Genomic DNA, 71,179 nt, shown 5'->3' with positions numbered 1-71,179 from the left:
AGGCCGGCCCAACGCTGTCTTTACCTTCTCTTTGCTTCTTCTAGCCACTTTCGTGGCTTGAAGAACCAGGGGGCAACTGATAGGGTCCGGACTCAGCACTGAGGGAATCCGGACTCAGCAATCCGGACTCAGCACTGAGGGATCCGAACTCAGCATCCAATTAGCTTCTGGCACGTGGCCCTCACAAGGACCGTTGAAAGGCCAACACCTGTCTCCCCTAGGTGTGGCACCTGGACCAATCAGGGACCTCCACCTGCCCTCCTTAGGCATGAGACCTGGTCCATACAGAGGCCACCACCTGTCTCACCACTACCACCTGTCTTAGACAGGTGGCTCAGAATCACTATAAATAGCCTTCACTTGTTCTAAGGTGAGGGTCCTGAAAATCTGAGAACCAAAACTCAAAAGCTTTTTGCTCTGACATTGCTCTACACTCCTGCTCATACTGACTTGAGTGTCGAAGCACCCGTCCGGAGTATCACTCCGGGTTGGTCCTCTGACCCTTTTTCTTTCTTGTCTGTACTTTGTGCAGCGCAGGACTCAACCAGCTATTCAGCCGTGGCTCGTTAGCCTGGACCACCCAGTCCTACCATAACCTGTTACCGATTTTAGGCCTAACAGGTCGCAATGTTTTGATATTTCCGCTCAAGTTTCTTGTCTTTCACTATTTAAAAGGCTGTCAGAATACGGTGTATTTTTCAAAAAGTACTGTAAGGCTGAGACCATTGGATGATCGAAACCGTCCATCTGATGGGCCGTGATATGATGGAAATGATTTTTGGGCCACAACCACACAGACACTAAACACAATAGCTTGAAATAATTACATGATTGAAAATTTGAAAGTTTATTTTATTTTACCCTTTATCTTTTTATGTGCCACCGAGACTTTTTCCTATGCCATTGGTATCTTCTTTTTCCTTTTAAAATCTCAGATCTTTGAGCTCCTCACCTCTTCCTTTTTCTCCACTGAAAATCAGAAACCACAAATAGTGGAGACCCCACAGTACTTAAAATGCCAGTAAGTACTAGTACACACAGTAAAAAAAAAAGGATTTTTGCCTGTACAGTTGCTAATAAGTTCTTGAGAATGGAATATTAGCCGTACGGTAATGCTTTTTTAGAATAATTGCCACCCACGACACAGGCTGTTAGATCAGTGAATCACCGGGCAGCTACCGAGTGTTACTTCAGGGCCCAAATGGTACCAAAACTGGAGCCTTCAATGTTTAATTTACTCAACCATTGGTTGCTTCATCACAGGGGTTTGGTTTGATTCAAAATGTAGGTGTTTTCAGCTAGTAAGCATTTGAGGTGAGACAGACAATTTTAGGTCTACTGGGTCACAGATTGTTATTATTTTTTATGAATTCTTATTTGTTTTTTATAATTTAACTTGGGAAATGATTTTAACACTCCACTTCTTTGATAGGTAGCCAAAAGCTTCTTGTACTTTTGTGTTTAAAGGGGCTGTCATAAGGTTTATATACAATTCCCAAAAAAGCTCTCACGGTTGTACTTTCACGACCTATCAAAAGAGCGGAGTGCTAAAATCATTTCCCTTTTACTTATAAATATGGGATTTTTTTTGGCAAGCATGATAATGAGTCATGCCTTATATTTAGAAAATGCAGTAAGCTTCAAAATATGAAATTTGTTGTTGTGAATATGAAGGGAAAAGACAAGGGATTGTTGTGAAGATAATGGAAAAAAAAATTAATTTTTATTAGAAAATAAAAACAGCATGTTGGTTTCTACTGTCTAGGTTGAAATAAAAATTAAAAAAGATGTAGAAAAATGAATCTAAAATATTAAGAAAATTATAAAAGAAAAATGGCAAAAAAGAATAAAATTAGGGAAAACATATCACCACTACCTTATTTTGATGATCGCACTCCGCACATTATTAAAAAGTACGGTATGGCGCCTACCATAGGATGATCCAAACCGTACATTAGATGGGCCACAGCCTTAACAGGTTGTCCCCCAAAAATCATTTCCATAGGTTGATTCTAACCCTCTGATCTATAGAGGGACTGAATATTAGAGGGTTGATTCTAACCCTCTATAGATCGGAGGGTTAGGATCGACTATGGAAATGATTTTTGTGGCACAACCTATTGGGGCTGTGGCCCATCTAATGGGCGGTTTGGATCATCCTATGGTGCGGGCCATACCGTACATTTTAATAATGTGAGGAGTGCGATCATCAAATTACGGTAGTGGTGATACCGTTTCCCTAAAATTAATCTTACGGAGTGCTGACATGGAACCTGGCATCAAACAATCATGGATGGGACCACCCATGCTGCTTGATCCAGGCCGTAACTTCAATTGATTGGAGTATTTTTAGTCTGTAGAGGACCCACAATGGGCCCAGGATGGAAATTCGACATTAGGCCGGTAATTGTATCATTCTCTTCCAGTATCTGTATCTCCAAAATATATATATATATATATATATATATATATATATAGGGAAAAGTGTGCGTACTCGGTCGAGTAGATAAGCTTATCTACTCGGTCGGGTTAAAAACAGTGGGGGCCCACATTTTTGGGGTGATCCAAACCATTCATTTGAAAGGCCCTTACCTAGATAAGGTGTCCACGAAAAATCAGCCCCATAGGATCATCCTAACCCATCCAACAGTGGAGGGAAAAATGGGCAGATTTGTGGACAAGCTGTGTTTGTCCATTTTTTCCCATTTTTCCCTCCACTGTTGCATGGGTTAGGATGATCCTATGGGGTTGATTTTTGGTGGACACCCTATCTAGGTAAGGGCCTTTCAAATGAATGGTTTGGATCACCCCAAAAATGTGGGCCCCCACTGTTTTTAACTCGACCGAGTACGCACACCTTTCCCATATATATATATATATATATATATGAAGGAGGGAATATGGGAAGTGATATTTTCACCCCTTTTCCAGAATTTCTACCCCCTTTGCTTTTCTTTTCTTGAAATGGACTCCTTTCTAAGAAAATACTAAAAAAGGTGGGTGGAAATGCAGCCATTCTTCTTAAGAAAAGACTAACAGAAGGTTTGGAAACGGCAGAAAAAAGGAGGTGGAAATATCACTTTCCAGCAAATATATGTAAACATGTATTTTCATGAAAAAGGGAAATGATATCTCCACCCATTTTCAGGAAAGGACAAACAAGAGGAGGTGAAAACACAGTCATTTTTAGCAAAATACAAAGAAAGTTGGGTGGGAACGCTGGAAAGGCGGTGGAAATATCATTTCCCTTTCATTAAAAGCAAAACAACCTGCCTAAGATTTTAGACTGTATTATTAAACAAGATAACCTGCTGAAAGCAAGATTATTTAAAGCAAAAACTCATTAAACACATTGAAAAGCTATCCCAAGAAACAAAATTTGGCTAATTTAAGCCCATATATAACTCCATATGCGATCACTTTTTTGACTAAAAACACCTCTAAACACATTAGAATAATAGGGAGGATGGCTTAGAGACGAGGAAGAGCTATCTCAAAGCTTACTTTTGTCCATTTCCTCCCTTTCAAGCAACCCAAATCCCTTCCTTTTCAAGCCTAAGTATGTCTTCTTGTCTTACACTAATTAAGCCTACTTTTAATATAATTTCCGTTGAACCAAGAGAGATTTCTTTTTGTTTATTAATGGGTTGATTAGTGCAAAAACATCATATAAAAGTAAGGAAAACACCAACATTACTAAAATTCTCTGAAATCATAATTATTGAGGATATTTAGCGACATACATAATCTAATTGCACATCATTAAATCATAAACAAAGAAGAAAGAGGGCCTGAATCCTAACTCTGATTTAGGAGGACAAACATTTTCTAAAAGCCGTGGGCCATAGTGAGCCGTGATCTCGAATGATCTTAGCCACCTAATTAATTAATGGCGGTCACATTTGTCTATCCTTCATATCAACAATTCCTAATCACTGTAAACAAGAATTGAAAATAATAGCATTTCCATTTTGAGAAAAGGTGGGGTTTCTATGAAATGGTAAGGACACTCAGATCGAATCTTAGTGAAGGGTTAGTTACGAAGATTTGCACAACTCAAAAAATATTGAGAGGATCACCTATACCGTCCCATGGAACCAAACGTTAATGAATAGAATTTGGGCACAACAGTTGGGTGAACCGTGTCCATTGGATCTCTACTTAAAATTATTTTGAATCATGAACCAAACGTACGTAGCCAAAACTTCCTTTGGAGCGTCCTAAATCTGAATGGAGGGAGTCCGTGTATGAAAATATTAATGTTCATTTATGTATAATTATTGTTCATTTGGAAAATGGTAAGGAGACCAAGAGTACCACCTAGCGGGACTTGCAATGAGAAAATGCCATGTGTTAAAAATAATTTACTTTTCGTCACTTGTGATGTTGTGGTTCGGTCTCCTTTTAGGTCCTATTCTCCGTTTCTCTAGCATTACATTTATTCATTTATGCATATTCATGAGGGGTATTTTTGTAATATGTTACAGCCCTACCCGAAACGATAAAAAAATGATTTCAATATCTAAATGAGGTTTCTCTCTCTCTCTCTCTCTCTCTCTCTCTCTCTCTCTCTCTCTCTCTCTCTCTCTCACGATCTGATTGGATCATCTTGTCTCAGTCTCCATTTTGCCATACAAAGTCAATCAAAACTCCTTTGACACTAGATTGAGACTCTAGCTCAATGGTAAAGACTTAATTCTCCGACCTAGAGGTGGGAGGTTCCATCCCAACTTACCTATTACCAACACACACACACACACAAATTCAACTCCTTTGACTCTCCGGAGTTATGACCGCATCAACCGAGTATTCCTCCGTGTCAACCGAGTACTCAATGTCGTTGCGCCGAGTTGACTAGGATCTTCTTTAGTCGCATTTTGGCCTGCATTCGCATTTTAAAACTTTGATTCGGTTCCCTTATCGGACCTTTTGGAGTGCTTTTCGGATTCTACTGTAGTCTGGGTCAGGATCCATTTTGAATTAAACCGTCTATAGTGTCCAAGGGCTGAGAGAGAGAGAATCACATAAAAATTCTAGTTAAAAGAGGGGGAAATACTATGTAATATGGGATGTGACTTCTTTTAGGGATGATTGTAATCAGTATTGAAATGTGTGGAGCAAAGGGAGCATGTGGATATCCACATGTATCTGTATGGAGAGAGAGAGAGAGAGGTGTCCAGATAAATTAGGGCTATCACTTATTGGGATGGATGTATGGGTTTTGGTAAGGGATTTAGATTGGGGTTCTTGAAAAGTGTGATCAATATGTCATAAATACATTTACTACTTTGGTGGCCCAACTCAACTCTAACTGACTCTTTTTCTTTCTTTGCAGGCCCCAAATTAATTCCCTCATCCACAACCTTTTTATATCATTAATCTCTCTCTCTCTCATCCCGTGACCTTATCATATAAGACCTTAATATTGTGACCCATGCTTTTAAACCCACCTTGTCAATTAAGAACAACGTGAACTGAGTCAGTTTTGGCTATGTGATTTTAAAAATCTGCCGAGTCGATCATAGCTCAAAAAAGTTTCTCCTTCAACTCAGCTAAGACAATTAAAAAAAACCCAAAACCTCCAAAAAAAAATTTCTTTTAAGTTTTATTTTCATTCGTTCAACTTGGACGAATCGAGTCAACCCAGTTCCGAGTTGAATCCGAGTTTTAAGGGTATAATTTATATGCCACTCTTACGTCATAATCGCCACTTGTTAGCAAAACCAATTTCTCTCTTTCTTCCTCAATTGGCCCAGAAGAAAAGCATAGAAATTGATAAATTGTCAACTTTATACAAAAAATATAGGGCAGTGACAATTGATAAATTGTCAGCTTTCTCTCTCCTCTGGGTGAGAGAGAAAGACACATTGGGGGTCGATTTAAGATAAATGGGGGTCAATTTATCACTCCCCAAAATATATAGATGATAACAATCTCATAAAACTGATCAGAGTGGCCATGCACTCTTCCTAGTGTTAAAGGGGTGCATTTATCAAAGCTCTCTTGCAAGTATTGTTCTTGTTATTATTTTAAAAAGGGTAAGTAGGAAAGATAAATGGAATATATAAAATTCTCTGATCCAAGAAAGATAATTCATAGTTCAAATGAGATAATCAACTAAAAAAAATGCTACTCATTTCCACCTTTTCCAGAAAATATTTTAGTTTTAATAACATGGTGGTAGGAAAATGAGAATATCGAAATTCCCAAGTTGATAAGGAGAGAGTTAGGACAAAAAATTAAAGGAAAAGGGTATTGAAATGAGTTGGGGTGGAATAAAGCAATGGATAATGAAGAATAAAGTGATTTGGGATATAAATTCCTTCATGGAGAACGTGAAAATAAGGCTTTTGGGCAACAAGGATCATGCAATTTTTTTTATGGGGAATGATACTATGAGATGCGATTAGAAGATATTTCCACTTAGATGTAATGGCTGGGCCCACTCGCACGATGTCAGCATGATCTAAGCCATTCATCCAATCAGAGCTACCATGTGTTTCTATTTTCGCTTTTCATTTCTTTTGGTAGGCCAATTTTGATGTAATTCATACAAAAATAGCCAAAGATAGAAATCAGCAAAACACTAAATAAAAATAAGGGATTCTGGTTCTCTCTCTCTCTCTCTCTCTCTCTCTCTCTCTCTCTCTCTCTCTCTCTCTTGTAAACTAAGATTGTCTTCATGGTAAGATCACTCTTAAGGGGAGGTTTGGTCATACCAATAGACAAAAGTGGGCAAGTATGGCAATTTATAAGGGTATTTTTGTCAATTCAGCATATATAAGTATGTTTTGCTAAATTTTGTCTTATTTTACATTGCCAAAGGATAGGAGTAGCCACATACAACACTGCAATCTATAGGCTTGAAGCTTTGACCATTTAATGTACCCATATTACTAAGTCCATGCAACTAACAAAGATCAAGAAAACTAATTAGCAAGTTTAAGCTATTTTCTCTTCATGTAATCAGGAAATGAAAATGTAGATTAGAGTCCACATTAATTTGAGGGCTGAGGCTATTGGTGGTTCGACTGGCATGAGGCTCTTGATGTTGGGATCACTGGGTTGAACCCATATTTCCCAATAATATGGTAATTATAATATGGGCATATTGGTTCATGTAAAAATAAACACCCATGAGGAGATTTTGGTAATTGACCTATTTGTATTTTTCAAAATTCTCATTTGGGTGTAACTTGTAAGTGTAACAGAATTTTATTTTTATTTTTTCAAAATCTTATGTAGGGTCTCTCTCTCTCTCTCTCTCTCTCTCTCTGACACTGGTCTCTGTATGGCGTAAGCTTGATGCCTGATAGTGCAAGCAAAGCAAGAACCCCACTTTTTTATCACTCCCCTAAAACTCTCTGCCCTCCTCTTTGTCTGTAAAAATCTGCTTTTTCTCTCTCCCTCACCTTTGTACCCTCTCACTACTACTATAAGCTCTTGCTTAGTGCCTCACTAGAGAAACCCACCCACAAAACCTCTCCATTTTCTCCCCTCTCTCTACTCCTCTCCTCCCCAACTTTCTTTCCTTTTGTTTTTGGTTTTTTGAATTCCATTTCTCTCCCACCATAATCAAAGTTCCTAAACAACATACAAGTGTTTAGTCCCAGTTTTGCTTTTAGATTTTACTCCTTACCTACCAGCATTCTACATTGTGGCAAAACTCCAACCATTAGGGAGAATTCTCAAGGTTTCTAGTTTTGCTAGTTCTGTTCCTTTCTCTTTTAATGTAATGTTTCTAAACTCCATCCATTAGAGAGAAATTTTGCTACCTTTTTCTTTAATCTGGAGACAATGAAACAGGTTTACAAAGTCTAGAAAGTTTAAGATCCCACTGTTTTCTTATTTTGACTTCTACATTCTGAGTTCCCCACACTTAAAAACTAAGAAACACCTGGCTCAAGATTCTGAATCTTGTTCTTCTCCACTCCCAAGATACAAGAGAGAGAAAAATAGTATTGGGCTTTGGTTTGGGGTCCCTAGGAACACTAGAATCTCAGTGCTAAACAAATTGATAATCTAATCATCTTCTTATTATCCAGTCTCATATTTTTCCCATTGGATTTGCAAGCAGAAATTAGAGTTTGTGTGTGTGTGTGTGTGTGTGTGTGTGTGTGTAGCTTAGACTCCTACAATCTCAGACCCAAAACATCTGTTTCTAGTAATCCCATATCTCATTTTTCTTCTTCTCTGCCTGGAATAAAAAATGGAGAAATGGGTATTCATAAAAAGGGTCTCAAGTTTCTCCCAAGCACTAATTCTCTAGTATCTTAGAGGATGGTGGTTTTTTCTTTTTAAGTCACGAATATCAGACTCCAAAGAACTGCAAATTCAATGATCTGGGTCTAGGTCTAATTCTCTTGTCTTTGTTCCTTCTTTTTATCTTTCAAAAAAACCGAACAGAGAGAGAATGGATATTTCTGGTCATGAAACAGATCTCCCAATGCCAATAAACAGTAGTTATGGTGGTGGTCATGGTCACATGATCCATGGCCCCCCTCCCCACAACCACATAATCCCTCCCTCAGCTCCTTCTCTCCCCTCAAATGGCCCTAATCTAGAGGACCACATGCCCTACAAGAAGGTGGTCAGATACAAAGAATGCCTCAAAAACCATGCTGCTTCCATGGGTGGAAATGCCACAGATGGGTGTGGTGAATTCATGCCAAGTGGAGAAGAAGGCACCCTTGAAGCCCTCAAATGCTCTGCTTGTAACTGCCATAGGAATTTCCACAGAAAATATATAGAAGGTGAGTCCTCTAATTGTGATTGTTACCATCTCAAAGGCAGGAAAGTGGTGGGTCAAAAGGGTGTCTTGATTTCAGGGTCAGAAGCCTTTGGGTACCCTACAAATAGTCTCATTCCAAGGCCACCACCCTCCCAAATGATCATGTCCTACAACATGGGTCTGCCATCTGAATCAGATGAACAGGAGGGTGGTGGGGTTTTGGCTAGGCCTCCTTTGATGAAAAAGAGGTTTAGGACTAAGTTCACTCAAGAGCAAAGGGAGAAAATGCTGAGTTTTGCAGAGAAGGTTGGGTGGAGGATACAAAAGCAAGAAGAAAGTGTGGTACAACAATTCTGTCAGGAGATTGGGGTCAAGAGGAGAGTTCTCAAGGTGTGGATGCATAATAACAAACATAACTTGGCGAAGAAGAACAACTCAACTTGAACTATTTCCCTTAGTTTGTGTTTCATTTAAATGAAAAAGATGCAATGCAGAGCTGATGTAGAGGTGAATTTAGATTATAGTGTTTATTTTCTTTTGGGTTTTCTCTTTTTCTTTTTCTTTTCATTGCTGAGGTGTTTTAGTTTTGGGGTTTGGTAGATTTGAGTTGTGGGGGTGTTGGTGTTTATTATGCAGTGTAGAAATGTATTAAAAAGTTTAATTGGAGGATAACATTTGGCTTCTTATTCTTCTGTGGCTGAAGGCTGAAGCAAGGAAGAGCTCTTAATGTCTCTCTTCTCTGTTTTTTTATTCTTTTGGGACAAGATATCAGCACAACCATGTTTTAAGAATTGCACAAACCGAGCTTGTCTTTTCATTTTTAATTGGCCTGTGAGAGCTTTTTGGAACTGTAATGACCTTTGACAGATCCTTAAATAATAAAAACAAGATAAGTTAGTGCATATATCAAAACACCTGTTATAACTACCCATTCTTTTTATTCATTTGCTTTCTTTCTTTGCCTTGTCTTGGTGTTTTGGCAGTATTATAGAGAAGATTAGATTTGTTTTTTTCTAGTTGTTTTGAGTTATGGGTGGTTTATCCTAAAAGGGGAAAAAAGGAGATAAGCTTTGACACTCCTCCCTTTATTTATACTTGTTAAAAATAATGATTTTCTCTTGCCAAAATTAAAAAATTGGACCATCATTTATTTTCTTTCTTCTTTTATTTTTCGCACTAGGCAACCTGATAACATCATCTAAATTCGGTCTATTGAGCTTTTGATGGCAGGTGGAAGAAATTCCCAGAAATGTTTGAAATTTGAGATCCTAGAACATGTAGAGTTTGTTCAATGTGTTCATTTTGAGATGAGTATTTTGTTATTTTGAGATGAGTATTTTGTTTTCTTATTGTTTTTAGCATCTAGGGGAATCCCTTTAACCTAAATATGTGCTCGAGAGATAGCTGTCCATACACTGATAAGAGATGTATGGATTCTCGAGAAGAGAGGAGCCATGGTTTTCTTCCAACTTTAGTTTATGCCTGAGATCATGAAGGTTTCATCCACTCCAACATTTTCTTTATTCATCTTCTTTCATGAATGGAAATGTAGATTGAATGTCATTTTCCCCATCTCCTGGTCCTAGAATCACAAAAGGGAAAGTAACTAATCCAGATGATTCATGAAAGACAGGATTACCATTATCATAACAAGCGAGTGTGCCGATATCATTTTCAATGAACAGAATTAATCCAATTTTAATGCCAATTGAATTTTTTAATCATGGATATAATCATTAGAGACTTAACAATTTAGTGAATAGATTCAGATTTGTTGTGATTAATCTTCGTCAACACACTAAGTCTTTGAAAGTTGAGAAAGTTAATGCAATTGCAAAGCATTCCTTTTGCTTTCAATCCATACAACGCAAAGTCTAAAGATCATCATTTCTTTACTGTTAAAAGGAAAGCCCCGAAAGAAAGACAAAACACCGTGATCCATAAAAGACCATTAGCTAACAAGATTTTTCATAATTCCATTGACATCGCTTTGTATGATGCATCATTCGTGCAAACACGCGCCTTAAAAATGTACATAATCATTTCACATGCCCTTTCAAGAACAACCTAAGCTATACCTACATCTATAAGATACATGCATACATACATAGACACAGGCATACGTACATCATTAGCCCGAGTTTACTTCGTCATGCTAGTGAGTTCTGTTGGAAAATTTGATGGTGGAGATGAGGAGAGAAGATTGGAATGAGATGCTTCAAGACGCATTGTCACTTTCCTTAAGACGATATTCGGACTCCACTAATTGTGTGCAAGGGGCACCACAAATTTGCCTCCAAGATACAATGAAGCCCGGTGAATTCTTCACCAAATGTTTGTTGATGTTTTGCACCAAATGGAAACAAACCCCGAATCACCCTTTGGATTTGACAAGTATGCAAGATACTAGTGTTTGTGTTTCTAGAATGACAGAACACTAGAGAGAAAATTTCAAATGGGTAAAAAAAAATTAGAAAGGCTTTTAGAGAGTAAAAATGCTTTGGAATTTCTAAAATCCACTCTCTCAATCTGTATTTTCGGATTTCACATGAAATGGCAAGTTTCTGGTGCTTTATATACATTTTGGCGCCTTTTCACATTGAAATGCACCATTTGGTGTCATGAAGAGCTACTTTTGTAACCGTTCGATCTCGCCAAATCGCATTACTACAATCTAGATCAATTCTGGAGTGACTGTTGGTTTGTGTAAAACCTCCGTCCTCCCCCGTAACCACTAGATCGTTGATATATGGTGCAAATTTCATTCGATCGGGTCTTGATCGTTGGGACGTGATGGGACAATCAAAACTTCTTTGACTAGGCTGAGTTAATGAAAAAAACCTACAAGCCGGAGTGGGTTAGTTCTGCCTCAGCCGAGTTTCCATCCCAGTCCAAGTTTGCTCTACTGAATCAATCAAAGCTTGTGTGACACGCCCGAGTTAATGCAAAATTGCCCACTTTAGTCGTTGTGTTGTGTTGTGATATGTTTCCCGGCTTCGCTTGTGCTATTTTCACTTCCGATTGGTTCCATTAATAATTGATTTGCTTCGGTTGACTCTTTGTTACCTTAGCTGAGTTCTTGTCTGAGTCTGAGTTTTGAAACACTTACATACATAAATACATACATATAGATAAAGTAGAAAATAGCATGGTTTTTTGAAAAAATATTCTGAAATTTTCTGAAAATTTTTGGAAAGGAAAATATTTCTAAATTTTCTTAGTTTTTCTACACATAAAAAAAGATTAGTTAAACCAACCATATTCAATTTATGGCGGTATCCGTCTAAATCGACCATAATCATATCATTTTCATCTACATCATGGAAAGAACTAAAAAATTCTTGCAATACAAAGAGGGCCTAAAGGGAATCGCTCCCATCAAGACTCGTGTTTCCCAACTCCAATTGGTAGAGGTAATGGGACACGCAAAACCCATCTAAGAGTCCCATTACTTTTGTTGATGAACTCCAACTTACTAAAAATTTTACGGCCCGCAACCAATTGTGAGTCCAAAACCAATTATTGAGCTCAAAATTAAACCTAATTTTGAGTCTCATTTACTGAATCTGATTCATATCTTCATCCTTAAAAACAAAAAAAATGCTATTTGCACTCTTGTTTTTTATAATGGCACTCCTCATTTAATTAAACACTTCTTCAATTGGCTGTTAGGAGCCTGTGTTGGGAATTGTAACAGAACAACAGCCCCTAAGGCTCTGTTCACTTGTGTTCCCTGGAAAGCAAATCCCTGGAAAACAGCCTCCTTTTTCGTTGACAAGACAAAATTATGTTGTCCACTTGGTGAAAATAGAATTACACATGTGGAATTTCTGCAATAAGTCAAAAAATGACATGGAAAAGCCCATCCCCCCCCCTCTCTGCTGTGTTCTTTTGATTTTATTTCCCCCGGTTTTCAGCGGAAACACCGGTTTTTTTTCGCCGAAACCTCGTTTTTGTGAGTTCTTTAGTTTCCGTGGAAAGCTTTTTTATATTACGTGGAAAACAAAAATAAATACATGGAAAATACCTTTCCACGACTTTGCTCGAGGTTTGTTTCCGAGCCCTAATATCGGAAACCCCTCTTTTCCTTCACTTTCTCCCGACACTTGCTGTGCCAAAAAATAAAAGAGGCGACTTCGTCTTCAACCTCCGAACGCTTGTCTCCACGCATCCTCATCATCTCCACCCTTTCCAAGCTTTCCTACCAGGTACAAATCTCTCTCTCTATTTCTCTTCTTTCTTCTCAATGTTTTTTTTTCCTTTTTTCATCTTCTAAAATCTCAAAAAATAGGGTTTATAAAAACCTGAACTAGGGTTTTTGTGGTGCTATGTTTGTTTTGGGGTTTGTGTAGTATGCATTTTTTTGTTGTTCTTGTGTCTGTGTAGTACGCATTTTTTGTTGTTCTTGTGTTTTTTATTGGGTTGATTTTGTGGTTCTCATGCTCTGATGGGTTTTCATATAACTCTTTGATTCGATCAGTTTCTTCAATACCCATTTGTGGATTGTTCCTGTTTGTGATGGATTGTTGCTGTTTGTGGATTGTAGGGTTTATCATTTTCATTTTTAGGGTTGGGGTGGGTTTTTATGGGTGAGATTCTCAGGTCAGGATTTCATGGGTATCATTTTCGTGTTTAGGGTTTTGAGTATCTTTTTCGTGTTTAATGCTCAACAGTAATTGTAAGCAAATAGATATATTTTTTTGTTGGTCAATTTTTGGGAGAAATCGCTATTGTGTTTCTCATCTCTGAAATTTGGGGCTTCTTCCTCTTGTTGTTGAGCACTATCCGCCTGATTTATATCTTGGCAATTCTATCTTGGTAACCCTATATTTGTGACAATTTGATTGGCATTGTTATTGTTCAGATTCGGTTTGTCATGGTTTTCTTATTTTTATTGACTTCAGAGGGTTGGACCCACTTATTTTAGACTAGGTTCTATGTTGGCATCATTATGCATGTTAGTTTGTCACAGTTTCTGTTTAACAGGTTTCTATTGAGTTTCCCTGCAACGAAACGCATATTTTTGTAGTTTCTGTTAGTTTCTGTGAGGTTTTTGTCAGGTTTCTGTGCAACGAAACACTCATCGGACAGGTTTTTTATCAGGTTTATGTTCCTTCACTTTCCTTTCTGCCACGTCAGTTTCCTTCACTTCCCTTTCCTTTCCTTTCCCGACGAGAGAACTGAGCATTAGAGATTTCATTTCCGACCAAAAGCACACGGATTTCATTTCCCTGGGAAACTAGTGCAAAAAGAAGGGCAAGCAGTTTCCCTGGAAACCTTTTCCTGCGCAAGTGAACAATCCAGAAACAGTCCAGGGAAACCTTTTCCTACACAGGTTATATAACATCTAATAAGAAAAAGGGCAAAAAGATAAAAAAAAGAGAGGGTGCCATTATAAAAATCAAAGGAGTGCAGATATTATTCCACACTCATAAATATAACAGCTACCTGTGCATAAGCACTCTCATAGAGTAGTCAAAATTTAGGAATATTATTTAGGAAAAAAGATGAATAAATTGCATTTTGAGTGGCAATTTGGCACCCAGGTAGTCTCAACTTTTTGCATCCATGTGCAAACTGCAATTTACTCTATCGTCCAAAAGACCATTTTATAGTCTTCTTCTCCTTTCTAATTTTTTTCTATTTTTTCATCTCCACTTGCACTGTCAGTCATCGCTGCAGCTCGGAAGAGTAAGAAACAGGAAGGTGAAGAATAAAGAGAAAGATGAAGGGGAATAAAAAGAGAAAAAACAATCAACGCGGGAAAAATAGAAGAGATATTGAAAAAATAAAAGAGAAGGAAAAAAGAAGAATATGCAAAAAAAATTAGGGTCAAATCGGCAGAAATAAAAAACGGATTGAATAACCAAAAAAATCGGATTGACATGCAAAAAAGTCTGACCCGATTTTTGCTTATTTGACCCTGTCTTATGTGAAAAAAACTTGGCTACGCAATGTTGCGCAGGAGGTTCGTGCGCAACCCATTAAAATACACTAAAAGCAGGAGGTGTGGCAATATCAATTCCATGGCTTGATATTTTTCACACCCCATGTTTGATATTTCCACATGCCCTGTTTCCTCTTTATTTTAGGGCATTGGGCAGCCAAGTTTCGTTCATCTTATGTCGATAATTCTTGCAAATTCTTCAATTTTTTCCCTTCCTCCTCTTCTTTACTATTTTTATGGCACCTTCCATTTTTCCAACGTTTTTTTTGAAAAGGGCAACAAAAAATATATATATATATATATATATATATATATGTATGTATGTAAAAACAGAACCGAGGTGGTCCTGAAGGAACAAAGATAATACAAAGATAGCAGTACAATAATTCAAGGAGGTAGATAGTCCATTTTTCCAACGTTGATTCTTCTTTTCCCTTCTTCCTCCTCCTCTTCATAGTTTGTTGTGATGGTTGGCGAGGTTGGAGATGAAAAAGCTTAACAATTAGAAATGAAGAATATGAGGATAAAACGGTCTTTTAGACCGTACAACACCACTCCAAAGACTGGAGTTATTTTTAGGACGTTGTGCTAGGGTTAGGCAAGTACCCCCCACTAGATATATTGATAAAAAAAAAGAGAGAGAGAGAGAGATTACATGCGCATATAGCAGACTCCAGCCGAGTCGCTTTTTACAATTTCAAAAACGCCACTGGGAATATCCTCAAGAGGGATATCAAAACTAGTGCCCAAAGACTAGAGTTGAAACTACAATCCATGTGTAATTTCAAATTGAAAACGCAATTTATTAGGTTTTTTACCTTATTAAGGGATTTTTGCTGATTAGTCCCTACATGGCAAAATAATTGCTTAAAAGTCCATAAGAAAAGCATATTATCCAAGAAGTCCTACTTTTAAAAAATAATTGCTAAAAGGTCCCTAAAACTAACATACGTCGATTTTCTCCGTTTAAAATTTTAAAATGGCAATCTTACCCCCAAATCCTTTAATCGGTTTTAGCCTATTTTTATTTCTCTTCCAATATTTTCGGAAATAAATTAGGAAATAGGCGAAAATAAGTATCTCTTCCAATATTTTCGACAACAATCCTTCAATAAAAACTCATTCGACAAGTTGTTAACGTTTTCCATTGCAAAGTAAATGATATGATTTAGGTTAATTTAGATGAATTTCATAATAAATTGAAAACCCCTCTAAAAAAAAACAATTAAACACGGTCGGTTGGAGTTATCTTTTCTTCGTGTGTAAATAAATAAGAAATTTAAAGAATATTTTTTCCTTTCTAACTTTTTCAGATAATTCCTATCTTGGTTTGGATTGCAAGAAAAATATTTCTGATGGAAAATTATTTTTTAGGAAATTTTATTCATTAATGATTTAAGGGGGGAATTATTCTGATTAATATAGAGGGATAAAGTCAAAAATATTGGAAGAGATCCTTTTTATTAAAAAAAATTGGCTAAAACATTTACAACTTTGTAGGATTATACAAAATTTTTGTCGAAAATATTGGAAGAGGTCCTATTTTAGCGTATTTCATATTTATCTCCGAAAATATTGGAAAGGAAATCAAAATTGGCTAAAATAGATTAACGGTGGAGGTGTAAATTTGCCATTTTAAAATTTTTAAAGGAGAAAATCGAGGCATGTTAGTTTTAGGGACTTTTTAGCAATTATTTTTTGGACGGAGGACTGCTTGGATAATATGCTTTTCTTAACTAGGGACTAATCAGCAAAAATCCTTATTTATTAAAAGGTTTCGTGACGACCATTTGCTAATGTCCATATCAAAGGTAAAGGGTCTAAACGTTCACCTCTTGGAAAATGATTGATTTTACCCATAGAATATCAGTGAATGGCCATACAAATTCACTCGAGCATCAAATTAAAAAAGGCCAGAAGAGACAATTCCTTTCTCATTTAGATCTCCATTTCCCACATTTAGTACACCAACAGAACAATTAAATGGGCAATGTGGACAAGTGAAATGGCGATTCTACCCGATCACAAAGCAATAGGTAACGTCCTTGCCGGAAATCACAATGTCTCTCGTGAGTTGTGAAGTAAATTTTAAGCACCAGAGCGGCATTGGATCAGAGTTAAAAGTTTGAGCGTTGAAATTCTAATTAGAGAGCATCATATTGTTCTCTAAGTTTGATTATCTTATGCTAAATGTAGAGGACAGTGACTTGTAAAAAAACAGACATTACTTGTAATAGATAGTTCCAGAATTCATAAGGTAATCAAGATTTTTAAATGGGAGTGGCCTGTTCGGCAACCATGAAAAAAAATCAGGAAATATTTGAAAGGGGCAGAGAGGGTTGTCTACTCTAGAGAGACAGATTTGGGAGGGGATGGAAAAATGAGAAATGATATTTTCCCTTTTAATGCCAGATGGTGACATGTCATCAACATCAAATTTTGGGATGGAAAACTAATTGGCAGTGGTATTTGAATAAGAAAATGACAAAATTATACTTCCCTAGTTTCTTAAAAACCCCTTAATTAACACCATTTAAAAACCCATCCTACTCGTTTGAGAGAATTATTTCCTTTGGCATTAGAGATTAGGCAATGCTGGAGGGAAATTTGTATGTGTTATGATCGTGGAGTGGAGATACCTACTCCCTAGCTAGATGGAGCCCTCGAGCCTGCATGGGTGAAGCAACTTTCGACGGCTCTAGCTGTGGCAACTCGGGTTTGTTTCAACCGGCATTGGATCGGAGGCCTTATCAGAGATGAGTCTAGTGCCACAAAGTGTGCTTTTTTTTTTGGGCCAATTGGGATCAATGACTCAAACGAAGCAGAAGTGAACGTTGAGCTTCAAGGCATCAGATTGTTGAAGGGAGGAGATCTAGATAATGCCATTGTAGAAGGAGACTCTTTGAATGTAATCAGGTGGCTAATTAGGAGGCACACTCTCCCTTGAATGTTTGCTAAGTTGGTAGACGAGATATTGGATACAGTGGAGGGCCACATGGTTTCGGTCTTAGCATTACGTGGCCACATCTCCCATGAAGTCCACGTCTCTTTATTGCAGAGGATAAGTGCAAGATAAGATAACTCATCCACGTTAGTGATTTAGGGAGATATCTCCAAAAGAAGATAAAACTTCATATTTTTATTTTTTCGGGTAGTTAAATCCGAGTGGGAATTTGAGTCTGGCCAGTGGATTTTTTTTATAGGAGTCAGTAATAGTTTTTAGATCAAATCAAATCAACGGTCAAAATTTATCCTAGTTAGAGAAGGAGTTAGTGGCAGGTGTTTTGTTTATAGGTTATTATAAAACCCTAACGTGAGAGGGGTGTTACACGGTTGATACTTCTTCTATTTGAAATTAAAGAAAAGGAGATTTTTCTTCTGTGGCTATTTTGTTCTTCGTGAATTCGAAGGTTTGTTCCGATCGGTGTTGAAATTAATCAACCTCGACTTGTTCTCCGCGCTTCTGGCTATGCCAAAGGTCAGCACTTATTCTCCGCGCTTCCGGCTATGCCATAGCATACTCAAAGGTCAGCAAATGGGGAGGCTTATAGGCTCTTGGTGCTGTAGTTGATATAGCCTGTCATTATGTCATTAGATATATTCTATTTTCTTCCGCCAAAATAATTACCACCTTCAAAAGTTGGAAAACATGATTAGGTTGACGCAGTAACCATCTAAGTTAACTCAGATTAATTACAAGAGTGGAATGCGTTATAAAAACTTAATCCGGGATATGCTATTTTCACGCCCTTTCCTACCATTTCCACCCGCTTTTGTTTGTCTCAATTTGAAAAATGACATCATTTCCATCCTTCATGTTTGAGATGGGCCCACTTATCTCATGATAGTCAATATTTTCGCTTCCAATTATCATTTCCTCATTTTTTAAGCAATATTATACACATAATTATTATTTTAATTGCTAAAGAAAAATAACTAAATTATTTAATTAATAGTGTTATTATTGTTCTTAACACTGTTTATTGACAGAGAAACCTCATTTGGGTGCATGTGCAGAAAGTGGAAGATTAAATTGATCAAAAAACTTAGTCAAAAAGACAAAAATTCCTATTAGAGCTTAGGATACTCAATTTAAAAAATTAGGGATTGGATTATAGGTAAAATAGGCACTAATTGATGTTTCCATAATCTTTTAAGTATATTAAAATGTTGGTGGTGGAGCTGTTAATCTTGGTTTTAATTTTTTAATCCATTTCGTTTATAATAAGATGGATTTGGTTAATTAGCACTGCCGTATTTCCAATAGATTAAATGAATCTGAATTAAATTCTAGGATCGGCAATAAGCTATCTGATAAGTTCATGGCCCCACGATATGTGTCATTTGAATCCGGACCCACCTATCGAACAGTCCAGATTAGGTGGAGGATAACGGAATAATGTCTAAGAGTTTGAGGACTCATCTTTTTCCCCGAGTCCTGTTTGGATTGCAAGAAAAACATTTCTGACTGGGTAAATGGTATGATTATGGTTAATTTAGAGGGATATTATTATGAATCGAAGGTAATTAAAAATTGATTAGGGTTAGTTCAAGTTATCTTTTTGTGTCTGTGAAAAAGTAAAAAATTTAGAAGGGATTTTTTAAGGACCTTCGCAGAAGGCATTTCGCGAACCGGCTATTGCATGAGAGAGCAGCCACACAGGCTCACTTTTCAAGGGATTTTGTCTTATTATCTGAGGTGGCTGCTCTCTCATGGAACAGCCCGTCGGCAAAATGCCTTCTGCGATGGTCCCTAGCAAATCCGAATTTAGAAATATTTTTCCTTTCCATACTTTTCCAGAAAATTCCTGCAATCTAAACTTAGCCTAAAGAAAGGGTTAAGATTCGTTGAAGTTGGTCCGATTCATTTTAGATTAGGGAAACCGAATAGTGCTAAACCGATTATTGGACTCAAATTTAAACGTAATTTTGCATTTAATAATAGAGGTTCGGCACTCACAATCGGTTGACATACTTAAATGAACAGGTCGTAAATTGGCTCCACCGTAATAGATTACCCTAGCCCCTTGTCACCAAATGAATGGTCACAATTACAACAAATGTCCCGATTGTTAAGGATTGTGAAGACCATTTTACGAGATGAACGGTCCCAATTACAGCGCAAAAAGTAAGGGAATTTCCAAATGTACCCTTACTTTTTGTGAAAAAAATATTGATACATGATAATACCTTAGGGTAGGGTAGGGACTAGGGAGGGAGTTAATAGTCAGTCTTAGGTTGCCGAGACCAATTTAATGTTCCACTTATATAAGTCTATGTTATATAAGCTCTGTTGAGGCTATATTTAGAGTAAGATGTGAAAAAAATGAGGCATAGGGAAGAAAATTAATGAGCCTAAACTCCATCCCTTACTATAAAAACATAATCTAATAAAAAGAAAGGTTGATTCCTTCCAGCATGATTTATTATTATTATTATTATTACTACGCAAAGCAACTGAATGTGTATGATCCCAAGCATCTAAGAATTGCAAGATTCTAAAGCGCACCGCTCCCTAATAAAGGAAGATGATTCATCACATGCCCGCAATCTTACTGTAATACGATGAGGCACTATTACATTACAACAAATCCTTTTACATGTCACATCACACAGAGGGAGAAATAGTTCTGCCATCATTCACCACACCTTAATTAGAGATAAAAGTCTTGAAAGTGTCATCCCATTCCTGGTTGGTAGAACCTACAGAGGGATCATTCAAGAATAGGACTAGCACTGTGTATTTTCGGTTGTTGGATGTGAACATTCAACAGCTTTTGACCATCCACCTTCAATGACAAAAGGAAGATTTACTTGCATGTTAGCATTATTCGATTGATGTGATGTGACTATTCGCCAATTCAGATCTAAAGTCCTATCAGATGGATGGTCCAGATCAACCCAAGGTAAGACCCCCTATGTAATAACATCACTCCTGAACCATCTGCCTATCTACACATTTCAATGTTTTTATTTACACTCGGTAACTAAAAAGACGTGTTCCAAATCATTTGAGCAGTAGAAAGGCAGAATTTACAGATAGTGTGAGCAGTAGAAACGAAAACTTGGCTCGCCATGATGGCATACTGATAGTGGGCCGCAGAAACTGTGTAAACAGCAACAATACGGAAAGAAAAGAAAGTATGGAAGAAGATGATGGAAAGGTCTGTGGCAGAAATTACATATAGGTAAAGGTCCACTTTCAATGACCAAAACTACATATTACTGGATGTTAAAATAGTTGATTGTTATGGATTTTTGGTCAATTAGAGTTCCAACATATGGCATATCAGATGGATGGTGGATGGTCCAGATCAACCAAAATATGTTATAGTGCAGGCGCCTTGTTTTATTACAAGGAGGTCAGGCCGTATTAAAGCATTCCTCGGTCTCTTAATAAAGGCATTAACAGCATCCACAATACTGGTAACAGAAGAAAGAAACTATGAAACAAGTCATGGCTTAGTACAGTACTTCATAGCAGACTGTTGAAATGGATGGCAGATACAGGAGCATGAAATGGAACATAAATGGTTTTTTAATTAAAAAACATTTAACTAACTCGACCTGAGTCTTGATAGAGCCTGAGTTAAGTCAACTTGTCAAGTTCTCTGAGTAATCAGTCATGATTTTAACCAGCGTCAAAGTTCACTTACCTCCGATCCTTCAACTAGCACAGTAGCCCTAAACCTTCCAATCATGTTAAGTTTTGAAAAGATTTCAAATGCGCTAATGTTTCCTGTGTCAACAAGCACAGAATATTGCCATCAAGATAAATAGGTTTCAAATAATATACTCCAAAATTTTCTAATACAAATTCAAAAACCAGAAGGGAAAATGGCTCACAAGCCACATATGCCTGTCCATACATGAGATTGTGGAAAACTCACTAACCCTAAACATCACAACCAAAACAACTAGCACGTGTGTAAATTGTAACACACTTTTTTACACCAAATGGAAACAGTAGAGTTTCCAAACCAATGGGAGCATAGACAACCTAAAAAAGTAACAAAAGCATAGACGGTTAGGGTTAGAGAGTACAGGAGGCAAAGCTTATAGTGCTCAAATGCAGAGAGAACAGTCCGATTGCAATTGGAGAAGCAATATCGGTGGTCTCAGCATTAAGGGAGAGCTTGTATATCTGTCATTTCACTTCCAACTGTGCTGTCAGAGTTCCAAATCGACCATGCATAAGAATGAAACCTTTCTGAAGCTTTTCTACGCCCCAGTTAACAGAGCCGAGCTCGCCCAGGGTTGAGTAGTGACTCTAACATCACCCATCCCTGCAATAAATAAGGTAACATCATTTTGAAAGGAAAATTGTCAATTGTGTTCTGGTGTGCGGATTCCAAATAGCTCATCAGGGTAAAATAAAGGAACTTATATAGGCTTCTTATTTTTAACAATGTCAAATCATTAATCTGTATTAACATAGACATGAGTGTCAATGTGGCTGGAGCTGGACACAGCTCTAGCTGCTACACTATAAATCCATCTTGTAAGGATAGAAACTACCATCAATACCCATTTGTTTGATATTCAGTCCTTTCTTTATTTAAACTTCTCTCATTGGCTGTTACAATTGCCAATCTGTCAAAGCCGATGAGAAAGATTTAGGGTTTGTGTTTCAAAGCAAGAGGGTGCAAATATCAGCCCCTTTTTAAGTTCTGTTGTTTTTGTTTCAGAAATGTGTCAGCATAGATCCAAGGGAAGAGCCTTCATTTTTCTTCTTCTATTGCCTCATGGCAATACTTGCACAGGTGAAAAACCCACCCACCTCAGCATCTTAATCATGCATGTGGCCACATGTATGGTAATCATCCAGTGCGCCCTCGGAAAATACTGTAATCAGAAGATCCTAACCATCTGAGCAACATAGTATCAGCTCATTGGATGCAAAACACAAATAAGCATCCGTGTGCAGGACACTGGTCGGAAGGTTAGGGTCATCCTACTGGTTCATATCTTAAGATGTGCCCCATATATTGTGGGTCCCACTAGACGGATGGACAGCCTGGATCACTGAACACATGGCTATATGCACATTTGAGTTGCTGATCCAAATTTAGTTTCAATCCATTTTTTCGGAAGGAAATATTTCTTTTAATGCATTTCTATTTATCATGGTATGTGTTCAGAAATATATATATATATATATATATATATATATATATATATATATATATATATATATATATATATATCCAGCAATTTGTATTATATCTAACATCGAATGTAAAAGGTAAACTTTCCTAATTTTGAGGTACTTCAATTTAATTCTCTTTTTCTTTCAGTATTTTTACAATTTGAAAATTACATTTTCTATATTTAAATATATGTATGGATGAATTAGCTCATCAGGCATCTTGGTATCTGACAGTGACAAACCTTCGTGCATTCAAATTAAATAGCCAGAAAAATAAAAAATGATGTGACAGATCACCTGTTCTGCAGCGTTCCTCTTGAAGAGCCCATACGAATTTGAAACAATCTTGCAAGACTTGACAATTTGATCCTCAACATTTGCAGGCATGAGACAAGTTGATAAGGATCCATCATTACCCGACGACCACTCAGAGGTGTCACGTTTCCTTGAAGACTCGTTTGAACGGATGAAATGCAAGAGTACGTGAGCCTGTAATAGCAAATAATTGTAGCTCACGTAAGATGAACAGGAGTTTTCTTGGATCCAAGTGATATTTGGAAGCTAAAACTCACATGGAAAGCTGCTTTTAGAATGTCATCGGACTTAGCTTGATCCTTGAACAATGCATACACATTACCCTTTGAAGGATTATATGTGACTATGTATCGTTCTTCCTGTAATAAAAATAATCATATAAACGGTAATGTTAATGGTCTCTAAAGAGGCCTTAATGTCCCATTTGCATATAAGATTAAATAAAAATAATCTTATATGAAAATAAAAACAGATTCCATAAACTACAACTTTGTTTAACTTTTAAACGATAGTACATGAGAGTTATACCTTAAACAAGGGTTCTATGGCAAGGAATGAAGCTGGCTCCTGGAATGCATCCCTAAACCTCGGTCCTGCAAAACAGTTAATACAAGCTTCATAACTGCAGGCCTAGAAAATAACAAGAACCTCTTTCTTACATACATACCTAGAATGATAGGCCTATCTTGTGACCATGGAAACGTGAAGATATTTTCCTTTGAATTCCCATCTTTCAATGAGGGAACACGTCCTACAAAAACAGATTAGATAGGAAAGAGAGTTATCAGAGGCAGAAAATCCAAAACTAAATCAAATCCACATGACTGCAGTCCCCACAAGATAATCAATAACATAATAAAGGAATGATATGCTGTTTTCAAAGTTGAACATGGCAGAAAATAATAAGGCCATTCAAAAAAACATAGCAGAAAATATCAAACTTCAAACCTGAAAAAAGAAGAAGAAAATACCAAACTTCAATCCTGAAAATACATCATTAAAAAAATGAATGCCTTTTAGAGCTTATTTGTGAGGCCTTCCATCCTTAATCACTTTCCTAAATGAAACTCAAATATTTTAACCCATTTCTACTTCTGAATTATCTTCAGAAGCCAATTAGCCAGCCTAGTAGTTTAGTTACGACCTCAGTAAACCAAAATACAAATCATTCTTAACACCGCCCATAAACAATTCCAAAATGAAAGTTTCCCGAACCCATCTAAAACATGTCATAGGTGCAATTTGTATTCACCTAAATTCTTATCAATGAAAAAAAGCAACTGTTTCAAAAAATTTCTCCAACTTGAGGCCTGCCAACCCCACTGCAACATCACCAAGACATCACCATAGGGTATATTTTGGCCCTGTTTACTCCATTTTTTCCGGTACCAATTCTTTGATGTAGCTGCTGTAGGAGTGGACTGTTTGTCGCTTATTTAGGGGCTGCATTAGAAGTCTAAATAAAGGGAGGGGTGACTGGCACCAAAACAAAAGGGGCATAAATCTCAGCTCAATAGACAGAAATGTCTCAAGAAGTGTATTTAGGTAAAATAGGAATAAATCAATATTACATAAACAGTACATGAATAAATACCAGACGTGAGAAATCTGATAAAATTAAGGTTTTCTCCTAATAGCCATTTCAACATGTGTTCAGAATTGCAGTTCTTTTAAGATAGGGATGTCCCTGTTATTTAGGCTTCTGATGTCAATTATACAAGTACATGGAACTTAAAAGACCGAACCTACCTGTCTTAAGGAACGATTCCACTGCCACAGTGAATCTTGCCCGGTTCAAAGTATGCAAAACAACCGACTTAACCTGGAAAAAAGCATGGAGTGACAATTATAAGCAGGTTTTAATCTAAACATTTTCATCAATAGTCTTTCAATAAAATCTAAGAGATAAAGAATAAAAAAGAACCCAAATAAGTAGATAGCCAAACCTCCTGGTATGAGCTGAAAACATATCCGCACGACAGGAGTGCAAAAGTAGTCACCAAGGAAGGATTTCTTTTCGAGATCATGATACTCAGTCCAGTCCCCAACTTTGCATGACAGAAATTTCAAGATGGAATCACTACAGTAGCTACAACTGAGTAATAGATAGTATTCAATAGCTAGTAAAGCTAACATAAACTTTGCGTGCAGTCAGTAAAATTTGGCATAGATCAGAAATCAAGTTATTGGCCTAATTAAAAGAACTAAAACATCCAAGTCACTCGGATAGTTCAAAACTTAGATATTGTGTTATGTGTAGGTGAGAAAGTACATGCATAGATCAGAACACTAGAATATATGGGATAATTGAGAACGTTCATATACACTAAATACTTTGCAAACTCGTTTCCTTTCCTGAAGAACAGAATTTTTGCAGGACGATGGGATACAGATATTTTAAGCTATACAACTGTTAAAAGATAGGTGCATATTTCTGTTATGTGTATTTAGGATGGGCCCCATCATAAGCAATGAAAAACTTATTTTCAGAATATTCAGCAACTCTAACAAAAACATCACTCAAGACTCAACATCATGCATCTGAAGCTTATTTTCAGCAAACTGGTTGGCCTTCACGAAGTTAGTAGGTGAAGTCTTACAGCTGAGGGCTTAAGCTTGCATACAAATTGGATAATACATTGCTTTTATGGTCCTCATTATGGGACAAGAATTCCATGTTAGCTATTCTAGGATGAATTTGATGGTTGTACCAATTATCCACGGAGATTACTTCGTCATGTAGTTATAGAAATTCTGTCAGTTCTTTTGAGATGATCTTTTGTTAGAGCTAACTATTCAGGCAATTTAACTTATATTTGTTATGTGATTTAAGAAATCGTGTAATGAAGTAAGGAAGAGGTGCGCAGCATTTGTATTATGGTATTTTTTTCTCAAAATGATTGGCTCTTAATCACTAGCTGTACGTTCAAAATGGGTGATTGAAACGAATTGAAGACTTGAAGATTAGAAACTCAGCTAAACTCTTTGTTCACACAATCGTGTCATGTGTGAACAGGGGTGGGAGAGGGAGCAGAGCAGAGGAATAGTCAGTTTTCCACGGTTTCTATAGAACAGTCTAAGGTGCTCGTAGGTGGGTGGACCCTGCTTCTAGTTCTAAGGTTATATTGTATCCATTTATTTGGTGGTTAAGCAGGCTTTCGAGAAAATTGTTTGTTGTAGGCTCATCTTCATTATTAGAAAACCTAGGCATGTTTCTATTGCTTGCATAATGAGGGAGAATGGAAAACGTATTATCCAGGTACTGAAGAGACTAAGGTGTCAGAGAATCAGTTTGGCTTCATGCCCGGATGATCGACTATGGAAGATATCTTCTTGATTAGGCGGTTAATGAAGAAAATAAAAAGGACCTTCATATGGTTTCCATTGATTTGGAGAAGCGTATGATAGGGTTCCTAGGAGTGTTATGTGGTGGGTCCTTGAAAGGAAAAAAGTTCCTACTAAATATGTGGATGTGATTAAGGATATGTACGATGGAGCAGTAACTAGTGTCAGAACTACGGATGGCACGTCCAGTGAGTTTCCAATTACAACAGGATTGCATCAAGGATCAGCTCTAAGCCCTTATCTTTTTATGCTAGTTATGGATGAAAGGATATCCATGATGAGGTGCCGTAGTGTATTTTATTTGCAGATGACATAATATTAATTGACGAAACCAAAGCAGGAGTTAATGCTAAGTTAGAGTTATGGTGAACTACTTCGAAATCCAAAGTTTTAGACTGAGTAGGACTAAGACAGAGTATATGGAATGCAAATTTAGTAATGTAAGGAAGCGAGGCGAGGATGTAGTAAATATGATTGGACAGGAGGTACCTAAGAGGGATATCTTTCACTTTCTTGGTTCAATCCTACATAAGGAAGGAAAGATTGAAGAGGATGTTAACCACAGAATAAGAACAAGTTGGTTGAAGTGGAAGCATGCTCAGGAGTTCTATGCGACCGTAAAATACCTACCAAGTTGAAGGGAAAGTTCTATAAGACAGCTGTGAGTTCAGCCATGCTGTACGGCTCATAATGCTGTGCCACCAAGAAGAAACATGTACATGAGATGAGTGTAGCGGAGATGTGAAAGCTTAGACAGATGTGCGGCCACACAAGATTAGATAGAATTAAAAATGAAGACATTCGTAAAAAGGCGGGGGTGGCACCAATTGAGGAGAAGATGAGAGAGCACCGCTAAAGATGGTTTGGGCATATCCAACGTAGGCCTTTGGATGCTCCAATGAGAAGAAGTGACTCGTGCCAAGTTTATGGAGTAAAAAGAGGAAGGGGCAGACCGATAACAACTTGGTTAGAAACAGTGAGGAAAGACTTGATGGCTAGGAACATAACAGAGAACATGACCTTGGATAGGAGAGAACTGAATAAAATGATCAATGCAGACGAACCCAACTAGTGTCAGGATTAGACCAATGTTACCAGGATCACCCTCCGACCCACGATCCGGGGTCATCGACCCGAAACGTGGGTCGTTTTCGACCCGGATCGCCAAAACTGGCGGCCCGAGCGACCCACGTGAAATGGAGAAATGCATAGAGAAAGGGAACACTTCGGTGGACTAGGTAAAGAGAGCTGCACAATAGTTTATTAGTTTGTTCATGTTTTTATATTTTTATTTCAAAACTATGTAGTTATTTTTTGTTTGTTTTCATTTAAGATTGAGAATGCAATATATGTTGGTACTTAATTTGGTGTTATATATTATGGATTGGATTGGAACTGGAATTTACATTTTGAATATATATATATATATATATATATATATATATATATATATAGAGAGAGAGAGGAAAGTGTTGGTGAGCTTAAGCTCACCAAACTTATGGTGAGCTTAAGCGCCCCAATCACATGGGTCCCACATTTTCTGTGGTGATCCAAACCATTCATTTGCAAGGCCCTTACATAGATAGGGTGTGTACCAAAAATCGGCTCCATAGGATCATCCTAACCCCTCCATTTGTGGAGGACAAAAATGGGCAGATTTGTGGACAAATAATGTCTGTCCATTTTGACCTCCACAAATGGATGGGTTAGGATGATCCTATGGAGCTGATTTTTGGTACACACCCCATCTATGTAAGGGCCTTTCAAATGAATGCTTTAGATCATCCTAACAAAGTAGGCCCCAATGTGATTGGGCGCTTAAGCTCACCATAAGTTTGGTGAGCTTAAGCTCACCAACACTTTCCTCTCTCTCTCTCTCTCTCTCTCTCTCTCTCTCTCTCTCTCTCTCTATATATATATATATATATATATATATATATATATATATATATATATATATGAAAGTGTTGGTGAGCTTAAGCTCACCAAACTTATGGTGAGCTTACCCAATGTGATTGGGCGCTTAAGCTCACCATAAGTTTGGCGAGCCATAAGTTTGGCGAGCTTAAGCTCACCAACACTTTCCTCATACATATATATATATATATATATATATATATATATATATATATATATATATATATATATATATATATATATATATATATATATGGCATACACGTGCTTTTGGTTTTGTTTATTAAATGAATGTAGTATTCTTTTAAAAATATATGAAATTACATATATAGAGTACCAGAGCGGCCCAGATTTGCGCTCCAAATCGACCCACGAGCCAAAATAGAGAACCAACTTAGCCCACCCTCATCGTACCCCGTCGTACCCCGTACCGGTCCCGTACCGCGTTCCAGGTAACCTTGGATTAGACTTAGTCAATTTGAGCCGGGTAGAATCTTTCACCTTCTTCATGAAAATTTTCTAAAGGATTCATTAGCCGACCCCAACTAGTTTGGGAGAAAGGCTTAGTTGAGTTGAGTTGAGTAGAATGACTACTCTTCTCACATGTTTCCCAAATGTTTCCTCTCTTCACAATCTGATTCTAGTTAGCTAGAGTACCTAGCAATAAGCTTCAGGATTTGTCCCTTAGTTCCCCAAACCCATATCCTGGCACTTTGCATGTTGACGACAAAAATTAACTTAATATACTGAGAACACTGGAAGAGAGGGAAGGGGGCTGGGGGATGGGAGAGGACAAGAATATAAAGCTAAAGATGGTTAGAATGTAACCATTACCATGTAACAGACAAGCTGAGCAGTTTAGCATGCAGTGAAGCTACCCCTTTTCTAATTACATTAACCATAACACATTATCTATAGTTACTATCCTGAAGGGAATACCACCTACCAAGTCTGCAATGTTGCCAACACATTCTCCTTTAGCAGTGACGTCCCCAATATTTTCTCCTTTAGCAAAGGCTTTATAGATTGGAGTACGAGTTGATGTTGATGTCACTGCCGCAACATTCTACAATGAAGATAGGATAGAAATCAGGCTACATATAGTTTCTTCAATAAATAAAAAAAAACACCATGGTGAAAAACGCCTCCAACCTTAACCACATTGGCAGCACATGCCAATGGTAAGAAAAGGTGTGGCACAGCAGCAGTTGCCAACTCTACCCCAGCACCCAACTCCATCAAAAGATCACCCGCAAAGCGAAGCTGTAAAACATTTCAATTTTCGAATCATAAGTCATTTGCATTTTCATCCAACAAGGAGTATAGTTCGTACTTGACATGTGTTGAATAATATAAAAAAAAGATAGCTGAAAAGGCCAAATATGTACATAATTTACCTGTTTCAGATCATAGTCAAACTTCTTTCCCTGCCGTGCAAAAAGCATTTTGCCAACACGTCCTGCTCCATCCTACATGAGAAACATAAGTTAACTTATACAAAATGCGCCTTCAGAATTGCCAAGAAACCAGCAAGTAACTCCAGCAACTTAGAAATAAAAACATCGACATAATATATAAATAAAAAGCATCGACAAAAAGGAAGGAAATGAAAAGCAACGCATTCAATTTCGGATGATGCATTGGAGAAGCATCCATTGAATAAATTGTTTTTCATCATCTACCAATTCAAAAGCATTTATAAAAGCTGCAATGACAAATATGGATAAGGATCACATTTGAACAAGAGTTGCATTTTACTTTTGTCAGTAAGAATGTATTAATTTTTTTTTTTAAATGGTGACAATACATTAATTATTGTAAGAGATTATAAACACTGATCAAAATTTTAACTTCTAACATTGATGACTGTTGAAAATCCAATAAAATATTCAAGAACATTTCGTGTGGAAGAAGAGTAAGGAATAGGGTAGAAATAGAAGATAAAATAGGCAGAAGAGAAAAGAGGAGAAATTCCACGTAGGTTACTTCCCAACCCCACAAAATGGTATTTTTATATTTTTCACTAATGCATAATTAACAATAGTGTCACTAGGGTTATCCTAATGGTGGGCCCTATCAAATTAACATAAAATTGACTCTAATTATCATGAAATACTGAGTCTAATTAACATAATACACATCGTAGGTATAGTGGGTCCTATCTAACTTAAGTTCCTCAACACCCCACCCCCCTCTATTCCATTCTCTCAAGCTGGAGCATGGATTACATCCATCCCCAGCTTGGAATACACACCACTAAATTGAAATGCACCCACTCCCACTCATGGATGAGCCGGTACATGAAATCCTACACATCTACCACTCTTCAAGTCACACACTTAGAAGCAGGAATCTTCCTCATAGGTGCCGCTCCCACACTAGAACTGCGATTCAGAGCTCCTTAGGAAGGAAACTGCTCCCATGGCTCTCCCGACCAACTTCCTTGCATCAAACTCCTCCAACTCTTCAAAGTGCTCACGTGGGACCAACTCTTCCATGGCCCTCCCATCCTTAGACTCTTCTAGACCCCCCTCCCGCTTCCGCGCCTCGCGCCCGCTCGCCCCCGCCCAACGCTTCTAGGACACACACACATCACTAAATTGAAACACATCCACTTGCATGCACGAATGAGCCGCACATGAAATCCTGTACATTTTCTACCATGGTTCTAGTCACCCCTTGACTCATTGCCTGTTCCTCCGCCAACAACTGAAAACCCTCTGTGAAGTAATAGAACAACACAATCCTCAAGAATGCAGCAAAACCCATGTGAAAGCACAATAGCTGACAATAGCATATCAGTTAACATGAATATGCAGATATCCCCACGAAAACCCATGAACATGAATATGCAGAAATCCCCACAAGTTAGCAGTCCACTCCAAGGCTTCACAAAGAGTGCACATGAAGCAACTGCACAGCAATAGTGTATCACACTTCACAACAGTCTACTCAAGACTGCACATCAATCCACAATATTACCACGCAGTAGTCAGCATGAAGGTTGCATTACAGCCCACACAAATGGCACAACAGTCACGTGAAAACATAATACTCTTCACATGGCATAATAGCCTATAGAAATGGCTTAGTAGCCACACGTCAAGACTTTACCACAGTGTACACACAAAGAAGGCTTCACAACAGTCCAAAATAGCCCACATAACTCGGCTCCATAGTCCAAACAGGATGGCACAATCAATCGAAGCTTCATAAATAGATCAGGCATACAAACTCGATGAGGCAGATACTAGCTACCCCACACAAAGCCGCAAAGCATGGCAGTAAGATAACATCAACCTCAAGAGAGGCAGCACGGTGCACATCACGATGGAGCAGTCTACAGAAAGCACAATAGGGATATGATGCTCAGGAATCTATACAACCACGCACAAGACACAAAGGAGTACAACAACCTTCACTCTAAAAAAGAGCTGCTCCAAGGACTTAGCAATCCACAAGAGTATTTAGCAGTCCAACCAAAGCACAGAATCACATATAGAGGTGCTAACCATCCACACTCCCCAACAAGAAAGAGTACATCAGCTCCAAAAAGCACAACACCACACGATAGAGTTCATGAAAAACATAGCAGTCCAAGAAAATCAATCCAATTCATACAAGATGAAGCAGCTAACGAGATGGTGCAGCAGTCCACACACAACACTACATCTACAACCCTTGAGAAAACACAGCAGTCTTCAAGGAGATACTTTAGTGCATACGAATGGACGTTATCTTCTCATGAAGGAGCAGCAATTCATATTTATTCACATAAAAATCATTCGAAGGAATAGTAGTCTGTTTCAAGAGATTATTCCTTCACTTGCAGACATATCAGTCCATACACAGAGAAATCCACATAAAAAGCAGCCCACAACACAAGAATCATAGTATAATCTTCATCAAAAACAGCTCCACAACAATGTCATCCCCTCGTAACTAGAACTAAGAGGTTTACTAGCTGAAACACACTAGAGCACAACAATCATGTAGCAACGCATGGAATGTCTATACACCAAAGAAAGATAAAAACCCTAGTTTTCAAGAAGAAAGAAGAATAGTAGCTGTAGAAAATTTGGGCTTCAAAGAAGAAAAAAGAGAATATTGGGGTACAAAAAACTGAACATAGGAATTGGGGTTAGGAATTTGTTCACAAAAAGGATAGGATTAGGGTTTCTAACTTTATGATAGGGTTTCTAGAATTAGACTACGACGGGATGCAAGTGCAGCCGGGCCAATACCTTTTCAAGTGTGGCCCATGTGATACATCCACTGCCACCAAGGCTTTAAAACGAATCACCAAGAAAGGGGAGGGGTAAATTGGTCTTTTTCTTTAAAGTTTGAATTTGGACAAACTATCAAAAGGGGATATTTTCCCTATTAACTGTTTATAATTCTGGTGTCATTTGTATTGAACTATTTACCGAGCATAAATACAATATTCAATGTTTACATGATATATTTGAATGTCCAATCATGTTTATAAGTTAACACAATAATGAACTAAACTTTCCACCTCCTGGTTCTGGGTTCTACCTCAACTTTGTTTTAGAATTTTTCATTGGTTATTGATATCGCAATGTACTAGGTACCCTACGAGACTTGCCGATCCCATGAGGAGATTGTTGATATTTCAGCATCTTAGGAGATCAGGTTCAAGAACATTCTAGGGGAAGCTAATAATGTGGTGGATTCATTGGCAAAGGAGGGAATCTCAAGAGCGGTTTTATCTGTGGGAGATCATATGCCTCTGTAGCATGTTGTTGTTCTGTTGGTTTGGGTGTGCTTTTCCTTGCTGTTTTCTGCTTTGAGTTTTGACTAAGTCAATGGAGCAATGTTGCATGGATTCGGATTCGCATGTCGGGATCCGACACAGATTCGAGGTGTCAGATTCAGCAAACCCCCAAAAGTAGGATTCGGATTCGATAATTTTAAAATAAAATAAAATTTTCAAAATTTAATATATATATATATATATATATATATATATATATATGAGGAATATGTTCGTGCGCTCAAGCTCTAATAAGGAATGGTGCGCTTGAGTGCACCAATCACATGGGTCCCACAATTTCTGTGAGGATCCAAACCATTCATTTGCAAGGGCCTATCATAGATAGGGTGTGTACCAAAAATCAGCTCCATTGAATCATCCTAACCCCTCCAAAAGTGGAGGGCAAAAATGGGCAGATTTGTGGTCTGTCCATTTTGACCTCCACAAATGGATGGGTTAGGATGATCCTATGGAGCTGATTTTTTGTACACACCCTATCTATGTAAGGCCCTTTCTAGTGAATGCTTTGGATCATCCTAACAATGTGGGCCTCAATGGTTTTTGAGCTCAAGCTCACGAATATGTTCCAACGCTCAAGCTCACAATCCTTTTCCTCTCTCTCTCTCTCTCTCTCTCTCTCTATATATATATATATATATATATATATAGATAGATAGATAGATATATGTGTCTATGCATATATATTCATGAAAAATTTGAGGGTAGAGGGTTGAGGCGAGTATTGTATTAAGAGAGTTGAAGGAGGAAGGGGGTCGATGTTCGAGGGTCGAGGCGCTAGGGTTTTTATTAAAAGAGTATGGGTTGTGCTTTCATATAAAAAAAAGTTAAGAATAAAATATGTTTAAAGGGAAAATATATAGGATTCGCATTTCAAAATAGACAACGATGAATCGGATTCGCCCGAAAAAAAAAACAGGAATCGTGCAGGACAAGGCTACGACATGAATCAGGGTGTGTCCCACGAGAATCCATGTCCGATTCGGATGCGGAGATGTGTCGGCACGGATTCGGCACAGGGGGGGCAAAGAATCCATGCAACATAGCAATGGAGTATATATAGGTGACTGGGGATACAAGATACCAAAACAAATGCATAGAAATATCAGCTCTCAAAACAATATACTACATAAATAACAATAATGATCAACAGTACAACCATGTCATGTGTTGTTCATAATATACATTTAGCACATTGTATGAGAACTTAGTGTGACATGTCCATATGCTTAACACATAGAACTCATTCCAAAGAGGAATGTGAAATCTCATTTAATGCATGCCCATGCCATAAATGAGATTACCTTGAGAATCCAGATAATCTCCTGTATTCTCAACGGCTTGCATCCAAAAATGAAAGGATTGATATAACATAGATAATGTTATTTAATGGAGACAAACGATTTGACTTATTACCTTGAGAATCCAGTTTATAGCAACAGCACCCGAAGTGGCTCTATCCCTAGACATCCCGACTGAATTCAACAGTGTCTGTGTCGTGAAAACACCCATTGCTCCACCAAAGAAGTGCTAGAGAGAAGATTCCAGTAATTAAAATAGAATTGCAGAGTATAAAATCAATGAAAAATAATTATAACCAATTTGGTACTGAAACTCAAACTGCAGCTCCTATGCAAGTAGGCAAATACCTTTAATGCTCTCCATGTCATGTAAGGTACATAGGAAGGGGTAACACTGTCTGGGAACCCTTCAGGTACTACATAGGATCGTACAAATCCCACGAAATCCTGCAAGAACGTTGATGCAGCCCATAAATTATACAAGATTCAAGAAGACGAAGTAATAAGTTTAAAAAATGGCAGAGAGGGTAGTCGGTTTCGTTTTACACACTTTGTTGGGTATTGGGTATTGGGTATTGGGAAGGACTAATTACTTAATAGGGTTTTTTTTTGAATTTCTAGACAGCACTTAGCATTTCATGCAAGCAAGCTGTAACTAGAAAAGTGTTTTTTTGTTAATGGAAAATAAATATATATTAAGAGAAAGCTGTGACCGAGATATACATAGCGGAAGAAAGAGCAAAGATAAGAGAAACTAGGCAAAAGGAGCAAAAGAAAATACAGAGCAACTATCAAGGGGTAAGAAATAAAAAATAGTTAGACTATCTCTTTCTACTCCCAATCAAGCTAGGCGATCAGTATCAGAGTTAGCCAATCTTCAAACATGTTAGAGAATCACCGAGGCACCCTCCACTCTGTCAAAGATCTCATCAAACATGTGTGTGAATCTTCATGGAGGCGATTGGCTCCCACAAGCCCACCGAATAACGTTGAGAGAACCCCCTAAACTATCACTCTACTGAGATCCGAGCTCTATACGATTCTTGTCCCTTGTAATAATGATCTAACATCAACTTTATTCGAGTATGTTATTCCGATCGTGCCCGAGAAGGTCCATATTGCTGACCCGGTTACCAATGCAGGAGCTGTCAAAATTAAGTTTCAGCTTGTTGGACTAAAAGGATCTCAGTGAGAAAAGTGTTAGCGAGTTATATTTACAAAAATGTCCACCCCCTTTATTCTCCATTCCATCCTTTCTAATTTAGGAGAGTCAGTTTGCATTCTGTCGATCATGACTCGTTCGCATTCTGCATGCATCGACGGCGCCGTTTGCGTTCTACGTGCATGGGAGTTTCCCCACATTTGGCGTCCGTCGTGCCCGGACTGTAAAAAGTCCTTTTCTATATGTGTAAAGGTAGAGGAGCCCAAGGAAGAAGTGATGTTCCCCTCTTCTTCTTCTTCTCAATCGCCTGAAATCCAATCCGAGGGGACAGAAACGTTTTAGTCTTTGACCCCTTGAATTGAGCTTCATTTTGCGTCTGAGCGGCTGGCACGCCCGCGCATTCACCCCTCACAATCAGTGAGGCACTGACCGACCGCGCCAGATGGTTTTAGACCGAACAGCAATTAAAAGCACTATTTGACCTAAAGATGATTTTTTTAAGGTTTAAAAAAAAAAAAAAGGATTATGATTCCACCTTCAAAACACATAAATAATATAAAATAAACCTATAATTTCACGATCAGAAAGCATAAAACAAAGTGGAAAGAAGCCAAAATTTCACCAAAGTAAAGAAAATGCAGTGAAATTAAACTGACGTTTACGGGAGCCTCAGGAGTATGCAATCCAATTGCACGGATCGAACCCTTCCTGAATCTTTCCCCGTCTTTCTGAGCCACCACGTATTTCCATCGCCTCCCATCGATCTCCTCACAGCACAATACTCTCAAGCTTGAATCCACAAAACCCTCCTCCACTAGGCCGAATTTCACCTCCGCTAGGGTTTGGGCCGATGCCGGAGAAGAGGAAGGAGGAGAAGAGGCGAGATTTGCGCTTATGCGCAGACTCTCTCGGACCAGAATCCGAGCGTCCTGCGAACTCGCTAGGGTTTGAGCCGGAGATTGCTTGAATTGGATCGGAGCCATGAGAGATAGAGAGAGAGATGAAAAATGAGATTTTAGGGCTGGAATTTATAGGTGAAGAGAAGGGGAGAGCTTTGGTTTCGTCGACGGTAACGCGGCATTGTAGTTAGATATAGGTGTCGGAGAGAGAAAAGAAACGGAGATTAAGAGGAAGAGAGAGAATGAATGTGAGAGAAAAACTACCTATAAAAACGAACCTTTTCTCCTCTTCTTTGGCTCACTTCACTTACAACGAAAAGAGCCACATGGGAACGGTGAATTAAAATTCGGTGATCGGGAATTATACAGGGGGAAATGATATATTCGCCCCGCCCCTTCTTTTTCTTGTAAATGGGGTGTTGGTTGGAGGGTGAACTAACATAGTAACATTGAATGAATGAGAAGGATTAGGCAGAAAGTCAGTCTCATGATCAATGGTAACAGACATTTTTTGGACCCACATAAGAGATATCTGTAAAATCACGACCGTTGATCTTGTAAATCATCAGGATTATACACAAATGGTTTTCCCCCAATCCAGAACAGACATCTTATGCCTGAGATAAAATACTACAAAATTCAACGCTTCTTATTTTCTTTTCAGAGTTCTAAACAATGTTTAAAGATGAAGGGATAGGATCATCACTTCTCAATCTCATGATTGATTCTTTCCCTTCATCTTTAAACATTTTTTTCAGAATTCTAAACAAGAAAATCTCAAGTTCTAAACACCTTTTGGTGGCAACTGTGATCTGAGTTTGGATCAACGGATCTGATCATGAACATGTTGCACAAGTAGGGCCCAAAAAGTCTCTTTTTAGGAAAGAGAGTAACACCCCGTCTTCTTAGCATTTTCCTAATAATAAATGAGAAAAGAATGATAATCCCTAATAAGGGACTCACATGCCCTATTAATGGGCCCCACATATAGAGTTCACATGTAGGACCCACGGGCAATTGACATTACGCACTTTTCCTTTTTCTTATAATGACATTTATGTTTTTGGAGTGGGTCTCAGCGGTCGTACTTGCTTAGCACCTAACCAGAAACAGCTTCATCTGAGCCCCATGACCTCAATCCTAACCCAACCCGAAAATAAATTCGGTTGGCTTTTCCCAACCCGAGGGAAGGCTAACCCAACTAGAGCCGAAATCAGGTTCAACCTGTCGTGTTTGGGTTGGGACCGAGCCAAGCTGCACCCCTACAAACAGGACCTAAGGTGCATACACATACTTTTCTAACCTCCAATGGAATTGGATTTCGATTCATGGCCCATCCAAAGCAAGGCCTTATGATCATTTAAAGAGTAGGCCCCACTTGTATTTCTACAAAGATGAACAAATTAGTAAAGGAAATGTCTGGATTCCACGCCAAAGCAAATATCCCCACATCCCACATCGGATAAAGTGAAATGGATGTGGTTGGGTTATAAGGGAATGGGCTTTTAGGCCTCTAACAGCTAGCTTTTAGGTGTGAGTTATATCCAGTTAAATTCCCAACAGGAACAATAAGGTACACATAAAAGTTAGGATATTTTCTTCTTTTTATCCATCATTTTTTCATAAAAAAAAATATGATCCCATTTTGTTGTACTTTTCATAGAATGGACACATGGTTTTGACGTTAAATATCATTATTTATGAATAAATGTTATAATAGTTTTAGAAATGATACAGTAAATGGCTTTCAAATCTACCCTAATATCCCATTTGCAAATATGATTAAATTAAAATATTTTGTATGGTTGTATCACAGTTAACAGTTGTAAAATCCCTACATAGAAATACAATTGTTAACGGGAAATGATATTTACGCCCCTTTTGCCAGTGTATGTTGCAATCATAGCCGATGGATTTTTCTGACATCAAGTCCATTAGTTCCCTTTTTTGTCGTTGATACACTGACACTGGGTGTCCCTGGTGATCAGAAGGGGCGTAAATATCACTTCCCTTGTTAACAATTGTATCACAGTTAACAATGGACTTGTATTGGGGGCGGGGGTCATGGTGTAAAATAGTAGGAGGGAATATATATTCGCCCCATCTTTACTTGGGACAGCCCCTGTAGACTGTAGTGTAAAATGGTAGTCGTGAATGCACTAGAGGAAGCTGTCCCTAGTAAAAGATTCTTTCTTTCTTTTGGTGGGGGAAGGGGCAATATCGCTTCCCTTATATAGGGTGTTGGAGAGTAGTGAACTAACAATAAATGAATGATGAATGAGAAAGACTAGGAAGAAATTCACTCCTAACATACCCTTCTTGGAACCACATGAGAGATATCTGCAAAATCATGACCGTTTATCTCATAAATCATCAGGAGGGCACACAAATGGTTTTGTTACGATCTAGAACAAACAGCTTATGTATAAGATAATGGGTTTTGCTAACGGCGTTAAGGTGCATTGAGAAAGGAATTTTACACATGTTTTGATAAAAGTGACTCAAAACATTTGTAAAATTCTCAAAAAATGTGAAAAATGATTGAAAAAATCCTTTCCCAATGCACCTTAACGAGCGCCCTTAGGACACCCGTTAGCAAAACCCTAAGATAATATACTCTAAAAGTCAACGGTTTTGATTTTCTTTTCAAAATCCTAAAAAAATATATTTTTAGATCAGAGTTAAAGTTTCATCAGATCAAGATGTTCTTTACGGAATTTGGCCGAAAATGTTAACTGAATTGAGATCAACGGATTCGATCATGTACACGTTGCACAACGCACAAGTAGGGCACGATAAGTGTCTTTTAGGAAAGAGAATAACAGCCTAATATTAAACGAGAAAGTGATATTAATGGGGAGATAATATTTTCACCCCCTCCCGCAGTACGCATTCGCCCCTTATGACATGGCATTCGCGGGGAGGGGGGATGCGCTTAGAAGCACGAAGCGGGTGCAGGAGCGGGGGCGGAGGCGGGACTGGGGGCGGGGAAGCGTGGGGTCTAGAAGAGTCTAAGTTTGGGAGCGTCATGGGAGCGTGTATGTAATATTTTCTTAATATATCTTTAAAAATTCAAGTACATCAAAAAATAATATTTTCTAACCATTTTCATATGTATCTTTCAAAATGTAAATACATCTAAAAGCTAATTTCTAACCATCTTCATTTGTGTGCACTCGTTCATCGTGCATTCTGAAGATGCACAAGCCTTTGTGCTTGCTCCAATGAAGGACTTTGAAGAGTTAGAGTTTGATGTAAGGAAGTTGGTGATGGTGGGACTTGTAGAGTAATAGAAGTAGGCTGGGGTGTCATTAGAGCGGTTCCCGTCTCTCTCAGGTCGCGCTCCCTGGAAGCTCCTTCCTAAGGAGCGCCGAATCGAGGTTCTGAGGTGGGAGCGGCACCCTGAGAGAAGGTTCCTGCTTCTAAGGGGATGCGTACTTCATGGGGGAAGAAAATATCATTGCCCTATTTAAATGGGTCCCACCTCTACAGTTCACACGTGGGACTCACGGCCGATTGATATTGTGTCCTTTGCCTTTTTCGATGGCCCAAAAATCAGGGCAATAATCAAATTGTCCCCTGAGGCCCTGATGAAGCAATTATAGCATGGTCGGGTGGGATATTAAGCTTTGATATTCGGGTTTTGTTTCCGTTGGTCACTTCAATTGTTTGATTGTGGGCCCCACTGCGGTCTGTCATAGTACAGGAATTACTCTGATCACAGCCGTTTGATGACATGGACCGTCGCCTATTTTCTTTTTAACCGTCCATTTGCAGGCCATGCATCTGACAGAATCATCATCAGGTTGTAGTATTTGCTGTGTTTGTCCGATTCGAGCAGGGCCCACTATTTGGACGGATGTGATGATGTAATTTATCAACCCAAAAAGTTAATTGATCTGATTGGTGCATTGCAACCAAATCTTCCCATGTATGGGCCCGCATGCAACTTTGGGCCCACGTGGTGGGCACGACTGTGGATGATCTGGCGTGAAGAATTAATCCTGCTCTGTCTTTGTACTTAAAATGGGTGTAAATGATTCCCCTCCCCCCGGGACTGGGAGTAATGCGCCCCTCTTGTAACTTGATTTGACGTCAAAAAGCGTTAAAGCTGCTCACAAGTCACAATCTCGTTAAGAGTGGGTGCATAATCCTATAGGGGGTGAAAAAATCATCTCCCAACCAATTTTATGCAATGTTTCTTCACGTAAAAAATTTATGCCCATTTTAGAGTTGAAAAATGGGGGTAAAATCTGTCTTGCACGCATTTTATGTGAAAAAACCCGAGCCGAATTTGTGGAAAATTCAATCTATCATGAACAATTTCCACTATTTTTTTTATCAAAATATCAGAGTAAAAGACACCCTCATATTAATAATAATAAAAAAAAAAGCACCTTCATATAAATAAAACTACAAAAAACATTTTCCCCCCATTGTTACTAGAACAAATGAATAAAAAGATTAGCTATACAATTTTTTTTGTTTATTTATTTCCTACAACATGAACAAAAGACAACAATGAGAAGCGATTTTGAGCCCAAAGCATATTATTGGACTCAAATTTACATTTAATTTTTAGATATATTTTTCAAATTTACAAAAGCTTAGTCCCATTTCTCCATCTCCATTGAGATCCTGCCACCCAGATCTTCCTCTTCTAACAAAGACAACAATGAGAGAGCAATCAGAAAGAAAGAACACCAACACAGTTTACACTGAAGTATGGTGTATATCACAGAAATAGATGCATTAAATTTGCAGAGAAGCATGGATTGAAATAGAACTAAATTATAATCAAAGCTAAAGCATGCTTTTGTTACTTAACAATAAAATCTTTCTTTTTTTTCTTTTTTTCTTTTGGTATTTTCGCCTTACCCCAGTATCTTAACCATTCATCTGATGCTCCTCTAACACAGAGATGCCATCACCTAAATATCATACTCATCAGAGGATCCGACCCATCCAATTTGAGGACTTGAATTTGGACCAGTGATCAATTTTCTTTCAATCATCATCCATATTTTAGTCACAAAGTATATGGGCTAGGATAAATTGATGGGTGTGATTTTTTGTAAATTCACAAAATAATAAGGATATTAATAAAAGCCTATCTTGGCCCAATGGATGGGAGACGATATAAAAACGAGTTTTTTTTGCCTATAAGGAGAAACGTGTTCCTGCGCTGCAACGCAGGACGTTATCTGCGCTTAAGTGGTTTATACCACCTCCCATTGTTTCGTTTAGCGGGTCCACCTTTGCAGGCCCAAAAAAAGCGACCAATGGGAGGCGCTATAAACCACTACAGCGCAGGGAAGCGCTTCCTCATTCCCTAATTTGCAAAGTATTTCTTAGTTTGTTGTTGAAAATTATGAAAAAACAAATTCTAAACTTCATGGATTTTTTTGTCTACAAAAATTGTTTAGTCTTAATACTTTCCATGTTAAAACAATCATAATTTTCATTAAAATACAAAAACAAAAATTTTTGTACAAAAAACATCCTACTTGTAGAGTTTCTTAAAGGCCATATTTGTCAAGGAAGTTTAATTTTTAATATATATTAATTGGGATTTGCTAGCGTCCATCGCATCGCAGAAGGCATTTCGCAGACAGGCTGTTGCATCTGACAGCAGCCAACCTCGTAAATGAAGACAAAACATGCTGAAAAGTGAGCCTGTGTGGCCGCTATCAGATGCACTAGCCCATCCGCAAAATGTGCCTTCTGCGTTGGACGCTAGCAAATCCAATATTAATTTGTTGTATCTAGGCCTCATTGGAAATATTTTTTAAAAGGATAAGCATTTTGGAAAATATTTTATTCGTCAGGAATTTATAAATAAAAATGCCTGTAGAGATGACACCCATTGGATGATCCTACCCATTCAATCAATCCCTTTTAAGCAAATGATCAGACATCACCATGATCGACAGTCCATATTACATGGGCAAAAGCGCATCTGTCAGCCATGACCATCCAATCTTTTCGATTTTGATCCCATGGAGTAGGTCCCACCCAACAGAGGGTCCAGATTATCTGACCATACACATTTGAAAACAATGGGGAAAAAAAAAGAAGATGAAAAGAAGGAAATGATCTTTCCAAAAACCCCTTCAATTTTGCATCCTCTTTTTGCCTAAAAAAAAATGATAGCATTTCCACCCTCTTTTCAGGAAAAGACAAAGAAAAGGGGGTGGAAATTTAATTTGTACGTACAAGAGAAAGAATTAATACATGCCTTCTGTATCGTCTGTCTCACTGAAAGCATGCTTTTCTGCATTCCAGCAATTGATGAAATACCGAGCGAACCACCGAATGAGAAATATAAGGGCTGAGATTGACAGAATTCGCTGCAGAATTACAAGGTACTCCATTTTTATTAGTAAGAGAGAGAGTTCAGGCTCTTTATGTAATGCCCCAGAGTTCCTACAAAGAGAGAGATTCGAGGCTCTCCTCCACTCCCAATACAAGCCATCTAGATTCTGAGGCAAAATCCAAAGGTAAAGAAACACCTTCATACCATGTCTCTATGCATTCGCAAAGAAAAGAATACGCAGTAGAGAACATAACGAAAGCTATCAACAGTCAATTAGAATAGCGTTTAATATGGAGTGCCATTTTTAAAACAAGAGCTTTGTTCGGACTGGCCATGCTGTATTTGGGCTTGAAATCACATAGACAAGTCCGCTTATTAACTGATTGAGGCCGTCCGATTACTGCAATTCCTGGCCCATGGCCGACCTATGGTGGGATCGACCAACGGGATGTCATAATTCAACCTTGTATAAACAGAATTAAATAAGAAAAACCAAGGCGAACCCAAACCCAAGTACGCAACCTTAGGGCCCATTGTAAATTTGCAAATGTACGGTGATTTTAAGATGTGAGAGCAAAAAACATGCAGATATGATCATCCCAACCAGCAATCCAACAGCCCATGTCCCTACCAAAGAACAGGTAAAAAAACAAAGGCCAGCAGCTGGTTCCAACCATAGTCACAAAATCACTAGATATTTTAACTTTTTTTTGTTCATATCCAAAAAAACTGGAAAAATAAAATACTAATAAAAGAGCAATGAATGATAGATACAAGGGAGCCCTTGCATAAAGAGCCAAAAAAGGGCTCTGGATTGCTACTGTCTCACCAGTCTTTATGCAAGGGCTCCCTTGTATCTATCATTGCTACTGTCTCACCAGCTACTAGATAAGCAGTCGAAGAAACTACTGCTACTGGAACAACAATAAACAGGTTTTGTTTCAATTCAATGCATCCGGCTAAAGAGGAAGGGGAGTAGGATCAGTCTGCTCTACTTAAAAATATAAAAATTAAATTAGGACAACAAGTAATAACATGAATTTATTGAATTATTTTTTGTGATATTTTTGCAATAAAAATAAAATAAGAAGATTTTTGAAAATGTTGTGGGCATAAAAAAAAATGTGTCCATGTCAAATTACATAATCTCCCCCATTTTCTTAAGTGGGCCCTGCACCCTAATAAGGGTCTAAATGTAAGTGGTCCCACTTGGGCCCAAATGGGAGGCCTACTGAGTGGCAAGTCCAAGGGCCACCAATTCAAGTACAACATAGCTCTACCAAACCCAAAAAAATAGGTAGTGGGACCCACAACCACATACACCACTATCCAAAGTGGTTGTGGCTAGTTATTGCTTTAGAATAGAGTATATAATGGCATTTTCTCTCTTTTCTAAGGGATAGCAAAAAAGGAGAAAGCAACTGGGGAGATAGCACACAAGGCAAGCAATATTTTTCAAAATCGCCTGAAAATTTTTGGGATTTAGTCTTTTGTTCAAAAGATAGCAATATTTTGAAAAAACATAAATTGGGATATTTGTGACTATATTCACAACAACCTGTATGATTACAACCCAGAGAGAAAAATGACCAGATCAGCTGCTCCTAAGAAATTGCAAGCCATCACAGGCCACGGATCGGATGGTTTAAGATTGGCCAGATGGGAGAGGTTTTACTCAGAGAGCCCATTGATAATGGGAACCACCATCCAAATGAGTAATATCACGGAACACTGGGCCCCATCTGGTATATTTTGCAAATTAGGGAGAGCATGAAACAAAGACAGGTATTTTTATCTAAAAATAGATAAGAAATCAGCTCACAAAAGGATATCAACCCACATTTCTTAACCGTGACAGTATGAAACAAAGACCCAGTTCATGGTTTTCAACATTAGATAGTTTTTACATACAGTACTTACCAAAAGAGATTGGGCTACTCAAAGTTGTAGTGCTTGTCCACAGCTTCAGAGACTTCCCAAGTGCACTTCATTCCTTTGGGGAACTCAACCAAGTCACCAGCCCCAAACTCCACAAATTCATCATGCCCATCAGGGTAAACCTTCACCTTCCCCTCCAACAAGTAGCATGTCTCTTTATCACTGTATGTCCATGGAAATTTGCTTGGAGGACAGCCCCATCTAAACACATAACAAAATTCTCCCATCAACCATACATCATATAGCCATCAGAAAGACAACCCAACAACCACAATGGCCGAAAAATCAAGCATAATGGACAATCCTAACATCCACTTAAGTGTGTTGCATCAGTAAAAAAACTAAATATAAGTAAATGTAATCAGATGGATAGTCCTGATCAAACATAGGCAGAGTCCACTATGTAATAGTGAGGATGGCTCATCACAATACAATGAGGTCCCACCCTACAGAAGCACTCTGCATAATATACATATGAATATACATGTGAGTGTGGTATACATGCGCATGTGTGCATGCCTGTGTGTGGATATGTGCACATAAATTAATATATCCATACTTCATATAATAATCATTCCCAAAAAAATAAAAAAAAATAAAAATCCATACTTCATATAATAGAAATTAGAAAATCTAGATCATTCAAAAAAAAAAACAGAAATTAGATAATCTAATGGGATGCCACAATTGCTTTTCCTAAGTATGTTTTCTTTAATTGGCTTTTTCCAGATATGTTGTTCATCTTTCATCACTCTTCCGTGGTTACAAAAATATAGTATGTTGATGAACTCAAGAACTTCAAAGCAATTAACATGGCAGGTAGCACCTGCAAGATAGATCCTTGCAGAATTGCTCCCAGAATGAATTTTAGAGACTATAGAAGGGGCCTTGTGCCATTGATTGTAATAAAAGAGCAGGGGGTAGGGTGGTTTGATGTTGGTCTTTCAATCAGAATTTTAAGAATGATAAGTTTAAGTCATTGGTAGTTCTTCTTAGTCGGTTAGATGTGCTTGTGTTATCTCTCCTATCTGGGCACCTGATCGTTGCGTTATGTTCTCGGTCAGGACCTTTTTCCTTTGATAGTTTTACTTATCTTTATGAAATTGGAGAAGTTCACTTCTTTGTTTCTGAAAGTTTTGGGACTGAATTGGTCACTTATGTTCTGTTTTTTCAAATTTGATATTCTTTAAAAAATTATACACCTAATAAATTTCAGCCAGAATCAGTTAGGTGTTCTCTTCCTTTGATAATTTTACTTAGATCCAATCGTTTTCCAATGCCTTCCCTGTATAAGATCTCGATTTTTCTTGAGATGGCAAGCTGGCAAGAAATTGCTAAGAAATTTCTATGGAGCTTTTGTTAGGGGTTCGGAACCAAAGCAATTGGCATTTACTGCTGGTCATTTCAATATTTTGCCTCTTAATATAAAAAGATAATATCTGATAGTCCGATTTCTTGGTTTATTTTGCTTCAGATATTGAAACTATTCTGTTGGCTTAGCTAACTTTTAGTATAGGCTCAGCTGTATAATAAATAACCTGTGAATAGACCTTTTTGAGGCCAAAACAAATAGGAGCTCAATTGAAATATTTATTTTATGAGAACCATTAAACCAAAATCATGATTAGCTGCATTGCCTAGACGCCTTGGTGGGTGTTACGTTATTGTTAAACCAAATAATGATATTCTTTATTTTCTATTGAGAAATTAGAAGCAACAGAAATATAAAACCGAGTGATTTAATTCCGTGTCCCAAAATCTTTCATATAAATGTCACAGTTGGCCAAATCATGAACTATGTGTGGCAATTTAAGGATGTGCCGTGCGTATGTTGTACTGTATCAAACCAAGAATGGTCTTCAGAAATGATAGCCTCAATAGAATGGTTGGGTGCTGTCTCACAATCATGATCAGTGGCTTCAAATATATGCTAATATGCAGAGACCTTGAGAGGTGTTATATTCGTGCTGAACCCACATGCGGTACTTCAATATGAAGTATAATATGTGTTCATGTAATCTTCATACCATCTCACATGTATTAGGGTATCATAGGTCTTGAATCTTGGGTAAACCTAAGTGACAAATTCTTAGTTTGTTATATGTATACCATATTTATTCTGTTGTAAATTATGATTAGTAGTCAGTAATTTTATATGTGAGTATGAGTACGGCCGTGTTCCCATTTCTAGATTTTTTGGGGTTTTCGTGTCAAACACCTTGTATCCGTGTCAATACCTGACGCACGAATTCGTGTCCACAGATCATAGGGAGAGCCTTATAGGGTCAAATGGTGGAAAGGTTTGAGAAGAGACGTGCCTCTTAGAATCTTAATCGTCTGAGTTTGGGTAGGCGATTAGGGACTTGCCCTTCTTATCAAATGAGCTTTGCTAGGATTGAATGTACATTACAAAACCAAAGAAGGGCAAATGGACAAAAAATAGGGTCTTGACTCTTGAGAAGGGGAGGATATAAGTGCAACTGTATGGAAAGGGGGCTCTGATGCAAGGGCTCCTAGTAGATGCAGAGGATCTATGTTTATTGTCTTTGTTCTTTCTGTTGTTTTCAATCCAGAGAAAAATGTATCTTTCCTACCTGTATATAAGAGAAAATACAAGCACTAGCAAGAGTATTCGGGCCAACGGAAAACTACAATCGAGAAACAAAAATTCTTGAGAAAGAAGAATTTTTTTTTTTTTTCCCATAAGTTTGTTTTAGAACCCACATCAATCTTCTATAATCATCACAGATAACCCAAAAAAAAAAAAAAATCCACAAATATCCCACCATAATCTCGAAAATTTGAAGTTTCTAACCCTAACAAGAAAACAAAAACCCTGAAGAAAACGTGGAGTTTCTCAGACTATAGAGAGAAACAAGCATTTCCCACTAATTTTCCACACTATTAACGCACAAAATGTAACTCAAGCAAGAACATGGAGAAAATAAGGGCCTAAAAAATAAATAGAATACAAGATAAAGGAATGATTTTTTTCTTCTCTTGTTTCAGAAACCCACTTGAATGTAGCCAATCAGAAATACAAACACAGAAGCATCCCTAAAATTCAACACCTAGAAAGCAGAGAATTCGAATCTTAAGTTCAATATTCAAAATCCAAGAAATAAACAAACCACTCAAAAAAGAAGAGAAAGAAAGAAAGGAAAAAAGAAAAGAAAAGATAAGAGTAAGTTCGTTCATTATTCGAAAAACGGAGAATAAATGCTTACTTAGGCCATTTTCTAACTCCGAGCTCCGCAAGCTTGGACTCAGGAGGGTTGTTTTCGATTTTGATACCCAGTTTTTCCGTGGCCATGGTTTCTGCTCTGATTCCGAAAGAGAAGCTCTGTTTTCTGGGTTTTGAAGAAAACAGAAAATGAGAAGAAGTGGAATAGAATTTGGGTTTGTATGCAGAAAAAGTAGTGGGAGGAGATTCACATATAATCGCTGCCATTTGAAGAGAAATCCTTAGAGAAAAAAGAGTTGTTGAATTTTTATTTTCTTTCTTACTCGTCGTCAAATGATAGACTAAAAATCCCTAGAAATAATAGATTTATTTTTTCTCACTTGGTTTACTCTCTCTGCTCCATTCATTCAAAGGTTTATCCTAACATTCATTGTTACGATTCTTTAAGATGATAGATCCCCCGTGGGCCTTCAAGAGTGGCATTCTATGTGATTTGGTCCCTCTAGCCATTCATATAGATGAGGAATGCTTCAACGGCAGTGATAAATCGACCCCTCCCCACCCAATTGATCTGAACCCTCTATAAGGGGCTTGCCTCTAGGAGAGTGACTTCCTCGCAGGCCTAAAATTAAAGGAAAATGATCTACTTGCCCTTTTTGTTACTCGATACACCCCCCCTCTAGTCTAAAAGAGTAGTCATAACTCATAAATAGTTAAATACAGTAGCGCGGGCTGTCACAGGGGAAAAAAGAAGAGCGTGAATATCTCACTTCCCAAACTAAAACCCTAATACAAACGGATCTCTGTTCGCTTCATCTCTATCTCGTTCTCTCTATTCACAGACAATCAACGTATATTTCTTTACCTTTCTTTTTTAATCTTTCTAGTAATAGTATTTTATAAAAGAAGCTTGTCGCTTCGAAACCTGTTCGATCAAATGCCTGACCGTTATCTCTTTTTTTAAGTTTTGTGATTTAAGTGTTAGGAACTTCTTTGAAACGTGAATAGGAAAGATGGGTGGGAGCAATAAACATTAATGAATGACTGAGTAAAACGGTGGTGGGATCAATAAACACCACCGTTTTATGGCTTCACAACTCTTCCTTTCAACATTCACATTCACATTTTATAATTTAGTAGCTGAAAAGAGAAGAAAAAATAATCTGCAAATGAATGCCATACATTATCTCTTCATGATCTCACGGCTAAGTGAATCTGTTGTATTTTAGGTTTAGTTGAAGGCATACTAGTGTTCCATAATATTGGGGCTTTTTCATTGGTTCCATGGGATGGATTTGTTTGTTTTGAAACCCAATGATAATCTAAAGTAGGTTAGAGTTCATGCTGTTTTTTTTTTTCCATCTCTTCTCCACTTCTGTTGCAGATCTACGGTCTATGCAGAGAGAAAGTGATGGGTATGTGATGGAATGGATCTTTCTTGTTGTATGGTGTATTCGAGAGGAATTCATCACAATGAGATGACTTGATCAAATTGTTCACAATTTTATCCCTATATGGCTAGTCTCCTAAGATTATTCTCTATTCTTCTGAGTTCTGACCATAGTTTCAAAACTCCCCCACGTCATAGTTGACTCTCCCGAGTCCACTCCCTTTTACCTTGGCCGTGTTCGTGTCCCGAGTATGTGTTTTTCCCTACAAAGTGAATCAAAACTCTTCTGAATCGTCTCTTTATTCAATATACCATATCACCATTTGAAAAAAAAAAAAAAAAAAAAAAAAACTCCTCTGAATCTCCCGAGTTATAAGCATGTCAACTGAGTAACCAGCTGCGTCAACCGAGCACTCGACCACGTTGTGCTGAGTCGACTAGGATTTGCTTTGCCCGCATTATAACCTGTCCTCTAACAGCAATTGTTTTCATGTCTCTTGTATCTCTTCTTATTTTTCAGTCAGCTTATTTCAATTCACGAGCCGAGCTTTTATTTTTTGTACGCATCGTTTGTAGAAAATAAGAAATTTCATTTTGATGAAGATGCAGTGGAATTCCTTTGTCTCGGTAATTTCACAAAGCCCATGCATGGTCCAAGAAAATCTCTTTGAGAAATATCTGTTCTTATGCCAAGCACTTTTAAGTTGTCTTTTAAAAGAAAAGGAAGCAATAAAGAAATATCTGTTTTTTTTTAGTCCTTGCCAGTCATCTTAATTGAGACTTAATTGAAGCTGCTAACTTTATAATATGTGAGTTAACTTCAAACTTTGCTACATGTACGGTATAATTGGAAGCATGCATGGAAGAGTATACATTATCACACCCACTTGTACATTTTTTTCATAATTCCACTGTAAAACCTCACAAATATATATAAGACATAGGTAAGATTAGTTTTAATATTCCATACTTTGGTGATTTTACCTTGACCTGTCTTGTGCATGAGACCAAAGGTGCATCTAGGATCTCTCCTAGTATGATGGCCTATCTGATTTTGTTGGCCGGCATCCATTGGTGGACTTGCCTCCCGAATGGTCAAATCATCATTTTGTTCTATATTCTTTGTCGGTTGGACATATTTTTTATATGTGCTAGGAGCTCTTTTTGTTTTGGGGATCCTTGTAGATAGCATCTCCTAAACTTTCATCTGATCACTATCCCATCTTTTGAGTTTTCTATAGGCTTGTGGGGCTCAATTCTTTTTCTCTTTGAGTTGGTGTGGCTTGAGAAGCCGAAGATGACTACTTATATATTGAAGTAGTGGTGGTTATCTGTGGTAGTCCATGGAAGGGCTGACCAGAGATTAGCGAGGAAGATCCTGTTTATCAAAAGGAAGCCCAGGGAATGAGACAAGGAGCAATCCCAGGTCTTTGATAGCAGAAAGAGGGAGATTTTGGACAAAATTTTGGTGCTAGACGAAAGAGGACTCTTTGTTGTCTCATTCTAATTTCCTTGAAAGGCAGGTGTCAAAGAGAAGATCAATAGATTGGGTATTGGTGCAAACCCGGAGGTTCGCGGGTAATTTCGGAGAACTTAGGAGCTTAATGAATTATCATCCAAGTTAAAGTAGCAACAATGTGCAAGGATGAAGTTGTTAAAGGGGACAAAGGCCTGCAAGTGAAATGGGGTTGGGCCTGTAGCTCAATGGTTGAGGCTTCGTATCACAACCTAGAGGTCTCAATTTCGATCCGAGCTTTCCTACCAAATAAAAAAAGATGAAGTTGTTGAAGGTAGGGGATAAAAATTTAATTTCTGTTAATATCATTGTGAATGTTAGAAGGAGCTGCAACCAGATTCACAATTGGCACATGATGTGTATCTATTGAAGGCAATAGAAAGAATAGATAATCAAGAAATATTAAGATCAAGAAAGAGAGGTCATAGGGGTAGAGAAGAGGAGTGGTTTACTAACCCAACTGGAAAAGGTGAAGGAGGAAATGTAAAAAAGAAGTGAAAAGAGAAATGAGACTAGAAGGAAAGAGATATGACAAGTGTGGAAAACTGAGAAATACCTTCTTAACAAGGATCGAACACGATGTACAGCAAAACCTTCAAGAAATGATGCAAAGAACACAATCACACAAGAAACACAAGATTTACATGGTTCGGCAATGTGCCTACGTTCGTAGGAGAAGATTTTCACTATTTGTCTAGGTTTACAAATTCTCTTCTTCTTGGCCAAGAAAACGCAAAGAAAACCTAGCTACCCATAACCTTAACATGTGGCTTATATATATATATATATATATATATATATATATATATATCAATGCCACTACATAAAGAATATTACCGAAGTACCCTTTAGCGGAAATTCGAAAATTAAAATTTCCTTCCGGGGCGCTGCCCCTGCACCCCAACTCACGTGTGCGTTGCGCACATTAGTCCGTCAGGGTCCTATATAATGCCAAGATACGAGACATTTGCACAATAAGAAGAAAGAGGGGAGATGGATAAAATGATGCAAGAGATGAGAAAATTAAGAGTTTAGGGGTAGAAACTGACCCGATATGAAGCATCACTTGACCCGATATGAAGCATCACTTGAGAAAAGCTAATATATCTACACAAGAGAGAAAAAACTTCCAATTTTTTTCATTCCGTCATTGCATAGCATTAAAGAAAAGTGTCATGAGGCTAAAAGAACCCCTAAAAGAGAACTAGAAAGTCCTAAAACCCTAAAAAAAACTTTACATTTTTGGAGTAAAATACCCTCAAATGACCATTTCGAAAAAAAAATCCTCTAATGACTTTAAAGACTCCATTTAAAATTTTCGTAGTACATGTGTGGGCCCTATTTAAAACACTCAAAGAACTTGAGTGATTTTGATGGGGAAAGGCTTTACTAATCCCTCTATGACTTAAAAAGACTTAAGTAATAATCTAAAAACTAAACAAAACTATTTGAACATTAACGATGGGCCCCATCTTCTTGAATCTTTAATTGTCCATGGCATATTGAATGATCCCCCATTATCCCCTCCTCTTGAAAATATTTGACCCCGTCGAATATAATAATTGGTATGATGGGTGGGAGTTTGTTGAATTTGATCCTCGCACAATCTGCAAATGGTTGGCCTTTCTAGTGGAGTAAGTATTTCGAACGCACTAGAATTTCTAACGCACAAGAAGCTTTGGGCAATTGTATTGTCGGTTTGAATTAATGTGATCACAATCATTGTTTTGAAAATCTTACGATTTACGGTTCAATTTACGATTCGATTTACGATTCTTAGGCAAAACGATTTGAATCCCATGATGAATCTTAATTTGTATGAATCTTACGATTTTTTATTGAATCTTACGATTCGATCGTAAATCGTACGATTCATACGATTTATGCGATTTATCCAAATTAAGTTTTGTACAAAAGAAAATATGTCTTTCTTTCAAAAGACCTCATTTCCTTTCTACATTACAAGAAGCCTTTGAAATCCCTCTCATTAGAAGAAAGAAGACAGAGGAGGATTAGGACATCGAACAAATCGAACCAATCGAGCAGAGAACATTTGTTGAGGGCATTACTCACATCGAGGTGGGAGTCGACGTGGGAGACTACCATAATAAGGACAACATCGATTCCCGTCTTTTATGATTGATATTTCTCATTTGATGTTTGAGACTTTGAGAATTGATATGATCATGTGTCTTTTTATAAAGATTATTAACCAAGATTCATGGTTTTGGATGAGACTTAGATGATTAGTATGTGTCAAGTTTGTCAGCAAACAATTTGTATTACGATATTGAATGCTTATCATGGTAGTTTCTGTTTGAATTAATGAATTTGGATGAAAAATGAATAATTGGCTATTTTTATTCTTTAATTTATTTATAATTTTTTATTATACATATTTTTTTATATTTTGGAATGAATCTTACGAATTACGATACGATTTACAATCCGATACAATTCGACCCCAATTACGATTTACGATTCGATTCCGATTTTCAAAACATTGATCACAATATCCACCTTTGATGTATTCTTTTTAACGTGCTAGCTTAGGCGGGAAGAAACTTGGTTCCTCTGCTTTCTTAAGTTTGTGGACTTCTGCTTGCATCCTTGAGTAAGTAGTAAAAATTCGGCAGGGTCCAAATACTGTGATGAGTATGATCGGTGACTGTTGCCGTGATATGAAGCTTCTGCCAACTATGCCAAACCATTCGCCTCTTCCATGCGTGTTGAATAACATTTGTTACCCTTTTGATCCTCATATAATGTTCATGGACCATCGTATTCTGAAAGATGATGTCTGCTTTCTGAATCCTTAAGTTAAGTGACGTACTATTGAAATTTCTGTTTGATAAAGATTACAATTGCTTTCTGAATCCTTAAGTGATGTACTATCGAAATTTCTGTTTGATAAAGAGTACAGGTCTAGTCTACTGCTTGATGTCGAACACTTTCCCTTCACTATCAGTCTTTACACACGAGCCTGGACCTGGATGGCCGAAGTAACTTGTCTCTTGTGCACTTGTTTGGCTAGGTAGATTCGCCAAGTTTTCTTGATCTTTAGGCTAGCGGATAATTTTATCGCACGAGTTGTGGCTTTCTTGCCTTTTTCCTGTCAAATCATTATTGCTCGTAGTATTGTACGTTCCTCAAAAGTCTTGGGAGAGAACTTTATAAAAAATGATCCCTCATATCAATCCAACGAATGACAAGTGGTTTTCCCATTATGCTTTGTTCATTGTTAACCATCAATCTAAGGCATGCCGGCGAAAGTTATCTCGGTGATGTAAATTATTTGTTTATCCCCCCGGATTATGCTACCATAAATACGACTTCAATGCTTCTACCCAATCAAGGCATTCCCATTTGGTAACTTCATTGAATCTTGGTATATATCTAATCCTTATAATTGGATATCTATATCTGAAGACAAGTCAATTTTTCTTAGCTTTTTATTTTCCCATAATGGTGGAATTTTTGTGGAACCCTCCAACTTTGTACAAAAAGTTGATGTTTAAAAGTTCAAGATAGCCATGGAAGTGAATGTGAATGACTGGGCTTTCCACTGTGGAAGAAACAGGGGATTAGGCAAAGTCACCTGCTCAAGAAGCAACTGTAGTGTTATACTGTCTCTTGCTCTATAAATAGAACAGGATTGTAAAACCATTGAATGGAAGAGATGCAATCAATCACAAAATCACACCATAAATTGTTGGATTTTTCTGTATGATATTTAGAGCATTATTTACATATATAAGATGGATGAGTCTGATGTGATGTAATTGGGCATACTGTAACATATTCTTAATGTTACATTGTTACTTGACAGTCTAATGTAGTGATGAACGTGCACATCCATATTCCATACTGACTGGACACCCTGGTAGAAGTTGATATTAGAATGTTTACTGCAATTCCGTTCATCTCCCTTTCATAAGATATAACTAATTCCAAAAAAAAAAAAAGATATAACTAATTCCATTCATCTCCATTTAGAAAAATATATAACTAATTTCAAAACTTTGTAACTTCTAGCTGTTTCCTATCTGAACGATTCACGATTTGTGTATATGCTTCCTAAAAGATGATACAAGTTGAGTCGTGAATTGTTTACTTCCAGATTTAAATGGATTGTTGGATTTGAATAATAATTTGTAGGATTTTAAAAATAGTTACACTTGGTTCTTTTGTCCATAATCTATTTTGTTGCAAAGTAGTCAGTCTTGTTTAACCATTCAGGGAAAAAAAAAGTAGTCAGCCTTATTTAGTTTATTTTCCTTTTCCATTGTCCATGCTCCTTTCTTTCTCTGTCCTCTTGTTCTTTTTCTTGTCATTACATTTCTGTCATTCTTTGCAGGGACTACTACTGCCAGTGATTTGTTCGGAAACTTAACATGGAAGCAAAATATTTTCGTTTTCTTAAGATTGTAGGAGTTGGGTTCAAAGCGAGAGCTGAAGCAGAAGGCCGCTTGTTGTTTCTGAAATTGGGTTACAGTCATGAGGTAGAACTGACGGTCCCACCAGCCGTCCGGGTGTTTTGTTTCAAACCCAATGTAGTTTGTTGTACTGGCATTGATAAGCAGAGGGTTCATCAGTTCGCCGCAGCTGTTCGTAGTTGCAAGCCTCCTGAAGTTTACAAAGGTAAGGGTATAATGTATATCGACGAAGTCATAAAGAAAAAACAAGGGAAGAAATCCAAATAATAGCTGGTAGGAATGAAAAGCAGAGCCTCAAAGGCAACACTAAAGAAGCTTGGAGTGTGCAGAAACCAAATGCCCCTGGCTAGCCCAAAGTAGTGTGATATCTGCACTGGTAACCTTTCTTTTGTAACTTGAAACTTGTTCAATCATTTGAGGCTGTTCAATGTTGTTATTTTTCGCTTTAAGCAATACTCTTTTCTATTGGATAAATCATTAACAAAACCGGTTTCTGATATCGACATGCAAGATTAAAGTTGTGGATGGTGTTGGGTTTTTCTTCTTTTATGTTGATGATGAGAATGTAGGTTGAAGAATCGTTACCATCCAAGAAAGAGTGAGAACATTTGATTTTGCCTGAGATTCCCAAGTGACCAAGTCGATTGGAATTCAATGCTTTTTCTCATGCGGTGGGGGAGAGCGTATCCGTTGTTGGTCCTTCTATATAGGTTTGAAGGGGAAAAGTTATGTGAAAAATCAGTTTTTAGGCCATCTTGTGGTTATTTCGGGAGAAGAACGATGGGAACTTCAAAGCTTCCTGGTGTGATCATCTGTAGAATTAAATCTTTTTTCTTTCAATGGCTGATCTCTCATTTGGGCATGTTGGTCTCTCTGCGGTTGTGATTTTTGGAGAAAAATGGTACAATCAACTGCATTTAGGCCCTGTTTGGTTTGGATTTTTGATAATTGCATAATTTGAGTCCAATAATCAGTGTTGGACTCAAATCGATTCTCAAAATCCAAAACAAACATGGCCATATATTCTCAAATCAGTTGTAATTTGAACAATGGGAGGACAAAAGGGCTCTCTTAAAAGCAATAAAAATTGGTTTCGGCCACCTTTACGGTCCGATGTAACATTCCCAGCATTACTTAACATTCCCAGCATGCTCAGAGAGCATCTTCTTGCTGTGGTTTTGGCAAAAACCTTACCGTCTCATTTTTACGGGCCGCATCGAACTTGTATCACAATTCCCTTTTGAGTGAATCCACTGTAGGAGTTTTCTAGAAAAGTTTGGGAAAGAAAAAACTATTTTCAGAATTTCCTGCTCTCGTTTGAAAAAGTAGTTTAGAAACCCAAAAAAACGTTAAAGACACAATTTTCTGCTACACGTAATTTTCCGGCAATCCAAACAGGTCAGAGTGGAGATAACATCTGACTTATTACTTTGCTGGAAAGTGTGAAATCAAATGATCAGCTGTATTAGATGATAAAGCTGCACTCCCCAAAGAAGATTTGATTGGTACAATGTCAACCCCCTATACTCACAACCTCAAGACTGATCCAACTACGTCTGGGTCACAATCAATTCTGAGGTCTCACATGGGAACATGTATATGCAACCGAGACCAATGATCTTGTAGAGCATAGTATAAGGTGACCCAACATAGTCTTGCTCCCATGCCGAACGGACATCCCATGAATCAGATAATAAATAACTACACAGTTAACAGTTTAGCTTTTGTTGGTGAAACAATAAAATAAGCTTGATGCATCAAGTACCCAAGATCAAGGTGTCCTCAGCGGCATTCCACCCGAGAGGGGGTCGCTGGTCGGATCAACAAACAAGATCAGATTGGCATGTCAAAAGCGGGGCCCGGAGAATTTTGCTTAGGAAAGAGTTTAACAATTGTCTTTATATCACTTCCTAATAGAGGTATTCTAAACTGACGGGGGCCCTTGTAGAAATGGCGTGAAAGGGCACCCCCATTGGCTGCAAGGACGGTTCTGCATTTATAATGGATGCATGTCAATGCCTATTAAGTGCAGAACCATCACTTGCAGCCAATGAGGGCGCCCTTTCACCCCATTTCTGCAAGGGCAGGGCACCCTTCAGTTTAGAATAACTCAAGTGGAGGTATTCTAAACTGAAGGGGGCCCTTGTAGAAATGGGGTGAAAGGGCGCCCCCATTGGCTGCAAGTTCTGCATTTATAATGGATGCAAGTCAATGCCTATTAACTGCAGAACCGTCACTTGCAGCAATGAGGGCGCCCTTTCACCCCATTTCTGCAAGGGCACCCTTCAGTTTAGAATAACTCAAGTAGAGGTATTCTAAACTGAAGGGGGCCCTTGTAGAAATGGGGTGAAAGGGCGCCCCCATTAGCTGCAAGTTCTGCATTTATAATGGACGCAAGTCAATGCCTATTAAGTACAGAACCGTCACTTGCAGCCAATGAGGTCGCCCTTTCACCCCATTTCTGCAAGGGCACCCTTCAGTTTAGAAAAACTCAAGTAGAGGTATTCTAAACTGAAGGGGGCCCTTGTAGAAATGGGGTGAAAGGGCGCCCCCATTGGCTGCAAGTTCTGCATTTATAATGGATGCAAGTCAATGCCTATTAATTGCAGAACCGTCACTTGCAGCCAATGAGGGCGCCCTTTCACCCCATTTCTGCAAGGGCACCCTTCAGTTTAGAATAACTCTAGTAAATATCATCACCAACAACAAAGTCAATAACAGATGTTGAAATGCTATTGAAGTTATCAACCACGGAAAATTTCAGTTTACTACAAACCTCTAACAAGCAATTTTGAGTGTTGACAAAATTAAGGTGAGAGGGACTAATCCTCAAGGGCAATGGTGGAAACAAGATAAGAGATACCATAGTAGCATTTATAGAAGAATATCAGAGTAGCATGAAACCAAAATTCGTCACATCAGCGATACCCATTGCCATTGGAACTTACATCGATAGATCTGAGACATTTTTCCACTGGAAAGCAACCTTAGAAATCAGTGTCGAAGCAAGCCACCATTGCTTTTGAAACCATGGACCTTGCAAAGGGAATGTAGCTCAAACTATACCTGTAAAAATTCCAGCAGAAAATACACATATTACCGCATGTTCAAAATGAAAGAAAAGATATGGAATTCCCATATCTTTCAACAGCGAGTGTTTTGAGCCGAGGGTCATCTGCAATGGCGACAGTGAGTGCTTTGATTTTGAAATTTGAATTTAAAATCATGAAAGCAGGCTTCAAGTTTTAATTCATTTATCTCTATGGGTGTGGAGGAACTACACTCATGGTAGGTTCCGTGAGCCTGGGTGTTCCCTTAGTGCGCTAGAAAGGGGAAAGTTCAAAGAAGACATCATATCATTATCATTGAGAAGGTGAACCCCTAAGAAAATGTGTAATGTCTCATCATCTTAGTTTCTGAACTCTAATGAATAAGGTTAGACCTTGGCTGAGTTGACTCGAGTTGTCTCTACAACTCAGTGTTGACTTGACTCAGATATGAGAAACAACAAAAGCTAAATCAAGGATAAGTAACACTCAGTTGAAAACTCAAGCCTCCAAGAATGGAGGCGAGTCCCAAGTTTCTAGACCTTGCTTGACATAATCTCAAAATGCGCCACTCGTTTTACACGATTTATGCATATTGAAATTGAGTCCAAAATCACCAGACAATTGAATTAGAATCAAAACAAGTTGCAGAACTGGTAATTCAATTTTTTTTACCATGTACTGGAAATTCAAATTAAACTTTAAAAGAATTTTTAAAAATCTATGCAATGTGTTGGATCTCAATAACAGGGTTCGAGCATGAACACACAAGAAGCTCAACAAGCCAACACATCTATAGAAATATTTAAACATTTAAAATAGTATTTCATTACCACCATCTTCTGCCAGTGACGTCTTCTCTGTTTGGAAAGAGACAAATACGAAATTAAGCTTCCAAGACTCCTACCTTTGAGAGAGTAAAGACATGAGGGGATAACTCTTTGGAGAGATATCATGAGAGGCCAACCGCTATTCCAAGGAGGAATTAGATTCAGACTGCTTGGCGACATAATCAAATTTTGGTACGATACTTGGTGTGGTCAGAGGGCTCTTAAGGTTGAATTTCCAGACCTATTCTTGGGAGCTTCAATTCGCAAGTGCTCAATCAAGGACTCCTGAGAGAGAACGGTAGACGTATCTAAACGATTAATTCCTGTAGGAGCCTCTTTTATAGAGAAATCACTAGGGTTGCCGCTTTGATGACTGTGCTCGAGGCGACTTTTATTAGGTGTTTTAGAAGCGATCAGAGAGTTTGGACCTGGAATACCAATGGCGCTTTCTCTTTTCATTCTTTCTATCTGCCAGTGACATCTTCCTAGCCAGTCCACAGACCTTGGAGAATTCAAGCCCTGCCTAGAGTTCGTGCCTTCGCGTGGATAGATTACCTCAAAAAAAATCCTTACGGCTGACCATATCTGTGCTGAGACAACCGCTTTGATGTATGTGCTCGATGCGATTTTTAGTAGGAATTTTGGGAGCGATACATGGCGTCTTCTTTTTTCATCTTACTACCATTATCTCTTGCCCGTGACGTCTTGCTCTCTAGTCATCCTTGCCGGCCCACAGAGTTTGTGCCTTCGTATGACCGGCTTACCTTAAAAAATCTGTACATTGGATCATCTCTATAGTTGCAGGATGATCACAGTTGACCATTGCAACCTATGTGCTTCTAGGCGGGCAAGATCGTAGATCATTCATTCATTTATTGCGGTTACCTAACACTATTTGAGCCTTTGTTCTTCAGCTTTTTGGCATTGAGTGGGTATTCCCAGATCACATCAATAAATTCTTTGAGTGGCCTTATGCCCTGTAGCCGACAAGGAGGCGAACAATTTGGAAGGAAAGGAACAAAATAATCACATCTTCAAAGGGAAAGCCAAAAACATTCACAGTCCGAGTCAACAAATCTTCCCCATGATCTTGCTTTGGGCTGGCAGCCTATTTGAATTTCATGGGTATTGTTCGGCTTAGCAGGATTCCACTGGTAAAATTGGCCCCGAAATGGACTCTTCCACCTCATGCGTGTTAAGCTTGATTTTGATGGGTCTAGTCTAGGAAATCTAGGAATATCAGGGGTTGGGGGCCTCCTGCGTGAATCAGAAGGTGTGACTAAGGGGGCCTACTCAGACCCATTGGGCACATCGAATGCTACTAAGTACTAATGTGGGAGTGCATGCTTTTCTAAATGACATTTGGCTGGTAGAAGAGGCTATTACCGCATACAATAATTAACTAAAATTTAGGAAAATTTTAGAAAAATAATGGGAAGACAAAAAGGAAAAGAAAAAAGTTGCACAATTTCCAAGTTCTTTAATGGCATGTCAGTGGACCATGACTATTACCATGGGAACACCCAATCAAATGATGACTACAAAGTTGCAAACATGATGCATTTTAAAGTTCCTAACATATAAAAACCTAATAGATTGGGAAAATGAAAAAAAAAAAAAAAAAACATTATATTGGAAAAGTTTCATGAGTATTGCGCAATATAAATAAATCCAACATGAAGAATACGAATGCAATCAAATAATAGAAAAAAAAGGAAAAAGAAAGCTGATAATCAAGCAAATGAACCCAGCAAACATCTGAAGTATATCTTACCAAACAAGAGCACCGAACTCTAAGATGATTGCCAGAAGTGTTAAGAGCTTGTTATGAACCTGTTTGAGAGGGAAGATATGAAATAATAATTAAGAAGTTGTCCAAGAATATTTACTGGTATGACTCATAACAGGAATTAAAAGAAAACCTGCCATGTTACTTACATAAAGAGCACAGAATAGTGCAATTATAAGGCTTGCGATGTATATAGCGGTTGCATAAATGCGCACAGGATCAAGCATCATTGTTACTTGTCGTTTGGGGCCTATGAGGAAAGCCGTGCTGTCATACAAAAGACTCCAACTTTAGCATCTGAAAAGCAAAAACAAACCACAAGTCACAGGGACAGAAAGCACACCGACAAGAGGAAAGAATTAAAAATAGGGACTCTTCAAGTAATGATTGAGTTAGTTGAAAGTTGAAACTAAAATAAAATTTTCAACATTTTTCCTTTTTATGAATTATTTTCCACCAAGTTTTCATCTAAAAGCGAATAAAATGTAAACACAAACAAGTACAGTAAAATAAGAAAGAACAACTATTTCCATTTGAAAAAATCATAACTTTTTCAAACAAAAACAAAAATTAACCAATAAAATCCTCACCAAAAGTAAAGATGATGCCAACACTAAAGAAAAGGCTGTATAGTTCAATGATTTTGGAGAATTTTTTTTCTCTCTATGGAATTTGTTAAAGTTCAACATAAGTCAAAACCCAAAATAAAAAATAAGAACAGACTTGACGAAACAAAGAAATAAAAAAGAATACATAACCTATCTACAGCTAGTAACACCCATATCCAACGAGAATTTTCTTGTTTATTAGAAGGGATGGATCAGTATAGCAAATAACATTCATCATGATACAACCCAAAAACTGGTGAAGAAGGCCTAAATGAAACAAACCTTCCAAGTGAAAGCAGATTGCCAAAGGTAAATGTTATCCCAAACTTGATGGGGTTGAAGAAAACAAGCATCGACTGCCACAAAATAAAAATAAAAACATTAATCAGTCACATTAGTGTTTGAGATAAAACTTCCAATCTTCAATAGAAATATTGTATAACCCTATCACACAATCCCTTTTAACTATGTCAGGAAATTGCCTAAATCTGCAATATAAAATCCACTTATTGATATAATTTTACAAGAATTTTCTTATTTTGTCAATCAATGAGATGCAAGAAGTCACAATAGTCCAAGTCGATGGCAGTTGATTCTGCACAATGGGATCTGCATCAGCGTGATACCAAGCAGACTTGGAATTTGGTCAAAAATTCAATATAGTTTGACAAGTTTGAAAATTTTATGTTGTGTCTTTTGAATTTCCAAGTACTAGTTGAATTTTACTAATACAATTATAGGATTTTTTCAAGTACTCAATCATGTTTTAAGTATTCTGTTGAGTTCTTGGAGCACTTAAAAGAGTTTTTTTCAGAATTTATGGAAATCGAGTTATCATAACTTGACCGTAAGTGCTGATCAGGTTGAATAGACTCAAAATCAGTTTTCCAAGCAATTGATCAAATTTTTGAACAGGGTAAAAAACTAACTCAACACAGCTAACAGAAGAAATCAACGCAAAAATTCACATGAAAAGAAAAATGAACTTAATAGAAATACATCTTACAGGACTTATTCTAAGAAATCCTTACAGATGGTGTGAGTTCCAGCTCAATATAACTATATTAGCAGTTTGATCACTGACTATCTGAATAGTTTCTCACTAAATGCATGGAAAATTTGCAATCTCCATATTTCAAATCAAATCCAATATATAAAGTACGAAATAAATAAAAGGAAACTATATAAATAAGCAATGGCTGGAGTTACCAGGAGTGTGCAAGCTAAACCAGCAGCCAGGCACGTGGCAAAACCATATAGTCTCTGATTAAAGAAGAAATAAAAGATCAATTTGAGAAAGAACCTTAGATATTTAGAAGCAACTATGAATATTAAAGAGAAAATAATGGGAACCTCCACAGTTCAGAACAAATTGATGGAAATTACTTCAAATATTTTCACTCGATCAAGATAGCCCTAATTATTTCTTTTAAAGAAAACTCTGGAATCTAAACAGTTACAAGTCCTTGTAAAGCTCAACTCAAATAATCCATATTGACTAATGTATAGAAATTCAACATTAACTTAGCGATCTCAACGAAAACATTAATCAGATTATCCTACATCTTAACAAGATACAGTAAGTTTCATAGATAAGCACAAAGAAATGTAGAAAAGACATAATTCAGCAGAAAGCAGAGGCATTTGCAGAGAAACCTAACAAATTGATCAACTGAACACGATCTCTAACCATATTTTTTTTCTTTTCCTTTTTTTCTTCTCAAAGATACAGAAAATCCCCATATTCGCACAAAGAGTTAAGAACAGCAGTAATTCAAAGGAAAGTCTAGGACTTAAAAAAAGAAGAAGATATAAAAGACACGATAAAAAAATCTGGCCGAGCTCAACAGAGAAACCAGCAGACCAACATCCAATTGGGAAAATGTATGTAGCTGATCTAAGAAAGTCAGAAACAAAGAGACATAAAAAATTGATTAATTTAAAGAAAGATGCAGAATTTACAAGGAAACCCTAGATTTTAATAAAGTTAGAGCAAATCCTCTCGTATCTAACGGAAAGACACACGCGATCTTAAAAACTCCAAATAAATAAATAAATTCGAGAAAATGAAGGAAAGAAAATCCAAGATATAAGCAAAGATATCATCAAAGACAGATTCAATTGAAAACCCTAGACGAATGTTAGGAAAGAAGTCAGGTGAATATGATGAGATGCCAAAAAAGTAAGTGGAGAGATTTTTGACCTGCTTGGTGTTCAAGGTGCATTGGCGATTGAAATCTTCGAAGAAAGACGATGTGTTTTCCTCTGAAACTTCCTCTTCTTCCACCTCTATTCCCACTAGCATCTTCATCTTTTCCATTGCTTGATTCACCTTCTCCATCTGGAAAAAAAATAAAATATAAATTCGATTCGATCTGCACCAAGGGAAAATCGATTCTGTGGAATTTGGGGATTATGCTTCGATCTTTCAAATTTGGCGATCTAGGGCTTTTGTTTTAGGAGATTTAAAAAGAAAGCACAGAGAGCGGAATGCTTCAGGAGGGCGCTACATATTTGATAGTGGCCCCACCATGTGGTTGATCTGAACCGTCCAGCTGGATATCCATGGTCTACAATCAACGAGAGGAGGGGCCCACACTGTAGATGGATGTGCCTCACTGTATTACGATAAGGTCACGTCTCCTGCCACTGATTATAACTTGATAGCTTTATGAGTGGAGAAGAAGAACTAATTTTGTGGGATCCACCATGGATTGATCTCAGGTGAAGAAAATGCTTTGGTCGGACAATCCTATCCATCCACTGTGTGGACCCCCTTGTTTCAATAGTGACACTCTCTACTGTATACTTGTTAAAAGTTGTTAGAATTCCCAAAGAACCATCAGCAGCTGCTTTGAGTTTGTTTCGAATATTGGGATACGATAGTGACTTCAAAACTGATTATTGAACTCAAAATTACATTTAATAAAGCATTTTGGGCATATTTGGCTACGAATGTTAGCTCACCCAACGGTGCGGAGAGGGTGAGAAAAGGCCGGAAAAACCAAGGAACCAAAAACTCCACACAAAATATGATATATTTTTCCCTGATTTTTAGCCACTCCACCCTCTCTATTAATGATGTACTCTCAACTCTCTCCTTACTTTTCACTCTATCACGGTTGGGCCCTTCAAGTGACAAATGTGCTTTTTTGTCGTGGAGACCAAAAAAATCCAAGAATGGCGAGCCCATTTCTTCTAGGGGATTGATAAATCGACCCCCATATATTTTGAATCCACCTTTCTCTCTCCTGTTTCTCTCTTTAACCCAGAGGAGAGAGAAAAACACATAGGGGGTCGATTTATCATTGCCCTTCTTTTATGAGAATTTATATGGTGGACGGACATGCAGCTCAAATATACAGTGGAGCCCATATTATTTGGGTGATCGAAACCATTCATTTGTTGGGCCTCAGATGCAGATAGGGTTTTCATAGAAAATCTTCTCCATAGGATGATTCTAGCCCTATGATTTGTACGTCACCCAAATAATGTGGGCCCAGCTCATATTTTTTATACCCCATGTAGCAGCTCTTCACCTAAATACCTTGTTTTCCACTAAAAATCTTGCTGGAAAGATGTATTCAATGTGATGAACCTATATTCATAAACATAGTGAAAAACTAAAATAAAGAGGGCAAAATCATACAAATTTAAGGAAATTGAGGATAATGAAAGAGCAGAGTATAAGGAGTGAGTTTCATTCCTCTAAATTAGTGGTTGAGATGAAAGTGGAGAGAATTTTTCCATTATCCTAAACTTATCTCATACAAAACAAAACAAAACAATGTAAGGAGTGAGTTGTTCTTATTTTTTTCTCGTTGAATTTCTTTTCTTGCATCAACTCACATCCAAGAAACTTCAAAAAATCAAACATCATCCAAAAAAGGCAAAAGAGAAGAAAGAAAAAAAATGAAGAAAAAGGGTGAAATCAACAAAAAGAAACAAATATCAATAAATTAAATAGGAATACGCAAATAAATCTGATTGAACAGACCTATGCATGAGAAAACACCCCAGTTCGCTCCACCAGATTATCTACCACACATTTCACTGCTCTAGAAGAACCGGAATGAGAGGCATTGACGGCTAGATCTTTGAATTTTTTATGAACAGACCTTGTTGATAAGATGTCCATTTGGGAAGGAAACCAGCATCATGTGGGTTGTCTCATGATTGTCACTAGATTAATAATATTAATGTTAATTAAAACTATATGATTGGATAATCAAAGAACCTTGATCAATAAGACTTCTTTAGGGGCCCACTAAAAGAAGGTAACACATTAATTTTTGATGAATTATGTTCACGAATAGCGCGTGCGGTTTTCTTTTAATCTTAATGTTAAGATTATATGTGAATCACGTATTTAGAGGTATCCAAAGAGTTCCTTTAACTTGAACTACACAAATATATATATACAGTACATAGACAACCTTGTAATACATTCTTTCCTATATTTAATCCAAATATGCTTGATCCTTCATCACTTAAGACAAGCTAAAAAAAACATAAAACACAATCAAAATTTTAACCCTATTACTAATAGAGAGAGCCTACATCAATTGATTTTATGACAATTTTGTCTCACTTCTCCTCCAGCACCTTCCTTCACATCAAGCTGACCCATCTTCACCATCGCCTGCGTGAAATCTAAAAAAAACATGGCCGTGTTCATTCCATAATTATTCACAAACCTTCTGGTTCTCAGGTCGGTATATAAGGTTTGATCCGAGGTTAAGAGCACGGATGCTGACTGTATCGCATTGTAATATGCATTATCAAACTCGGTTCTCGTCCCATCGAAACTCACCTCTGCATTGTCACCCGCACTACATGTTTTGGCCAACGCCCTCGCGAAGTCGGAATCCAAACTCGGATCGACGTTGTTTGTAGAGTCGAAGTTTTTCAGGCGGTTCTTGAACGATGCACACCTCGCCACACCCAATGTGTGTGCCCCTACAACATAAGAACACAATCATCAAGCAAACCAAATCCGATTGCCACACTTATTGGGCCATTGGGCCTTGACAACTAAGCCCAAGCGCATTTCGTAGCCCAACCTGGCTTACCCTAATATTCGTGCAAAACTTATTGTGAAACAACCAATTACTCTAAAAGCTTAAGCTATTAGAGTTGATGTTATTTAATCATTTGAACTTCAACACTCCCCACCCTCACGTGTGGGCCTCTTTGGGTTGTCCTTACATGTGGATTTTTAATATCAAAGAGTAGTTAGGTTTCAAACTCAGGACCTCCCGTGAGGCAATAGCTCTAGAAGCATAAGCTGTTAGAGTTGGTGGTATTTGATCATTTGTACTTCAACACTTCTGGTGTTAGGCAAGAAGAAGAAAATCCCTGCCATTGACACACACACAAAAAAGAAAAAGAAAGGAAAAAAAAAATTCCTAAATATTTTTTAGAAAGAATTTTAAGCTTTTAACATCTCCAAGGTTATAGGCCTCCTTAAATACCCCTAAAATTATTTGCATATAGTATTTGATGCAGGCAGTCTTATTTTCATATATTCTCATAATCAAATAACGGTTATGATACTCTTCTACCCATCGTAGTTAATGGCTTCTAAAGTAGCCCTCGTCTGATATTATTAACTTAAAATATTCTTATTTGCAAATAACGACTGATTATTGTGCTATCCAAAGAGGCCCTAACTTACCAATCAAAAACTCATATTATTATAAACTTAATTTCGATTAAAATCTTTATTTCATAACGATATTGGTATACATTAAATGTATCTATAAAGAGATATAGATACTTCATAATCATAATTAAACTGTATTAAGAATTAGCAAATATCAGCCCATTGGGCCTTCTCTTCTAAGGCTGAGGCCCAATCTATATTTTGGTGGGCATATTATGCCTGATCAAAGACTAGTGAGCCCAAAACCCATCCTTTTTGTTTATGTCAGGTTGGGCTTGCCTATCAAGAGGTGTGTTATATGTGTATGTAAATGAAAGGACTTAACTTTGCTCATTCTATAATTAAGACTTCTCTTAAATAACTTAGTCACAACTTTAATTAAACTATAAATCATATAAATTCTTTATATTTACCAGATAAGGCCACCAATTCTTGAGCACTGAAACCATGCTGACCAAACATCCTGATGAGGGTTGAGCTATTGAAGATGGGTGCAGGTAATTTAAATGTGTCTTCTATTTTGGACCTTCTCCCATCCTTTCTTCCTTTGGGTATGTCATACAAGGGACCATGTGTCTGAAAAATAAAAATGAAGAACATTTAGAAGAAAAAGAAGAAATTAAAGAAGACTTCTACAGTGGAAATTGTAGAAACCAATGAAAAATAAATAAATCTGTGAATGGTACTCAAAAAAGGGTTTAGTAAGTATCAGGTCCCCAAAATCTATAATCAGTTTGGAATGTGCAAGGTCTAGATGTAGTGAACGGGGAGACGTAATTACAAAGGAAAAAATAATCATCTTTGTTATAATAGTCACAAAAATTATTTGACTGAATAAAATAGTATATATAATACATTATTTTCTAGCTTCAATAAGAACAAATATTGAAGTTGCATTAGCACTTATTGCAAACCAATAAAAGCCCATTTGTAGGGGTATCAACGGACTCAGGTGGTCCGACAACTCCACAGGGTCCACACTTTGTTGGACGGGGCTTAGGCACAATGAATAGATCATTTGGATTAGATTTCGATGCCTATTCAAGGTCCGAATTTGTCTCAGATCGGACCCAGACATAGTTAGAGAATCCGTGTCCAAAATCTGATTGGAGGTAGCTAATGTTAGAAAGTACTACCCTTCATATTCTAGATGCTTGTATGCATCTCAGATTAATTCCTTTGTTTACAAGAATTATTTTACTTATTTACAAGTTTAGATTAGTTGCATAGACTAATCTAAACTTATTTACAAGTTTAGATTAGTCTAATAAGGGTCTTATTAGACTAAATAAATTGCATAGATAAAAACTAATAATGGACAAGAAATTAAGGCAAAAAGTTATAGATCCAACTAAAAAAACTAATATTGGACAAAACATTTGAAAATTTTCCTCCTGAAACTCTATTTGTGTGCAGACATTGAAAGTAGGATCCGAAGAACACTCCGAATAGGTTCTGACTAAGGGATCTGAACAGATCCTGACACACAGACATAGGTGGATTCGAGATCACGCACCTCACTACAACAAAACTGGGCTTTCCCTACTGACTTCAGTTATGTCTTTAAGGAAAAGTTTACTTTTTCCCTACGGATTTTAAATTCATATGGAAATACACTATATCCCTATCGGTGTCAATTTATCAGCTGGTAAAGCTTATACATCTATAATTGAAGTAAATAAAAAGAAATTATATTCTTACCCAAAGAACTGCATCCCTGGCCGCCATTGCAACAATATCGGCACATGAAACGACACCGGGGCATTGATCCTCAAGTCTTGCCTTGGCTTGGTCAATGATCTCATAACCACGTAAGCTTAGATTCGCAGGCGAGTCCTTCTCAGCTTTGTTACCCTTTGTTGTATCAATGAGGACTGATCCATCACATCCCTACCACCAAGAAAAATTAAAATTCTAAGATAAAATAAAAGATTAAACGGCTTTTTGTATGCGGGTAAATTTTATCTTGGACTCTTCTCATGGAAAATGAGTTTTTAGTGCCTGGCTAACTTATTTTCCATTTATTCTTATAATTGAGAATTTGCTCTGTAATTTAGGAAAATTGCAACCATGATAAAACTTCAAATATTGTTGTCACACAAGGTAGGAGAAAAACTGAATTTTTGGTTTTTTTTATAATTAAGCGAATATTTTATTTCAAAAATTAAATTAGGGAAATGATTTTAGCACTCCACTACTTTGATAGGTCACGAAAGCTTCTTGTCTTTTAGTGTTGAAAGAGTTGTCAAGAGGTTATTTACAATTCCCAAGAAGTCCTGACAATGGCAAATAGAAACAAAAAAACATGCTACCTTCGCGACCTATAAAAACGGTGGAGTGCTAAAATCATTTCCCTTAAAATTAATGTAGCCCAACAAGAAGGAAAAAGGGAAAAAAAATCACGATTGTGTCTATGATACTTTCATCAAATTTCTTCTGATGAGATTTTGCTACATAAACTGATGAAAATATCATAAGCACAACAACAAAAATTATATATAATTATAAGAAATGATAGTGAAAAGAGAGAAATTATACGGTGTAAGGGCTTACAACAATAAGGCCTTTGTACGGTGGAAGTACGACCCTTGACATTTGATCCAACAGCTCCTCAAAAAGCTCAAAAAGTGAGCTGCTGTTGGATCAAATATCAAGGGCGGTACCCCTACCGTATTGTTGTAAGCCCTTAGACCATATAAAATCTCATGAAAAGAAAAGGCTGGTATATATGCCTTTGTATATAAGTTCCATGCCAATTTGGATTAGTACTGGTACAAAATAAAGAAAATCCATGAAGAGAAAACATTAAAAGGCGAGAAAAGATTTGGACAATTAAAGAAAACAATGACTAGAAATGATTAAATAGTAACAGGTTAGGGGCCGGGGGAAAAAGAAAATAGAGTATTACATACAATTTGCTTTAATTTTGATAATTATAAAAGAAAATTCCATAAAACTTAAAAAGAAAAGGCAATTAGATATAAATTACTTGCATTTGGAAGTTGTAATTACCTCAACAAAGCAGTCATGGAAGTGCATCCTCAGAAGCGGCCCGGCAAGAGTCGGATCATCATGCAAGGCACTATGAACTGTATCCCTCACTATTACTTCCACGAAGGGGCACCTTAAGGCGTAATAATCTATACTTAGCGCATCTACACTAAATCTAGCGCTAAAAATAATGAAATTTATTAGCAAAATCAGCTCGAGAAAATAAGAAACAGCCATCATTTTTAAGGTTAGAGGTGATTTTAGCCACTAAGGATCAAAGGCACAACAAAAACAGAAAATTTGAAGACTGCAAAGGAAGCTAATAATATAGCACTCAAGAATATGTAATGGGGATTATTACATAAACCTAGCAAAGGAACTAGAAGAGAATATGGAAGAGTTAGAATTGGTAGATGATGAAGGGGAAGCGTGAAGAATGTATATATAACTGCAACAAGAATGCATTTGATGTAGAAAGTTCACCCCACAAAGAAGGGAATCCAAATAAAGTAATGGTGATGGACGGCACTAGGAACAAATTTTTTTTAAAAATGATATAACTGTCAATGCAGAGGAAAAGGTTTTGAAAGTGCATGTCATTTTTCTTGTACCTAAAACCTGTAATAAATTTGATCATATTTTAGTGCTACAAGCAGATTGCACGTGAAAATACATGCAATAAATAGGGAAGTGGTATATTCTTCACTTTACTTCTCCAGGCCAACCCCGCCTAGGGTACTTATGAGTTATGACTACTCTACACTACAACGGGTGGCCCGGGGAAGAAAAGGAGGACTAATATACCATTTCCATCAGGGATTTGCTAGGGAATTTCACAGAAAGCCATTTGACGGCTCACTTTTTCAGGAGAGAAGAACCACCTCCGATGAATTAAATGAATAAGACAA

General features: G+C 37.6%; 5 protein-coding genes and 1 pseudogene across 9 annotated transcripts; 2 read left to right on the top strand and 4 right to left on the bottom strand.

The window, feature by feature from the left end:
* The first annotated feature begins 7,368 nt into the window (after positions 1 to 7,368).
* LOC143864887 (zinc-finger homeodomain protein 3 pseudogene) lies at positions 7,369 to 9,643 on the top strand (annotated as a pseudogene).
* Positions 9,644 to 21,439: 11,796 nt separating this feature from the next.
* RUS6 (root UVB sensitive protein (Protein of unknown function, DUF647)) lies at positions 21,440 to 36,911 on the bottom strand. Its single transcript, XM_077375593.1, has 13 exons — positions 36,319 to 36,911; positions 34,849 to 34,947; positions 34,616 to 34,729; positions 29,802 to 29,873; positions 29,557 to 29,667; positions 29,351 to 29,470; positions 25,089 to 25,190; positions 24,892 to 24,964; positions 23,810 to 23,893; positions 23,671 to 23,735; positions 23,400 to 23,501; positions 23,125 to 23,316; positions 21,440 to 21,964 (listed from the first exon to the last, which is right to left on the bottom strand). The coding sequence occupies exons 1-13, from the start codon at positions 36,643 to 36,645 to the stop codon at positions 21,911 to 21,913; spliced, it is 1,515 nt and encodes a 504-aa protein (XP_077231708.1). The 5' UTR covers positions 36,646 to 36,911; the 3' UTR covers positions 21,440 to 21,910.
* A 4,064-nt stretch (positions 36,912 to 40,975) lies between these two features.
* LOC143864697 (RmlC-like cupins superfamily protein) lies at positions 40,976 to 48,439 on the bottom strand. Of its 4 annotated transcripts, none has more exons than XR_013241333.1 (4): positions 48,043 to 48,439; positions 44,798 to 45,016; positions 42,800 to 42,911; positions 40,976 to 41,221 (listed from the first exon to the last, which is right to left on the bottom strand). XR_013241333.1 is itself a non-coding variant. In XM_077375466.1 (3 exons), exons 1-2 carry the CDS (start codon positions 48,264 to 48,266, stop codon positions 44,812 to 44,814), a joined length of 429 nt encoding a protein of 142 aa, XP_077231581.1. In that variant the 5' UTR covers positions 48,267 to 48,439; the 3' UTR covers positions 44,405 to 44,619; positions 44,798 to 44,811. The 4 variants fall into 4 exon arrangements, 2 of the variants coding, with proteins under 2 accessions (XP_077231581.1, XP_077231580.1); XR_013241334.1 differs by having other exon boundaries at positions 40,976 to 41,218; XM_077375466.1 differs by lacking the exons at positions 40,976 to 41,221; positions 42,800 to 42,911 and adding an exon at positions 44,405 to 44,619.
* Positions 48,440 to 48,692: 253 nt separating this feature from the next.
* LOC143864698 (large ribosomal subunit protein uL6m-like) lies at positions 48,693 to 55,838 on the top strand. Its single transcript, XM_077375467.1, has 2 exons — positions 48,693 to 48,850; positions 55,263 to 55,838. Exon 2 carries the CDS (start codon positions 55,300 to 55,302, stop codon positions 55,606 to 55,608), a length of 309 nt encoding a protein of 102 aa, XP_077231582.1. The 5' UTR covers positions 48,693 to 48,850; positions 55,263 to 55,299; the 3' UTR covers positions 55,609 to 55,838.
* A 982-nt stretch (positions 55,839 to 56,820) lies between these two features.
* On the bottom strand, positions 56,821 to 64,257 carry LOC143864813 (Got1/Sft2-like vescicle transport protein family). 2 transcript variants are annotated; one of them, XM_077375658.1, is made up of 7 exons: positions 63,819 to 64,257; positions 62,825 to 62,878; positions 61,898 to 61,971; positions 61,157 to 61,274; positions 60,993 to 61,051; positions 58,290 to 58,407; positions 56,821 to 57,152 (listed from the first exon to the last, which is right to left on the bottom strand). In XM_077375658.1, exons 1-6 carry the CDS (start codon positions 63,954 to 63,956, stop codon positions 58,329 to 58,331), a joined length of 522 nt encoding a protein of 173 aa, XP_077231773.1. In that variant the 5' UTR covers positions 63,957 to 64,257; the 3' UTR covers positions 56,821 to 57,152; positions 58,290 to 58,328. The 2 variants fall into 2 exon arrangements, with proteins under 2 accessions (XP_077231773.1, XP_077231772.1); XM_077375657.1 differs by lacking the exon at positions 56,821 to 57,152 and having other exon boundaries at positions 58,197 to 58,407; positions 63,819 to 64,256.
* Positions 64,258 to 65,991: 1,734 nt separating this feature from the next.
* Positions 65,992 to 70,708, bottom strand: LOC143864739 (Peroxidase superfamily protein). The gene is made up of 4 exons (XM_077375533.1): positions 70,293 to 70,708; positions 68,982 to 69,170; positions 67,694 to 67,856; positions 65,992 to 66,574 (listed from the first exon to the last, which is right to left on the bottom strand). Exons 1-4 carry the CDS (start codon positions 70,509 to 70,511, stop codon positions 66,177 to 66,179), a joined length of 969 nt encoding a protein of 322 aa, XP_077231648.1. The 5' UTR covers positions 70,512 to 70,708; the 3' UTR covers positions 65,992 to 66,176.
* Positions 70,709 to 71,179: the final 471 nt, after the last annotated feature.

Source organism: Tasmannia lanceolata, unplaced genomic scaffold, assembly GCF_043159265.1.
Source record: "Tasmannia lanceolata isolate RefF3 unplaced genomic scaffold, GAP_Taslan_0.1 ptg000054l, whole genome shotgun sequence".
NCBI lineage: Eukaryota > Viridiplantae > Streptophyta > Magnoliopsida > Canellales > Winteraceae > Tasmannia > Tasmannia lanceolata.
The sequence above is the reverse complement of the archived record's forward strand: the minus strand, read 5'-3'. Positions and strand labels throughout refer to the sequence as shown.

What these genes read in the sequence shown, in the direction of transcription:
- LOC143864698 (XM_077375467.1), top strand. Translation starts at nt 55,300, where the DNA reads ATGGAAGCAAAATATTTTCGTTTTCTTAAGATTGTAGGAGTTGGGTTC.
- LOC143864813 (XM_077375658.1), bottom strand. Translation starts at nt 63,956, where the DNA reads ATGGAGAAGGTGAATCAAGCAATGGAAAAGATGAAGATGCTAGTGGGA. An exon ending in GCACCTTGAACACCAAGCAG is followed by an intron (nt 62,879 to 63,818) that starts GTCAAAAATCTC and finishes TTCTTTAATCAG; the next exon opens with AGACTATATGGTTTTGCCAC. An exon ending in GAGTTCGGTGCTCTTGTTTG is followed by an intron (nt 58,408 to 60,992) that starts GTAAGATATACT and finishes GAATTTTTACAG; the next exon opens with GTATAGTTTGAGCTACATTC.
- RUS6 (XM_077375593.1), bottom strand. Translation starts at nt 36,645, where the DNA reads ATGGCTCCGATCCAATTCAAGCAATCTCCGGCTCAAACCCTAGCGAGT. An exon ending in CCATAGAACCCTTGTTTAAG is followed by an intron (nt 23,502 to 23,670) that starts GTATAACTCTCA and finishes TTTTTATTACAG; the next exon opens with GAAGAACGATACATAGTCAC. An exon ending in TTCTAAAAGCAGCTTTCCAT is followed by an intron (nt 23,317 to 23,399) that starts GTGAGTTTTAGC and finishes TTGCTATTACAG; the next exon opens with GCTCACGTACTCTTGCATTT.
- LOC143864697 (XM_077375466.1), bottom strand. Translation starts at nt 48,266, where the DNA reads ATGGCAGCGATTATATGTGAATCTCCTCCCACTACTTTTTCTGCATAC. An exon ending in GGAGTTAGAAAATGGCCTAA is followed by an intron (nt 45,017 to 48,042) that starts GTAAGCATTTAT and finishes TTATGTGTTTAG; the next exon opens with ATGGGGCTGTCCTCCAAGCA.
- LOC143864739 (XM_077375533.1), bottom strand. Translation starts at nt 70,511, where the DNA reads ATGATGGCTGTTTCTTATTTTCTCGAGCTGATTTTGCTAATAAATTTC. An exon ending in CCAGGGATGCAGTTCTTTGG is followed by an intron (nt 67,857 to 68,981) that starts GTAAGAATATAA and finishes TTTATTTTTCAG; the next exon opens with ACACATGGTCCCTTGTATGA. An exon ending in AGAATTGGTGGCCTTATCTG is followed by an intron (nt 66,575 to 67,693) that starts GTAAATATAAAG and finishes CTTATGTTGTAG; the next exon opens with GGGCACACACATTGGGTGTG.